General features: G+C 45.0%; 4 protein-coding genes and 1 pseudogene across 4 annotated transcripts; 3 read left to right on the top strand and 2 right to left on the bottom strand.

Moving 5' to 3' along the window:
* Positions 1-21391: 21391 nt before the first annotated feature.
* On the bottom strand, positions 21392-22872 carry LOC130293871 (heat shock protein 30C-like). The gene has a single exon (XM_056543064.1). The coding sequence runs from the start codon at positions 22507-22509 to the stop codon at positions 21880-21882; it is 630 nt and encodes a 209-aa protein (XP_056399039.1). The 5' UTR covers positions 22510-22872; the 3' UTR covers positions 21392-21879.
* Positions 22873-23936: 1064 nt separating this feature from the next.
* Positions 23937-24713, top strand: LOC130293280 (heat shock protein 30D-like; annotated as a pseudogene).
* Positions 24714-28597: 3884 nt separating this feature from the next.
* LOC130293847 (heat shock protein 30C-like) lies at positions 28598-29955 on the bottom strand. The gene has a single exon (XM_056543013.1). The coding sequence runs from the start codon at positions 29659-29661 to the stop codon at positions 28972-28974; it is 690 nt and encodes a 229-aa protein (XP_056398988.1). The 5' UTR covers positions 29662-29955; the 3' UTR covers positions 28598-28971.
* Positions 29956-31000: 1045 nt separating this feature from the next.
* LOC130293996 (heat shock protein 30C-like) lies at positions 31001-32480 on the top strand. The gene has a single exon (XM_056543348.1). It carries the CDS (start codon positions 31443-31445, stop codon positions 32079-32081), a length of 639 nt encoding a protein of 212 aa, XP_056399323.1. The 5' UTR covers positions 31001-31442; the 3' UTR covers positions 32082-32480.
* Positions 32481-35507: 3027 nt separating this feature from the next.
* Positions 35508-53726, top strand: WRAP73 (WD repeat containing, antisense to TP73). The gene is made up of 12 exons (XM_056543548.1): positions 35508-35760; positions 36801-36953; positions 39377-39493; positions 42354-42426; positions 44428-44531; positions 47463-47549; positions 47671-47805; positions 47966-48043; positions 48394-48499; positions 49706-49831; positions 50978-51169; positions 53241-53726. The coding sequence occupies exons 1-12, from the start codon at positions 35692-35694 to the stop codon at positions 53351-53353; spliced, it is 1353 nt and encodes a 450-aa protein (XP_056399523.1). The 5' UTR covers positions 35508-35691; the 3' UTR covers positions 53354-53726.
* The last annotated feature ends 18363 nt before the right edge of the window (positions 53727-72089 follow it).

Here is a 72089-nt window from a genome sequence, read left to right on the forward strand (position 1 = left end):
CCCAAAAAATTTTTTAGGGAGGAAATTTAAATGAAAACCACAATTTTGCGCATTTTGGAGGGTTTTGTTTTAACACTGTACACTTTACGGTAAAAATGACATGTGTTCTTTATTCTGTGGGTCAATCTGATTAAAATGATACCCATGGCTAGATACTTTTATATTTTTGTACTGCTTAAAAAAAATCTAAAACTTTTTGTACAAAATCAGTAATCTAAAATCGCCCTATTTTGACCACCTATAACTTTTTAATTTTTCCGTATATAGGGTGGTATGAAGGCTCAATTTTTGCGCCATCATCTGTAATTTTTTTAGATACCACATTTGCATATATAAAACTTTTAGATCATTTTTTATAAATTTTTTTTACAAAAATGTGACAAAAAAGCAGAATTTGTGGACTTTCTTTATTTTTACGTTTACGCCATTCACCATATGGGATCATTACATTATATTTTCATAGCTCGGACATTTACGCACGTGGCGATACCAAATATGTTTATTTAAAAAAAAATGAAGCTTTTTGGGGGTAAAATGGGAAAAACTTACAATTTTCATTTTTATTGGGGGAGGGGATTTTTCACTTTTTTTTACTTTTTATTTTTACATTTTACTTTTTATTTTTACATTTTTACCGCGACTAAAGAAACTTGCATACCATCTGAACCGTGGGTGACTCCTTCTCGCTATTGGATAGTAAGTACTCTATGCTATAGAGCAGTGGTCTCCAACCTGCAGACCTCCACCATATAGTGCACACACCTGTGTTTCCTCGCCTCCATGTGAAGTTTGGCTGTGGCAAATTAGTGTTTATTACCTTCAAGTCGGTGCCGATCACTGTATGTACTTTGTTATATTGTAAAAAGAGATATGTTCCCTTCTTTACCCTCCACAAAAAAAAAAAAAAAAAAATAATAATCTATATATATATTCTTTTCTATGTTTAACCCCTTAAGGACCGGGGTTTTTTCCGTTTTTGCATTTTCGTTTTTTGCTCCTTGCCTTTAAAAAATCATAACTCTTTCAATTTTGCACCTAAAAATCCATATGATGGCTTATTTTTTGCGCCACCAATTTTACTTTGTAATGACGTCAGTCATTTTGCCCAAAAATCTACGGTGAAACGGAAAAAAAAATCATTGTGCGGCAAAATTGAAAAAAAAAAACGCCGTTTTGTAACTTTTGGGGGCTTCCGTTTCTACGTTGCACATTTTTCGGTAAAAATGACACCTTATCTTTATTCTGTAGGTCCATACGATTAAAATGATACCCTACTTATATAGGTTTGATTTTATACATGCAGGAAAATTAATACGTTTAAAATTGTCATCTTCTGACCCCTATAACTTTTTTATTTTTCTGTGTATGGGGCGGTATGAGGGCTCATTTTTTGCGCCGTGATCTGAAGTTTTTAACGGTACCATTTTTGCATTGATAGGACTTAGTGACTATTTTGGACTTTTGAATTGTTTTGCACGCACGCCATTGACCCAGCGGTTTAATTAATGATATATTTTTATAATTCGGACATTTCCGCACGCGGTGATACCATATATGTTTATTTTTATTTTTAGTTACACTGTGTTTTTTTTTTTTTTTTATTGGAAAAGAGGGGTGATTCAAACTTTTAATAGGGGAGGAGTTAAATGATCTTTATTCACTTTTTTTTTTCACTTTTTTTTTGCAGTGTTATAGGTCCCATAGGGACCTATAACACTGCACACACTGATCATTGTTATCCCATAGGGACCTATAACACTGCGCACACTGATCTTCTATGTTGATCACTGGTTTCTCATAGGAAACCAGTGATCGACGATTCTGCCGCATGACTGCTCATGCCTGGATCTCAGGCACTGAGCAGTCATTCAGCGATCGGACAGCGAGGAGGCAGGAAGGGGCCCTCCCGCTGTCCTGTAAGCTGTTCGGGATGACGAGATTAGCCGCGGCTATCCCGAACAGCCCGACTGAGCTAGCCGGCAACTTTCACTTTCGCTTTTAGCCGCGCGGCTCAGCTCTGAGCGCGCGGCTAAAGGGTTAACAGCGCGCGGCGCCGCGATCGGCGCTGCGCACTATTAGAGGCGGGTCCCGGCTTCACTATGACGCCGGGCCCACGTGATATGACGCAGGGTTACTGTGTAACCCCGCGTTATATCAGGAGAGCAGGACCAAGGACGTACCGGTACGTCCTTGGTTCTTAAGGGGTTAAAGGGGTACTCTAATGGAAAACTTTTTATTTATTTATTTTTTTAGTCAACTGGTGCCAGAAAGTTAAACAGATTTGTAAATGAGAGAAAAAAAATGTGTATGTGCAGCTCACAATTACTAATACACACCGAGGTCAAACTAAGGCATGCAACTATACCTTAGTTGCAAAAAAGGGAAAACCAGAAACAAATACTTTTGCCCGGACCTTCTAGGTGAGTATAAATGTACTGATTTGAATTTATAATTATAGAAAAAATATTGGGTCGTGCTTCAATAATAATATGATATATTTATTAAAATTACAATGTTTAAAAGGTTACTCCTCACAGGGCCCTGTGTGGAGAACACATAAAATACAGGCAATAGATAATAAATATGCATAAAATGAATATGCGTATAATTATACCACTGGCATGAATAAGTGGTTTCTTATGTGCAACAAGGAAATGCCTATTCTAGGTAAGCAGATACCTATTGCACAAAACAAGCCATAGACAAGGCTAAAATAATACACTATTTAAGTGGCTGATTACCACATTCAAATAAGTACCGTATTTATCGGCATATAACACGCACTTTTTAGGCTAAAATTTTTAGCCTAAAGTCTATGTGCATGTTATACGCCGATACACCCCCAGGAAAGGCAGGGGGAGAGAGGCCATCGCTGCCCGCTTCTCTCCCCCTGCCTTTCCTGGGGTCTAGAGCCCTGCTGCCGGCCCTTCTCTCCCCCTGGCTATCGACGCCGCTGCCCGTTCTGTCCCCCTGACTATCGGTGCCGGCACCCCATTGCCGGCGCCGATAGCCAGGGGGAGAGAAGCGTCGCCGACAGCCAGGGGGAGAGAAGGGGCAGCGGCACCCATTGCCGGCACCGCTGCCCCATTGCCTCCGCCCATCCCCGGTGGCATAATTACCTGTTGCCGGGGTCGGGTCCGCGCTGCTTCAGGCCTCCGGCGTGCGTCCCCTGCGTCGTTGCTATGCGCTGCACGGCGCGGCGCATGACGTCAGTGCGCCGCGCAGTGCATAGCAATGACGCAGGGTACGCACGCCGGAGGCCTGAAGCAGCGCGGACCCGACCCCGGCAACAGGTAATTATGCCACCGGGGATGGGGGGAGGCAACGGGGCAGCGGCGCCGGCAATGGGTGCCGCTGCCCCTTCTCTCCCCCTGGCTATCGGCGCCGGCAATGGGGCGCCGGCACTGATAGTCAGGGGGACAAAACGGGCAGCGGCGCCGATAGCCAGCGGGAGAGAAGGGCCGGCAGCAGGGCTCTAGACCCCAAGAAAGGCAGGGGGAGAGAAGCGGGCAGCGACGGCCTCTCTCCCCCTGCCTTTCCTGGGGGTGTATCGGGGTATACACGTGCACACACGCACCCTCATTTTACCCTCATTTTACCATGGATATTTGGGTAAATATGTATGTATATGTATGTATGTGTATATGTATGTGTGTATGTATACATGTATGTGTGTATGTATACATGTATGTGTGTTTGTATATATGTATGTATGTGTGTATGTGTATATGTATGTATGTATGTGTGTATGTGTGTATGTATGTGTGTATGTGTATATGTGTGTGTGTATATATGTATGTGTGTGTATGTATGTATGTGTGTATGTGTATATTTATGTATGTGTGTATGTATGTGTGTATGTGTTTATGTGTGTGTATATATGTATGTGTGTGTATGTATGTATGTGTGTATGTGTATATGTGTGTATGTGTATATGTATGTATGTATGTGTGTATGTATGTGTGTATGTATGTGTGTATGTGCGTGTGTATGTGTGTATGTATGCATGTGTGGTAGCCCTTGGGGGGTGTATGGCAGTTGGGGTGTTGTTTTGGTAGATGAGGGGTTAAGGTTAACCCTATAGTTTGTGACGCCAGGCTGAGGGCTAGTATACTGAGGTAATTCTCCGGCCTATCGCCGCCCTTCCCAGTAACGATAGGTGCATGTAATAAAATGACTGAAGGTCCACAAGGTACTTGAACTTGGATAACTTTACTTAAATGCTTGAGGTCCATCCAATGAACAGTCTCAGGAATTCAGTCTCTATCTAGTGCAATGACTGACAGTTGTTGCGGACCTTGACTTCTCATAAAAGTCTCTGAATTAGGGAATATTGCGAAGATCCGTCCGGATTTAGGGCATAGATAAGGTCTGGTGATCTTGCAGAGTGTTTAGGGATTGACACACTCACAATTTAGCAGATATGTACATAGACATTTGACTATCTTTCTATGTACAAACCTTACTTATTTTCTATGTACACAGACACGAGGATATCTTCCTGTGTGCAAGAACCATACACATTTTTACTACACAATTTACACAATTATCAACACTCCAACATGGTTCAGGCGCATTCACCTGATAAGTGCAACATATAGCATAAGAGTTCTTATGAAGCTGCTGGTATATACATAAAATAGACGTGTAAGGATCAGCAGTCCACCTACACTAGGAGTCAATTTAAAGGGAAATATATAAAGTGGCGTGTAAGGATCAGCAGTCCACCTACACTAAGAGTTCATAGGAAGGGAAAGGAAACATGGCTTTACCACAACTCAGCCGGGTACAGTCCTTAATGAATCTCCTACAGGCTAGGAGTCTCTTGACTTAATAGTCAGGCACAAGCTTAGTGGTTACGTTGCTTAACTTTGAACTGGAACCATCTTAGCACAATTCTTGAACTTGGTTGCTGTAAAATAAAAGTGGTTAACATAAGAAACAATCTGACATTACTTCAAGTCCCATTAAAGAACATTCTTCTTTACTCTTCTAGTGCCTCTCTGGGTTCCTCTGTATCTGCCAACATCAGGGGCAGGATTAGATTTGACATAGCTTTGTGACACCACATTGGTGAGGATGGAGTGGTGGAAGGCAGCATTAGCAGGGGTTATAGGCTTACTAGCCGGGATCAATGTGGGGCAATAGGGCTTGAGTACCATTTCCAAACTAGGATGGACCCATGACTCTTTCGTTGGTACCCTGGAAGTAGGCAAACTCTCCATGTCAGAAGAGGGCCTTGGCATTCTTGGTGCCCGCAATTTGGGCTTACTTTCCTGAACTTGAGCAGGACTTGACTATCGATGATCTGTAGAATATGAAGAACTTGGCTCTTTGCTGTACATAGAAGATGATGAACTTGACTGTTGAAGCTCCTCCTCCTTGGGTGCGCTGGTGGAGGCTTTAGGAGCAGACCTTTTCGGCCTCAAGTTGAAGGGATTGGATTCCCAATCTGTTGACGGGAAATATTTGAAGGGAAGCTGTGTTGGGGCTGTTGGTCTGGTGACCGCTGCAGCCCATTCTCCATGAAGGCTCTGGACGGGGGTGAACTCCACAATTTCACTAACCTCCAAGGTGTAGAACTTCTTATGGAGATATGGCCTTTGCACTGCTCGCCGGTTTACGAGGATGGTCTGCCCAGTGTGGCAGTCAAGGAGTGTCCCATAACCTCTGACCTTGTCGAACTTGGCCACAGTTGCTCTTATTCTTTCTAATGGCTCCTCCCCTTCTCGGGGGTGATCCCATTTGCGTATGTACAATGCCTCCATTTCTTTGGTATTTTCTTGATACCACACTTTTTCTTCATAAGGCAAATGCACGTGCTTGGGGGCATAGAGTTCTTAGCCTTTAACTTTTCCATCAATTCGGCCAGCTTGGCTTCTTGACGGGCCCTTTACCTTTCTGCAGTTGGGATTGGTGGGAGTGGCTTCCCAGGTAATGGTTGAAGTACTCTGTGCATGTACTCGATCAGCTCCGGCTCATCCCCGAACACCCATTGCGGCAATTTTGGTGAGCACGGTCGTGCACTTGGCAAGCTTGATCAAGGTATGACCTCAGGGCTGGAGGAGGAAGAATAGGCTGCCTCTGGCGGGGTACTCACAGCAGACTCCTCCGACGGGATCTCGGCCCACGAGCCCCAGGTTCTGTGGTGAGGGGACAATCTCACCGGTGATGCACCTCCAGGTGTCTCTGGCCAATCGTCGTGGGGGAAGATTGCAAGCCCCCTCTTCGTCTAATGACAACTGCTGTAGACGGTCAGCAAGTTCTTGGAAAAGTCGGGCTGCGACTGCCACAACTTTCCATTTTTCCGGCGCCATTTTGCCAACTTCACTACGTGGAACGCTGCTCTCCGCCATGTCTGTACTCTCTGGCTCTCCGTGCAGACTGAAGAGGTCGCTGTGCGTGGCATCTTTTATAGTGGGCTTCTCCAAAATGGCGCCCGGCAGGAAGGATACTATCGGTGCAGCCCCAAATTCCGGTCCCTCCAAAGACGACTCCTGTATCTCTGAGTTCCCTTTCGGCTGCGACACAGCAACTTGGTGGCCACGCCCAGGGGCGGGGCGTGACGCAGCGCAGGCTTTCTTCGCGCGCTTTTCCGGCAGCAGTTCGGCTCCGCCTGTGCCGACCGGACCAAAGGATCGCAGCATGAACTCATTATGCAGTTTACACATTTCAGTTGTAGATAAATCTTCGCCTCCCCCCTTTCTTTTCTCATGGCCCCCTTGTATGGTGCACCACAGACACCGCTCCCGTACACAACAACACGGTTTACAGCACATGAATAAAGTTATTTTTCTGGGGGGGAGTACACTTTCACTAGTGGTGACTGTAGTAGGCACACACCCGAATCCTGTTCGTGCAACGCCAAAAAGGCTTTGTGGTAGCCCTTGGGGGGTGTATGGCAGTTGGGGTGTTGTTTCGGTAGATGAGGGGTTAAGGTTAACCCTATAGTTTGTGACGCCAGGCTGATGGCTGGTATGCTGAGGTAATTCTCCGGCCTATCGCCGCCCTTCCCAGTAACGATAGGTGCATGCATAAAATGACTGAAGGTCCACAAGGTACATGAACTTGGATAACTTTACTTAAATCCTTGCAGTATGAACAGTAACAGTCTCAGGAATACAGTCTCTATCTAGTGCAATGACTGACAGTTGTTGCGGACCTTGACTTCTCATAAAAGTCTCTGAATTAGGGAATATAGCGAAGATCTGTCCGGATTTAGGGGATAGATAAGGTCCGGTTGGGGACCGGAACGGATGCCTGCTGAAATCATTCAGCAGGCACCCTGGCACATCGCCCAGGGGGGTCCTGAGACCCCCCCATGTCGGCGATCGGAGAAAATCGCATGTCAATTCAGACATGCGATTTTCTCCAATTACGGGCTGATCGGGTCTCTGGTGACCCGATCACCAGGAAAATAGGGCTGATCGGAGTTGTCAGCAACAGCCCCGATCAGCCTAAAGGATAGGAGTGAGGTCGCAAAGCTGCGATCTACTCCTATCCCCTGCCATTACTCAGAACGGAGTTCTGACCAATGGCAGCGCAGAACCCCCCGTTCTGCCCGCCCCTGGATGTCGAGGGGCTCTGGAAAGAAGATGGAGGCCGTACCTGCAGGAGAAGATGCCTGGGGACCTGGGATCTTCGCTGGAGCCTGCAGGATACTGATCAGGTAGGGAATCGACAGTGGGGGGGGGGGAATTGAAAGTGAAAGTAAATCAATCTTTACTGTGGCAACCACTAGGGGGGCCAAACTGGAACTCCCAGCATGCCCAGAGAGCCAAAGGCTGTCTGGGCATGCTGGGAGTTATAGTTTTGCAACATCTGGAGGGTCACAGTTTGGAGACCACTGTTACAGTGGTGCCCAAACAGTAGCCCTCCAAATGTTGCCAAACTACAACTCTCAGCATGCCTCGACTGCCCAGGCATGCTGGGAGTTGTAGTTCTGTAACATCTGTCCCTTCAGATTTAGCAATTTTTATGACATTTTTGAAAAATTGCTGCTCTATTTTGAAGCCCTCTAATTTTTTCAAAAAGCAAAAGTATGTCCATTTTATGATGCCAACATAAAGTAGACATATTGTGTTTGTGAAGAAAAATAAAATGTATTTGGAATATCCATTTTCCTTAGAATTAGAGAGCTTCAAAGTTAGAAAAATGCAAAGTTTTCAAAATTTTCATGAAATTTTGGGATTTTTCACCAAAAAAGGATGCAATTAACGCCGAAAATTTACCACCAAAATAAAGTAGAATATGTCACGAAAAAACAATCTCAGAATCAGAATATTCGGTAAAAGTGTTTTCGCGTTATTAATTCGTAAAGTGACGGTGGTCATAATTGCGAAAAAGGGCTCAGTCCTTTAGGTGAAAAAGGGCTGCGTCCTTAAGGGGTTAATGGTTTAATGCCTCAATCATTAAGATCACAGCATTTAAACATTAAATGACGATAATCCCTGGTGTCTAGTGGACCCATTGGCACCCGGACTATGTAATGTCTGGGTGCTGATGGGTTGCTGGAAAATCCTGGAGCCTTACCTCTACTTCTGGAACCTCCCTGGCTCTGTGATTGTTAAAGTAGTACTCCAATGCCCCAGCGTTTGAAACATTTTGTTCTGAAAGCTTAGAGCAGGCGGCAGGGTCGTGATGCCACCCATGCCACACTCTCTCAATGCAAGTCTATAGGAGGGGGCGTGGCATGACATCATGACACCGCCTCCCGCATCCAACGTTCTAAACAAATGCCAGGTGCATGACAGAGATCGCAGGGGTCCAAGCAGCAGGACCCCGCGATCAGACATCTTATCCCCTATGCTTTGGATAGGGGACAAGATGTCTAGGAGTACCCCTTTAAAGCCTGCCTTAGGAAGGCTTTAGCAATCGAGCACAGATTACATAAATCAATTAAATGCAATAGCATTACATTGATCTATGTAAGCCATTTATTGATGGCTTATAATAAGCCCGGGGTCAGGGAGGCTTCCAGGAGGCTTATAGCAACATTAAAGGAACTGCAGAATTTTTTGGCAAGTACTGGCTGTGTACTACATATGACAACAATCCCCTGTGTTTTCATATGAAATTTGGCACAAAACTTTCAGGCTTCCATTAGAAAGCTGAAGATGAAAAGTTCACCTAACAGCATGACAATGACCCAACTCACACATCCAAATTGTCACGATTCGGCTTACGGGTTGTGGATCCGCTGTGTCAGCGAGGGATTGGCGTGGACCGTGCTAGTGGACCGGTTCTAAGAGGCTACTGGTTTTCACCAGAGCCCGCCGCAAAGCGGGATGGTCTTGCTGCGGCAGTAGCAACCAGGTCGTATCCACTAGCAACGGCTCAACCTCGCTGACTGCTGAGAAGGCGTGGGACAGAAGGACTAGGCAGAGGCAAGGTCAGACGTAGCAGAAGGTCGGGGGCAGGCGGCAAGGTTCGTAGTCAGGATGGATAGCAGAAGTTCAGGTACACAGGCTTTGGACACACTAAACGCTTTCACTGGCACAAGGCAACAAGATCCGGCAAGGGAGTGCATGGGAGGAGATCAGATATAGCCAGGGAGCAGGTGGAAGCCAATTAAGCTAATTGGGCCAGGCACCAATCATTGGTGCACTGGCCCTTTAAGTCTCAGAGAGCTGGCGCGCGCGCGCCCTAGAGAGCGGAGCCGCGCACGCCAGCACATGACAGCAGGGGACCGGGACGGGTAAGTGACCTGGGATGCGATTCGCGAGCGGGCGCGTCCCGCTGTGCGAATCGCATCCCCGACGGCCATGACAGTGCAGCGCTCCCGGTCAGCGGGACTGACCGGGGAGCTGCAGGGAGAAAGACGCCGTGAGCGCTCCGGGGAGGAGCGGGGACCCGGAGCGCTAGGCGTAACAGTACCCCCCCCCCCTTAGGTCTCCCCTTTTTTTTGTCCGGTGACTGCCTCCCCTGGGATGAGGACACCGGGAAAGAATGGATGGTTTCCTCAATGGCAGGCAGTACCGCAGGAGTAGGAATGGGGAGGGAGGGCAGAGGGTGAAGCTTGGCACGGGGCAGGGAGACACAAGGACGGGAGCCATGAGGGGGCACAGAGGCTTGCCTGACGGGACTGGGAGGGGGGAGAGGCACTTCCTGTGGCAGGCAGAGTCCCAGTACTTGATCTCCCCGGTGGTCCAATCAAGGGTGGGCGAATGAAGCCGGAGCCATGGCAGACCGAGGAGGACCTCAGAGGTACAGCCGGGGAGAACGAAGAGCTCAATCCTCTCGAGGTGGGGTCTAATAGACATGAGGAGGGGTTCTGTGCGGTAACGCACGGTGCAGTCCAATCTGGCTCCATTGACCGCGGAAATGTAGAGCGGCTTGACGAGACGGGTCACCGGGATGCTGAATTTATTCACAAAGGACTCCAATATAAAATTACCAGAGGCACCAGAGTCCAAGCAGGCCACGGCTGAGAGGGAGGAGTTGGCTGAAGAAGAGATTCGCACGGGCACCGTGAGACGTGGAGAAGCAGACTTAGAGCCAAGAGACGCCACACCCACGTGAGCTGGGTGCGTGCGTGCGTTTCCCAGGCGTGGAGGACGGATAGGGCAATCCACCAAGAAATGCTCGGTACTGGCACAGTACAGACAGAGATTTTCTTCTCTACGGCGATTCCTTTCTTCCTGGGTCAGGCGAGACCGATCCACTTGCATGGCCTCCTCGGCGGGAGGCCCAGGCGTAGACTGCAAAGGATGCTGTGGGAGAGGTGCCCAGAGATCTAAGTCTTTTTCCTGGCGGAGCTCTTGGTGTCGCTCAGAAAAACGCATGTCAATGCGGGTAGCCAAATGGATGAGTTCTTGGAGGTTGGCAGGAATCTCTCGTGCGGCCAGCACATCCTTGATGCGACTGGATAGGCCTTTTTTAAAGGTCGCGCAGAGAGCCTCGTTATTCCATGATAACTCGGAAGCAAGAGTACGAAATTGGATGGCGTACTCGCCCACTGAAGAATTACCCTGGACCAGGTTCAACAGGGCAGTCTCGGCAGAAGAAGCTCGGGCTGGCTCCTCGAAGACACTCCGGAGTTCAGCGAAGAAGGCCTGGACTGTGGCTGTGGCAGGATCATTGCGGTCCCAGAGCGGTGTGGCCCAAGACAAGGCCTTTCCTGAAAGAAGGCTTACTACGAACGCCACCTTAGACCGTTCTGAAGGAAACAAGTCCGACAACATCTCCATATGCAGGGAACACTGAGACAAAAATCCACGGCAGAGTTTAGAGTCCCCATCAAATTTGTCCGGCAGGGACAAGCGGAGGTTAGGAGCGGCCACTCGCTGCGGAGGAGGTGCAGGAGCTGGCGGAGGAGATGGTTGTTGCTGTAGCAGAGGCAGAAGTTGCTGTAACATGGCGGTCAACTGCGACAGCTGCTGTCCTTGTTGGGCAATCTGCTGCGATTGCTGAGCGACCACCGTGGGAAGATCAGCGAGACTTGGCAGCGGCACCTCAGCGGGATCCATGGCCGGATCTACTGTCACGATTCGGCTTACGGGTTGTGGATCCGCTGTGTCAGCGAGGGATTGGCGTGGACCGTGCTAGTGGACCGGTTCTAAGAGGCTACTGGTTTTCACCAGAGCCCGCCGCAAAGCGGGATGGTCTTGCTGCAGCAGTAGCAACCAGGTCGTATCCACTAGCAACGGCTCAACCTCGCTGACTGCTGAGAAGGCGTGGGACAGAAGGACTAGGCAGAGGCAAGGTCAGACGTAGCAGAAGGTCGGGGGCAGGCGGCAAGGTTCGTAGTCAGGATGGATAGCAGAAGTTCAGGTACACAGGCTTTGGACACACTAAACGCTTTCACTGGCACAAGGCAACAAGATCCGGCAAGGGAGTGCATGGGAGGAGATCAGATATAGCCAGGGAGCAGGTGGAAGCCAATTAAGCTAATTGGGCCAGGCACCAATCATTGGTGCACTGGCCCTTTAAGTCTCAGAGAGCTGGCGCGCGCGCGCCCTAGAGAGCGGAGCCGCGCACGCCAGCACATGACAGCAGGGGACCGGGACGGGTAAGTGACCTGGGATGCGATTCGCGAGCGGGCGCGTCCCGCTGTGCGAATCGCATCCCCGACGGCCATGACAGTGCAGCGCTCCCGGTCAGCGGGACTGACCGGGGAGCTGCAGGGAGAAAGACGCCGTGAGCGCTCCGGGGAGGAGCGGGGACCCGGAGCGCTAGGCGTAACACAAATCCATAAAAATATGGCTTTACCGGAAGGATATTAATGTTTACGAATGGCCCGGCCAGAGCCCAGACCTTATTCCAAGTGAACATCTGTGGGGTGATCTGAAGATGGCTGTGCACAGGAGATGTCTTCACAATCTTACAAATTTGGAGCAAGGAAGAGTGGGCAAATATTACCATGTCAAAATGTGCCATGTTAATAGACTTCTACCCAAAAAGACTGATTGCAGTAATAAAATCTATATAGTATTAAATAGCTTAAAGGGGGTACTACATCAACAGACATCTTACCCCCTATCGAAAGGATTGGGGGTAAGATGTCGGTGGGCAGAGAACCCCTTTAAGGTTGTACACACTTATGCAACCAGGTTAAAGTGTGCTATCTTTTTTATTTATTTTCCCCCTCAAAGATTTTTGTTTGTTTTGCAATTGAATTGTTCACATTATAGCTCACGTTATAGGTCGAAGCATTTCTGACATGATGTATCTTTGTCTCATTTTGTAACATCACGAGAACCTGGTTTACACGGGTGTGTAAGCTTTTTATATTCTCTGTATGTACATGAAATGGCTTCTATATAAAATACAAAAAATACAACCTGTCCAAAAAAAAAAAAAAGTTGTTGAATAGAAAAAAAAAAAAATCACTAAATATTATAGACCTACAGGCCAACATTTGCTCGGTCCTCAAGGGTTTATATAGGATAAATATTATTCCTCCGATCACATTGTTTATGGAGCCGAGAAATGTTTATTCCTGAGTCATATCCTTGTCACTTGATAATAAAGTCAAGTCCTGTATATATATATATATATATTACTCAGCCACATAGTTATCTTAGGACGAAGTGGTCTCAAGATGGCCTCCACTTCTTACAAGCATTATCACGTACATGAGTTTGACTCACACCATCTTCTGGGAAGGTTCTGTTCTTCATCCTCTGATAGGCAAGTTATTGAGGAGCTTATAATATTTCCTATGAAAAAGCTGAAGGCACTTTTTTCTTCAGGTAGATGGAAAAAAAATATTTTATTTTTTTTGAGTAAAAACTTTTTGGTATCCTAAACCTGTAATTAAAAGTAGAAACATTGATCAATCTCTCTGCTTGACCCATCATCTGGCATGTTGTGACTATGTCAAGTCCATCACCGTCCTGGACACAAATGATTCCTGTGTTCCGGAACTGGAGAAATGGATGAATTTAGAAGAAGCTTTTGATTAGTTCCAGTTATTAGATGTTTTTAAAGAACTGGAAGGAGACAGGTATGAGTTACTTATGGTTCAGAACAGTGTTTTAGCTCAGGGCACACCTACCCCTCTGGTCTATAGTTTCCCCACTGGTTTGCCCCTCTATGTAAGACCCCCACCAGTCTCTGATTGCAGGTGATTGACTCCATAGACTCATAAAAAAGCCAATCACCTGCAATAAGACAGACTGAGCTTTACCTAGAAATAGGCAGGGGCGTCAGCACTGAAATCCTGACTGATCAAAACTGCTGACATGTCTGCGCGACAATAATGCTTTATAGTGGCCATACACTTTCTATAGCTGTTGGTTGAAAATGTATGTGTCCCACATCACAGGGAACAGTCGGGAGGCCCCTTGCACACTGAGAGTTGTTTAGCCAAATTTTGAATAAAATGTATGGAGACTTGTTAAATATAACCAGAAATATAACCGGTCTGACCATGGAGAGAGTGAGCGCTTTGTTTGTATAAAAAAAAACATAAATTTATTGTAATCTTCTTGACATCATGGCAGACAGTACATTAAACAAGAAATCTTCATATAAACGTAGTCCTTAGCATAAGTTAATAATGTAGGAGGGTTATGTAGGCATGTCCATAATTCTTGTCTCACCAGCTGGGATTTCTTCCTTAGTACTTTATCCAGCGTGGTGGATCCATCTTGAAATGTCCATCAAAATGGCCGCCTCTGTTAGCTTCCTCTAGCTGTCATCCTCCTTGTGCTTGAGGGCTGTACAGGACTTCTGTTACGCCGAGCGCTCCGGCTCCCTCTCCTCCTCCGGAGCGCTCGCGGCGTCTTCTGCCCTGCAGCGCTCCGGTCGGCAGCGCTGACCGGAGACGCTGCTCTGTGGTGCCCGGCGGGGATGCGATCCGCCTAGCGGGATGTGCCCGTCCGCGGATCGCATCCCGTCCCACTCACCTGTCCCGATCTCCTGCTGGGTCCCTGTGCGCGAGGCCCCACTCTCTAGGGTGCGCGCGTGCCGGGGCTCTCAGATTTAAAAGGCCAGCGCACCGCTAATTGGTGCCTGGCCCAATCACCCTAATTAGCTTCCATCTGCTCCTGGTGTATTTAAGTCTGCTTCCCCTTCCTGTCCTGGCCGGATCTTGTTGCCTTGTGCCCTGTGAAAGCGTTATAGTGTGTTCCCAAGCCTATGTACCCAGACCTTCTGCTGTTGCCCCTGACTACGAACCTCGCTGCCTGCCCTGACCTTCTGCTACGTCTGACCTCGCCTCTGTCTAGTCCTTGTGTACCGCGCCTGTCTCAGCTGTCAGTGAGGTTGAGTCGCTATCGGATGGAACCACCTGGGGGTTACCTGCCGCTGCAAGTCCATCCCGCTTTGCGGCGGGCTCTGGTGAAAACCAGTAACCCCTTAGATTCCGTTCCCCTGGTACGGCCCACGCCATCACCTCACTGACACAGAGGATCCACCACCAGTGTCCTCTCCGCATACCAGTCCGGATCCTGACAGTAGATCCGGCCATGGATCCCGCTGAGATGCCGCTGCCAAGTCTCGCTGATCTTGCCACCGTGGTCGCCCAACAAGGACAACAGCTGTCGCAGTTGACCGCCATGCTACAGCAGCCTTAGCCTCTACAGCAGCAACCATCTCCTCCCCCAGCTTCTGCTTCTCCTCCGCAGCAAGTTGCCACTTCCAGACTCCGCTTGTCCCTACCTGACAAGTTTGATGGGGACTCTAAATTGTGCCGTGGGTTCCTGTCCCAGTGTTCCCTGCACCTGGAGATGATGTCGGACCAATTCCCTACAGAACGGTCTAAGGTGGCGTTCATGGTCAGCCTGCTATCTGGAAAGGCCTTGTCCTGGGCCACACCGCTTTGGGACCGCAACGATCCTGCCACTGCTACTATCCAGTCCTTCTTCTCAGAAGTACGCAGTGTCTTTGAGGAGCCAGCCCGGGCTTCCTCAGCCGAGACAGCCCTATTGAACCTTGTCCAAGGGAGTTCTTCTGTGGGCGAGTACGCCATCTAGTTCCGCACCCTCGCCTCTGAGTTATCCTGGAATAATGAGGCCCTCTGCGCGACCTTCAAGAAAGGCTTATCCAGTCACATCAAAGATGTGCTGGCCGCACGAGAAATTCCTGCTACCCTGTCTGAACTTATCCAGTTGGCCACCCGCATTGATATGCGTTTTTTCTGAAAGACGCCAGGAGCTCCGCCAAGAAAAGGACCTTGATCACTGGGTACCTCTCTTCCAGAATCCTCTGCAATCTACTCCTGTGCCTCCCGCCGAGGAGGCTATGCAAGTGGATCGGTCTCGCCTGACCCAAGAAGAGAGGTCTCGTCGCAGAAATAAAAATGTATGCCTGTACTGTGCCAGTACCGAACATTTCCTGGTGGACTGCCCTATTCATCCTCCGCGTCAGGGAAACGCACGCACGCACCCTGTTCACGTGGGAGTGGCGTCACTTGGTGTAAACTCATCCTCTCCACGTTTGACTACACCAGTACGGATTTCTCTACCCGCAAGTACTAAGACTTCCTTCTCCGCTGCGGCCTTTCTGGACTCTGGTTCAGTAAGAAATTTTATTCAAGCCTCTCTCATCGATAAATTCAGTATACCTGTTACCCGACTCGTCAAACCTCTCGTCATTTCATCGGTAAACGGAAAGAAATTGGACTGCACTGTGCGCTACCGCACTGAACCCCTGCCCATGAGCATTGGACTTCACCACGAAAAAATTTAATTTTTCGTTCTGCCTGAAGTTCTTCTCGGCTTGCCGTGGCTCCAGCGTCATGCTCCTACCCTCGACTGGACCACCGGGGAGATGAAAAGTTGGGGTACTTCTTGTCACAAGCGATGTCTCACATCTGCTTCCACTAGTCAAACCCCTGAGGCTTCTTCTTTACCGGGCCTTCCCAAGGCTTACCAGGACTATTCAGATGTATTCTGCAAGAAGCAAGCCAAAGCTCTTCCTCAGCACATCATACCTCCAGAGTCTCTGATCTCCCCTGCTCCTGTCCCTACCTTCGGCATGCCTGCCACTAGTGCCCCTGATTACCACCTCATTACCAGGTTTCTTGGCTCCAAAAAGAGGGGGAGACCAAAGGGGGGGTACTCCGGCTCCCCCTCCTCCTCCGGAGCGCTCGCGGCGTCTTCTGCCCTGCAGCGCTCCGGTCGGCAGCACGGACCGGAGACGCTGCTCTGTTGTGCCCGGCGGGGATGCGATTCGCCTAGCAGGACGTGCCCGTCCGCGGATCGCATCCCGTCCCACTCACCTGTCCCGATCTCCTGCTGGGTCCCGGTGCGCGCGGCCCCGCTCTCTAGGGCGCGCGCGCGCCGGGGCTCTCAGATTTAAAGGGCCAGCGCACCGCTAATTGGTGCCTGGCCCAATCACCCTAATTAGCTTCCATCTGCACCTGGTGTATTTAAGGCTGCTTCCCCTTCCTGACCTTGCCGGATCTTGTTGCCTTGTGCCCTGTGAACGCGTTATAGTGTGTTCCCAAACCTGTGTACCCAGACCTTCTGCTGTTGCCCCTGACTACGAATCTCGCTGCCTGCCCTGACCTTCTGCTACGTCTGAACTCGCCTCTGTCTAGTCCTTGTGTACCGCGCCTGTCTCAGCTGTCAGTGAGGTTGAGTCGCTATCGGGTGGAACGACCTGGGGGTTACCTGCCGCTGCAAGTCCATCCCGCTTTGCGGCGGGCTCTGGTGAAAACCAGTAACCCCTTAGATTCCGTTCCCCTGGTACGGCCCACGCCATCACCTCACTGACACAGAGGATCCACCACCAGTGTCCTCTCCGCATACCAGTCCGGATCGTGACAACTTCCTGGAGACCTTCATCTTTCTTCCGTTCATTCGTGTCCATCCTGGCTTTCTCTGGAGCAACTTATGCTCAAATGATGGGTGTGTCCATCATGATTGAAAGTGTGTCCTTTATAAATGTGGGCTTGTGTATCCTAATTGATTATGTGTCTACTATCCATAAATATACAATATGGTTTATTAAAAGTATATATCTCCTTCTAGTGGGTTGGCTGAATATATATTTAACTTGTGGGTGTTATATATTGTTATCTGATTGGATACTACTTGTTCTACAAATATGGTTCTTCTCTGAAGTCTCGACATGACTATTCTCCTGCTACATATATATACTGAAATAGTATATACTGTGTCATGTTGTCTATCTATAGACATGATATCCTTTGACAACTGGTGAGCACGTGGCATGTACCTTGGTTATTATGTGATATTGAAAAAAGACATACTTTTTATCGAGACTAAAGTTGAGCGAACTTACAGTAAATTGGTAAACCTTGTGGCTTAGCCATTGATTACATTAGTCTGCATAAACTAGTTCAGCTTGCCAAGTGCTACGGTTGCCTGGAAAAGACAGGTTTCCTAAGACTGTATACACCTTTTCCAGGCAACCGGAGCACTTGGAAAGCAGAACTAATTTATGCGGACTAAAGTAATCAATGGCCGACCCGCGAGGTTCGTTGCGGATCAATTTACTGTATATTTGCTCAACTCTAATGGAGACTCATCAGAGACAACTCCCTTCAAAATGTATCTGCTGTAGAGGGAATGTTGTATTACATGGTGGCCATTGAGATGGCTCAAGTCCACCAAAGTAGCAGCCACTTTCACAGTTTAGCCAGTTAAACATTAGTGGACATTACAGTCTGCTTTGGGGTTCTGCTAATCATGTCAAACAAGGCAATTCTAACAAACAAAAAGAACACCCAAAAATGTACAGCGCACACTGACTTACAGGTCAAATGCCATTACTTTATTGAACAAGAAGACACCAAACATGATTTAAAGGGGTACTCTGCCCCTAGATATGTTATCCTCTATCCAAGCCTCTGCCTCCTACTCCAAGCCGAGGGTATAAAAGGGTGCCATAATGATCCGGCTGCAGTCTGAATTTCAGCATTGAGAGGGAGGGTACTGTTGCTTGGATTGCTTGCTGTCAGATTTTACCATTGAGAATTTCACCATGTTTCCTACCCACCTTTCCTACAGTTTCAATGTGCTGCTGTGGCGTGCCCAAAGACTTTGTACTTGGAGCTTCGCCAGCACCCTGAGAAGTTTACAAGCTACCTACGGATGGCTATTGAAACATTTGACCTCCTCGCATCAATGAAAATATCCTTCACCAAGACATCCACCTCAGAAGGAGCATCTCGCCAGAGGAACGCCTCATCGTAACCCTAAGGAATGTAGTCAAAATTCTATTTTTGTTCATTCAATGTGTTTTGCAAAATACTAAAACGCTTTTTTTTCCAGGTATGTATTGTTGTGTGTACACTTTGCTTGCAGGATATGGGAGGGGTTAGATTGTACTCCCAGTATCAAAGTCACACTGGAGTATACAATCTACCACCTCCCCTATCCTGCTAGCAAGGTGCTTATGTATATATTGTTTTTGTTGCACTTTGCTTGCAGGATATGGGAATAGTCAAAATTAAAAAAAAATTTGCAGTGTTCATCCAATGTGTTTTGCTAAATACTAAAACCCTTTTTTTTTCTTCAGGTTCCTGGCATTCGGTGAGAGTTTCTCGTCGCTCCACTTCCAGTTTTGCGCCTGGGAATTTCCACTATCTCTGGGATTGTCCGGATCTCCTGCGATGCCCTGTGGGATTGCCTTCCAACAGACTTTCTCCCACAACCTACAGCAGATTATTGGGCTGGCATCACAGAGAAGTTCCAGGAAGTCACACAGTTTCCAAACTGTGTTGGAGCAATCGACGGGAAGCACATTACTACCAAAAGCATGCATGCACCCATACAAACTGCGGGCAAAGCACAGCTAAAAAAGCGGGCAAAGCACATGCTTCAAAATACATAGAAAAAGGCAGAAAACATAGCAGCCATCAATGTACCCACCTTCAGGCAAAAGGATTTGGTTGTCGGACGGTGGCAGACGGTGGCGGATGGAGCTGTAGATGTGCTGCCTCCTGCTGTACAGTCCCAGAAGAAAAGAGGGGGGGGGGGGGTGATAGGGGGTGTGAGCACTATACCATGTGACTTCAGGGGTGTGAAGGCTTTACTGAGCATGCTCAGTAAAAATAACGGCCGTTATAATATCGGACATTGACAGGTGTATTTCCTAACGTCCGTCAGCCATAGACTTCAAAGTTAAAAATAACGGCTGTTAATTTACCGGTTTCTTGTGACGGAAGAATAATTAGTGCATGTGCCGTTATTCCTTCTGTCACAACTAGCGGCTGTTATTCATGACGGGCTATAACGGTTTCTAACGGATAATAAAAAAAATACCATAGACTTGAATGGCATTGTTTAACATGGCTTTTCTAACGGACGTTTGTAACAGATGAATTTTTATAGTGTGAAAACAGCCCAACTGTTTTAATGGTGGAAGGGAACAGAACAGAGCCACCTAGTGGCCATTTTTTCAATCACATTAAAAACATATAAAGGTTGAGAATTTTAACAGCAAGTAAATAGCAAATTGTCTTATAATTACATGAGGAAAAGTAAATAGCAAAGTGTCTTATAATTACATGAGGAAAAATAAAATAAAAGTTTAGTTTGATGACAGGTTCTCTTTAATTCCCTTTTAAAAGTTTTTCTGTAACTACCGGTAGCCAATAATCTATGTCTGACTGTTGAGTTTTCCTGCTGCTCTACTTGGAGACAATCGCTTTCTTTTTTTTCTTCCATGTACTCCAGCGCCCAGATACAGGACAAAGAAGAAAAAGTGGCAAAATGTCAGCTTGAGAAAGGGAATATAATGGATCAGATAGTCTTACCGCCCGCAGATTGTATAATCAGCGTTGGGCTTCTAGGTAAGATCAGCAAAGACCAACATGACTACAGGAGATATCTCAGGAAGTTCTCACAGTTACTGAAACCAGGAGGACATCTCATATTACTTGGGTGTTTAGGTATAACATATATCACAGTCGGGAAAGACAAGCTCCATACTCTCACATATGATGAGGATTTTGCCAGGAAAGCTCTAGTTGGAGAAGGATTTGTTATAGATAACTGTAAGGTTAAGAAGAGAACGGCTGTGAGTGATCTTATTGACTATAAGGCCTTCATGTTCATTGTTGCTCACAAGGAGAAATAGATCTGAATGAAAACTTAAAGGGGTAGTCCGGGGAACTAAACCCATAGCCCATCCTTTCCCTCTTAGGTATTTGTCTAAATATCGTTCATTAGCTATATAGAGCAGTTTCCCTCTTTTAGCTGTCACTTACATTCATGGAGTGAGAGAAAAATGTCATTCTCAGATCCACCTTGTCTCCTCGCTGAGACCTAGCCCCCTCCCTTCAAGACAACACCACGTGATCTCTGTCTGGTCTAGAGTTCTCGCTGTCCACCCACACCTCCAATCCCCCTCCCCTCCCTCTATGAGGAGCTTGTGAGCGGTGGAAGAAAAGCTGTGAAGATTCTCAGTTACAACTGAGCACATAGCTGTTGTTTTCCTGCTGAAGATCTAATCGCTGACTTCTGTCATTCAGAGCACAGTAGGATTTATTGCTGGGGGAAGGATAGTCTAAAAGAAAAGACATGTACAGTGTGCGTGAGCTACAGTGTAGGCATGCACACAGATAGTGAAAGCAGTTGACTAACAACCATTACACAGAGCTGCACTGACTTCTGGGAGTTGTAGTCTGTGCTGTAAACAAGGAAAAAGTATTTAGGAGACATCAGGGGCAAAAGGAGCTGCCAAAACCACAAGAATAACTACAGGGGACACAGAACAGGTATTGTGGTGACTTTGGGGCATTTTTATTTTTCTTAACGTCCCTGGAGTACCCCTTTAATCCTATCAATTTATTTTGTGTTGATTATCTTGGTACAGATTATAAATTAGATTTACCTGCAATCCTACGTAAATGCAAAGCATAAGATTAATATACAAGAATATGATACACCGCAAATTGTGCCAAATAAACTCCAAAATGTAACAAATTATACATGACAAAATGTCTTTATTCTACCAACATATAGACATAAAATAGTAACTCCAGTAAATAAAAACTAAAAGGAACATTTTACTTTATATAACTTAAAAAGTAAAAAAAATACAGATTCATGTACAATCATGTGATTTGGTCATCTTGCTCCTTAAAGGTAAAGACACAATACACAATACAATTTATAGGTATAACGGGAGGTGAAATCTTCTAAGTAAGGAAAGTGAAGGATATTATTGTCTTGTTGGTTATAGAGAGTGCAAAAGTAAGTCATAGTCCCATCATCTTCTCAGGAAGAACTTGGACCTTCCTTCTGTTCTCCATGAGGTTGGCTGTTCTGGATCTCTGGGGTTCTGTTCTTCATGAGGTTGCCTGTTCTGGATCTCTGGGGGTTCTGTTCTCCATGTGGTTGCCTGTTCTGGATCTCTGGGGGGTTCTATTTTCCATGAAGTTGGCTGTTCTGGATATCCACGGGATTCTGTTCTCTATGAGGTTGGCTGTTCTGGACCTGGGGGGGGGGGGGTTCTCCATTACATTGGTTGTTCTGGATCTCCGAGGGGGTTCTGTTCTTCTTTATGTTGGTTGTTCTGGATCTCCAGGGGGTTCTGTTGCCCCTCTACAGTGATGGGTATCGCCCTCTCTGGGACAGGTGGCAGCGCCCGGCGAGGTCCCTGGAAGTTGAGGCATCCGTCCTTGGACAGGGAGCAGAGCAGGTCCTCAGAATTCACATCCTCCGGGAGCTCGGCTTCTCTCCTCCACTCTCTGTACTCATGGAAGTAGCCGCCATGCTCATCCTCCTTCTTCTTGTCATGTTTCCCGGACACAATCAGTCTCCTGCCTTCTGTCTTCACTGTCAGCTCCTCAGGAGAAAAGCCCCCGATGTCCAGGGTGAGCTCATAGTTCTCCTTCCCTTCCTTCCTCATGGAGGAGGATTCGCCCTCAGGACGTGGGCTCTGGGCGGCTCTTCTTCTCATGTCCATGTCCAGGAGCTGATATGCCTGGTTGACCTGCTGCATTCTCCTCTCCAGGTCGTTCCCCATAGTCCTCATGTGGTCTTCCAGCTGCCCGAAGATGATGTGTGAGGCTGCCGGCCAGAGGGTGAGGGGAGGCTGGACACACAGAGGACTGTGCGAGGACTGGAGGAGGCTGAGAGGAAACATCTCCTGCTGCTTTCTCTTCTGCTCTGGGTTATGCTGAGGACAATGTCCCTGGTTGTCAGTGTCTTCTCTCTGACTGCTCGGTGCTGCAGGACGTCCCGGCTCCTGTCTCTTATATATTCACTGCTGACTGTTCTGGCAGCTTCCAGACACTTCCACGTGTTCTCTGTATATGACATGTAGGGGCGGAGACTGTATGTAAACACTGAATAATACATGAGGGGTGGAGACTGTATGTAAACACTGAATAATACATGAGGGGTGGGCAGAGGCCAGAGCTAGAGACTTCCAGAACAGACTGGAGAGCGACACATGGGGGGGGGGGGACTGCTGGAGATCGCTGGATTATTCCTCTGATTTCCTCCCGGTGAAATTACATAATCTCCTCCTCCAGTGTGAGAAACTACAATGTATCCAGAGAACGATCTTCAATGAAGACAAGAGGAACAGAAATGATTATTAATTCTGTGTGATAAAGCTGAGTGACGTCCATACAGAAGCCATTACGGGGATTATACATAACTTCCCAGAGTGTGAAGAATAGATGTGACTAGTCATAGAGCGATACAATTACTGATCCTGGGCTAATGTATAGAAGGCAGATCTGCTGCTCAGGAGCCTAGGAAAGCTAAGTGACTAGAAAACAAAAAATCTGCCTAATTATGTGGGATTACTCCCCTTATCATCCTGTATTGCTTCACAACTAGGCAGATTTGCTATTAACAATTAGGAAATACAGATTATTATGTGACCACCCAGCTTTAAAGTGGAAGTAAGTACATACGCAATCTGATATGACATACAGGAGCACAGGAAAGCTGAGTGGCCACATGACTTTTTCACCCCTCTTTACTATTGCCCTAATTTAAAGGAGTTTGTGTCCCTTTAAATTTGAAGAATAGATCGAGGAGCGTCCAACTGATAAAAAACAAACTCATGGCAGAGTGATGATGATGATGATAATGATAGTGATGATGATGATGATGATGATAGTGATGATGATGATGGTGATGATGATGAGAATGATAGCGATGATGATAGTGATGATGAGGATGATAGTGATGATGATGATAGTGATGATGATGATGATGATGATAGTGATGATGATGAAAGTGATGATGATGATGATGATGATAGCGATGATGATAGTGATGATGAGGATGATAGTGATGATGATGATGATGATGATGATAGTGATGATGATGATGATGATGATGATAGTGATGATGATGAAAGTGATGATGATGATGATAGTGATGATGACGATGGGGATGATGAGGATGATAGTGATGATGATGATAGTGATGATGATGATGATAGTGATGATGATGATGACATTATTGACTCCTCTGCTCTCGGAGTGAAGAGTTGGGGGTTCTGTATCTCCTCCAGACTAGAATTCTCCAGCGGTCTCCAGCCCATTCCTCAGCCTGGCCCATTGTCTGCTCCGGCCTCCTACAAGCTGCACAGTCTCAGGAACTAATATTTGGCTCCTCACTCTCAAAACCTCAGAAAAAATATCCAGAAAGTGGATGAGTGAATATGTAAGAGACAGGAGCCGGGACGTCCTGCAGCACCGAGCAGTCAGAGAGAAGACACTGACAACCAGGGACATTGTCCTCAGCATAAGCCAGAGCAGAAGAGAAAGCAGTAGGAGATGTTTCCTCTCAGCCTCCTCCAGTCCTCTCACAGTCCTCTGTGTGTCCAGCCTCCCCTCACCCTCTGGCCGGCAGCCTCACACATCATCTTCGGGCAGCTGGGAGACGACATGAGAAATATGGGGAACGACCTGGAGAGGAGAATGCAGCGGGTCAACCAGGCATATCAGGTCCAGGACATGAGAAGAGCCGCCCAGAGCCCACGTCCTGAGGGCGAATCCTCCTCCGTGAGGAAGGAAGGGAAGGAGAACTATGAGCTCACCCTGGACATTGGGGGCTGAGGAGGATGAGCATGGCGGCTACTTCCATAAGTACAGAGAGTGGAGGAGAGAAGCCAAGCTCCCGGAGGACGAGAATTCTGAGGACCTGCTCTGCTCCCTGTCCAAGGACGGATGCCTCAACTTCCAGGGTCCTCGCCGGGCACTGCCACCTGTCCCAGAGAGGACGATACCCATCACTGTAGAGGGGCAACAGAACCACCTGGAGATCCAGAACAACCAACATAAAGGAGAACAGAACCCCCTCGGAGATCCAGTACAACCAATGTAATGGAGAACAGAACCCCCCAGAGATCCAGAACCAACCTCATGGAGAATTAAAAACAAATGGAGATCCAGAAAAGCCTATATAATGAAGAACAGAACCCCCCAGAGATCAAGAACAGCCAACCTCATAGAGAACAGAACCCCCCTGGAGATCCAGAACAGCTAATGTAATGGAGAACAGAACCCCTCTGGAGATCCAGAACAGCAACCCCCCAGAGATCCAGTACCCTCTGGATACTCAGAACAGCCAATGTAATGGAGAACAGAACACCTGAAGATCCAGAACAGCTAATGTAAAAGAGAACAAACCCCCCCCCCCCCCCCGAGATCCAGAACAGCCAACCTCATGGAGAACCCGCCCCCCCCCCCCCCCCCCCCCTTGGAGGACACCTGATATTACTTAGGTGTTTCGGTACAACATATATCACAGTCGGGAAAGACAAGCTCCATACTCTCACATATGATGAGGATTTTGTCAGGAAAACTCTAATTGGAGAAGGATTTGTTATGGATAACTGTAAGGTTAAGAAGAGAACGGCTGTGAGTGATCTTATTGACTATAAGGCCTTCATGTTCATTGTTGCTCACAAGGAGAAATAGATCTGAATAAAAACTTAAGGGGGACTACAGGGAACTAAACCCAAAGCTCATCCTTTCCCTCTCACCAACGTATGTATTTGTCTAAATATCATTCGTTAGCTATATAGAGCAGTTTCCCTCTTTCAGCTGTCACATGCAGGGAGTGAGAGAAAAATGTCATTCTCAGATCCACCTTGTCTCCTCACTGACACCTAGCCCCCTCCCTTCAAGACAGCACCACGTGATCTCTGTTTAGTCTAGAGCTCTGGCTATACAGTTACACATTCCCCCCCCCCCCCCCCTCCCTGTGTGAGGAGCTTTTGAGCGATGAAAGAAAAGCAGTGAAGATTCTCAGTTACAATTGAGCACATAGCTGCTGTTTATCTGCTTAAGATGTAATCACTGACTGCTACCATTCAGAGCACAGCAGGATTTATTGCTGGGGAAAGGATAGTCTAAAAATAAAGACCTGTCAGTGTGTGTGAGCTGCAGTGTAAGCATCAGGGGTCAAGTCCTGGAAAAAAAAAAGTATGGGAACTCATCCAATATTTCTAATACACCCCCACCCACCCCCAGTTTGCGCCAAAAAAAAAAAAAAGTCCAAGCTAAAACTTGACATCCTGCACAGTTCCAGGATTCTTACAGGCCACAGGCATACAGCTGCCTACATAGTATAAGAGTGACACACTGTAACAAAACCCCTCCTCATGTAAATACCTTACTGGGGTGACATGTGACATGTCTCCTCCAGCTCAGCCCCGCCTCCTCCACAGCATCACACAGGTCCTTTAACCACAATCTTTCCTCTCCTCCACAGCTAAGCTCCGCCCCAACATGTGATGGTGACATCATCTCAGGTCCTACATCTCCAACATCTAGCAGTCCGGGCCAGGGGAGGAGACGGAGGGAGGGTAAGAATAATTCAGAGGTCGGTCCTGCAGGACTAATGTAACAGGGACAACGTTCCTCCTCTGGAAAAAGCAAAGGAATGCCGTTCCTGTGCGTTCCTGCAGGACTGGAGCCCTGGTAAGCATGCACACAGATAGTGAAACCAGTTGGCTGGCAGTCATTACACAGAGCTGCACTGACTTCTGGGAGTTGTAGTCTGTGCTGCAAACAAGGAAACATATTTAGGAGACATCAGGGGCCAATGGAGCTGCCAAAACCACAAGAATAACTACAGGGGACACAGAACAGGTATTGTGGTGACTTTGGGGCATTTTTATATTTCTTAACGTCCCTGGAGTACCCCTTTAATCCTATCAATTTATTTTGCGTTGATTCTCTTGGTCCAGATTATAAATTAGATTTACCTGCAGTCCTATGTAAATGCAAAGCATAAGATTAATATACAAGAATATGATACACCACAAATTGTGCCAAATAAACTCCACAATGTAACAAATTACCGTATTTTTTGCCGAATAAGATGCACTTTTTCTTCCCCAAAACGTGGGGGGAAAAGTTGGTGCGTCTTATATGGCGAATATACGCCCGAGGCTGCTGCGGGCGAGAGCGGGAAGTCAGCTGTAAGTACAGAGGCTGCGGCGGTGCGGTACAGCGCTGACTACCCGCTCCCCACCCGCAGCAGCCTCATGACCGCCGGTGAATTTTTCACCTCTCACCGGCTATGTTTATTGCCCTACGCCTGGAACATACAGTTCCGGGTGCCGGGGAAGTGAATTACTAATAACTGTATACTAAAAACCAGGGGGCCTCCAGCTGTTCTGAAACTACAACTACCAGCATACCCGGACCGGCAAAGGCTGTCTGGGCATGCTGGTAGTTGTAGTTTCACAACAGCTGGAGGCCCCCTGGTTTTTAATATACAGTATTAGTTTTTACCTGCTCTGGCCGGCCCCCGCCTGCAGCCGCACACAGGAGCCGGCCCGGGCAGATAAAATCATAGGTTTTCCTATGCCGGACATCCCTATGTCCCGAAAAATCTTTTCGGGACATAAGGATGTCCGCGGGTCACTCACCATTTCCCGGCTGATGCGCGTCCTCCTCCGGTCCTCCTGCGGTCTTCCTGCGATCCTCTGCCTCTCTATGGTTGTACGCACGGGACCTCAGTGACGTCCCGTGCGTACAACCATATAGGCACCGGAGGACCGGAGGAAGACGCACGCCGACCGGGGCCTGGTGAGTGACCGGCGGTGTGTAATCTTCAGCGTTCCGGTCACCGCTCCTCCGGTCCCGGCACCTACTGCTATGGTCCATAGGCCATAGCAGTAGATGTGACACTGGGCCAGAGGAGCGGTGACCGGATCACTGTGGGGGCAGCACACAGAGATACAGCCTCCAGCCATACACTGTATATGGCTGGAAGCTGTATGTCTGTGGGGGGGGGGAGCTGCCTACTATTGCGGGGGAACTATACTGCCAGCCATTGTGGGAGAACTATACTGCCAGCCATTGTGGGGGAACTATACTGCCAACCATTGTGGGGGAACTATACTGCCAACCATTGTGGGGGAACTATACTGCCAACCATTGTGGGGGAACTATACTGCCAACCATTGTGGGGGAACTATACTGCCAACCATTGTGGGGGAACTATACTGCCAACCATTGTGGGGGAACTATACTGCCAACAATTGTGGGGGAACTATACTCCCAACCATTGTGGGGGAACTATACTGCCAACCATTGTGGGGGAACTATACTGCCAACCATTGTGGGGGAACTATACTGCCAACCATTGTGGAGGGTGGGGAGCTGCCTACCATTGTGGAGGGTGAGGAGCTGCCTACCATTTTGGAGGGGGGGGAGCTGCCTACCATTGTGGGGGAACTATACTGCCAACTATTGTGGGGGGGGAGCTGCCAGTGCCTACCATTGTGGGGGAACTATACTGCCAACTATTGTGGGGAAACTATACTGCCAACCATTGTGGGGGAACTATACAGCCAACTATTGTGGGGGAACTATACTGCCAACCATTGTGGGGGGGAGGGGGGAGGAGCTGCCTACCATTGTGGGGGAACTATACTGCCAACTATTGTGGGGGAACTATACTGCCAATCATTGTGGGGGGGAGGGGGAAGGAGCTGCCTACTGTTGTGGGGGAACTATACTGCCAACTATTGTGGGGGGAGGGGGGGAGGAGCTGCCTACCATTGTGGGGGAACTATACTGCCAACTATTGTGGGGGAACTATACTGCCAACTATTGTGGGGGAACTATACTGATATAAAATATTTTACTACAGTATTTGGTTCAGAATCTTTTTTTTCTAGATTTTCCTCCTTTAAAATTGGGTGCGTCTTATATGCCGGAGCGTCTTATATGGCGAAAAATACGGTATATATGAAAAATGTCTTTATTCTGCCAACATTTAGACATAAGATACTAACTCCAGTAAATAAAAACTAAAAAGAAAATTTTACTTTTATAAAACTTAAACAGTAAAAAAATTACAAACAAAAAAATATCTAAATAAAAAAACCAATCAACTTAAACAGTAAAAAAATTACAAACAAAAAAATATCTAAATAAAAAAAACAATCAATACATATACAATCATGTGACTTGGTCATCTTGCTCCTTAAAGTTGAAGACACATTACACAATATCATTTATAGGTATAACAGGAGGTGAAATCTTCTAAGTGAGGAAAGTGAAGGATATTATTGTCTTCTTGGTTATAGAGTCCAAAAATAAGTCATAGTCCCATCATCTTCTCAAGAGTTACTTGGATCTTCCTTCTGTTCTCCATAAGGTTGGTTGTTCTCGATCTCAGTGGGGGTTCTATTCTCCATGAGGTTGGCTGTTCTTGATCTCCGGGGGTTCTGTTCTCCATTATGTTGATTGTTCTGGATCTCCAGGGGGTTCTGTTCTCCATGAGGTTTGCTGTTCTGGGTCTCTGGGAGGTTCTGTTGCCCCTCTACAGTGAGGCGTCCATCCTTGGACAGGGAGCAGAGCAGGTCCTCAGGATTCACGTCCTCCGGGAGCTCGGCTTCTCTCCTCCACTCTCTGTACTCATGGAAGTAGCCGCCATGCTCATCCTCCTTCTTCTTGTCACGTTTCCCGGACACAATCAGTCTCCTGCCTTCTGTCTTCACCGTCAGCTCCTCAGGAGAAAAGCCCCCGATGTCCAGGGTGAGCTCATAGTTCTCCTTCCCTTCCTTCCTCACGGAGGAGGATTCGCCCTCAGGACGTGGGCTCAGGGCGGCTCTTCTTCTCATGTCCATGTCCAGGAGCTGATATGCCTGGTTGACCCGCTGCATTCTCCTCTCCAGGTCGTTCCCCATATTCCTCATGTCGTCTTCCAGCTGCCCGAAGATGATGTGTGAGGCTGCCGGCCAGAGGGTGAGGGGAGGCTGGACACACAGAGGACTGTGCGAGGGCTGGAGGAGGCTGAGAGGAAACATCTCCTGCTGCTTTCTCTTCTGCTCTGGGTTATGCTGAGGACAATGTCCCTGGTTGTCAGTGTCTTCTCTCTGACTGCTCGGTGCTGCAGGACGTCCCGGCTCCTGTCCCTTATATATTCACTGCTGACTGTTCTGGCAGCTTCCAGACATTTCCACGTGTTCTCTGTATATGACATGTAGGGGCGGAGACTGTATGTAAACACTGAATAATACATGAGGGGCGGAGACTGTATGTAAACACTGAATAATACATGAGGGGCGGAGACTGTATGTAAACACTGAATAATACATGAGGGGCGGGCAGAGGTGGAGCTAGAGACTTCCAGAACAGACTGGAGAGCGACACATGGGGGGGGGGGGACTGCTGGAGATCGCCGGATTATTCCTCTGATTTCCTCCCGGTGAAATTACATAATCTCTTCCTCCAGTGTGAGAAACTACAATGTATCCAGAAAACGATCTTCAGTGAGGACAAGAGGAACAGAAATGGTTATTAATTCTGTGTGATAAAGCTGAGTGACGTCCATACAGAATCCATTACGGGGATTATACATAACTTCCCAGAGTGTGAAGAATAGATGTGACTAGTTATAGAGCGATACAATTACTGATCCTGGGCTAATGTATAGAAGGCAGATCTGCTGCTCAGGAGACTAGGAAAGCTAAGTGACTAGAAAACAAGAAATCTGCCTAATTATGTGGGATTACTCCCCTTATCATCCTGTATTGCTTCACAACTAGGCAGATTTGCTATTCACAATTAGGAAATAAAGGCTATTTTGTGACCACCCAGCTTTCCTGAACCTCCTGATTCCAGAACAATGTGCAGATTTCTCACCAACCTGTGATTTTCTGCTGTTTGACAATCCAATGTCTATTTCAAAGTCTATGGCTAATAAGTGGTCACCCAGCTTTGCTACAGCCTAGAAAGTTATATCTGCTAAATTGCATAAAAAGTGAAAGTAACTACATAAGCAATCTGATATGACATGCAGGAGCACAGGAAAGCTGAGTGGCCACATGACTTTTTCACCTCTCTTTATTGCTGCTCTAGTTTAAAGGAGTTTGTGTGCCTTAAAATTTGAAGAATAGATCTAGGAGCATCCAACTGATAAAAAAAAAACAAAAAAACAATAAACTCATGGCAGAGTGATGATGATGGTGATGTAGATGATGATGAGGATAATAGTGATGATGATAGTGATGATGGTGATGATGATGATAGTGATGATGATAGTGATGTAGATGATGATGAGGATAATAGTGATGATGATAGTGATGATGGTGATGATGATGATAGTGATGATGATAGTGATGATGATGAGGATGATGATAATAGTGATGATGATGGTGATGTAGATGATGATGAGGATAATAGTGATGATGATAGTGATGATGGTGATGATGATGATAGTGATGATGATGATGAGGATGATGATAATAGTGATGATGATGATGACATTATTGACTCCTCTGCTCTCGGAGTGAAGAGTTGGGGGTTCTGTATCTCCTCCAGACTAGAATTTTCCAGCAGTCTCCAGCCCATTCCTCAGCCTGGCCCACTGTCTGCTCCGGCCTCCTATAAGGTGCAGAGTCTCATGAACTAATCTTTGGCTCCTCCCTCTCAAAACCTCAGAAAAAATATCCAGAAAGTGGATGAGTGAATATATAAGAGCCAGGAGCCGGGACGTCCTGCAGCACCGAGCAGTCAGAGAGAAGACACTGACAACCAGGGACATTGTCCTCATCATAACCCAGAGCAGAAGAGAAAGCAGCAGGAGATGTTTCCTCTCAGCCTCCTCCAGTCCTCTCACAGTCCTCTGTGTGTCCAGCCTCCCCTCACCCTCTGGCCGGCAGCCTCACACATCATCTTCGGGCAGCTGGAAGACGACATGAGGAATATGAGGAACGACCTGGAGAGGAGAATGCAGCAGGTCAACCAGGCATATCAGATCCTGGGCATGGACATAAGAAGAAGAGCCGCCCAGAGCCCACGTCCTGAAGGCGAATCCTCCTCTGTGAGGAAGGAAGGGAAGGAGAACTATGAGCTCACCCTGGACATCGGGGGCTTTTCTCCTGAGGAGCTGACAGTGAAGACAGAAGGCAGAAGACTGATTGTGTCCGGGAAACATGAACAGAAGAAGGAGGATGAGCATGGCGGCTACTTCCATGAGTACAGAGAGTGGAGGAGAGAAGCCGAGCTCCCGGAGGACGTGAATCCTGAGGACCTGCTCTGCTCCCTGTCCAAGGACGGACGCCTCCACTTCCATGGTCCTCGTTGGGCGCTGCCACCTGCTCCAGAGAGGGCGATACCCATCACTGTAGAGGGGCAACAGAACCTCCCAGAGATCCAGAACAGCTTATGTAATGGAGTCCAGAACCTCCTGGCGATCCAGAACAGCCAACTTCATGGAGAATAAGACCCCCAGAGATCCAGAACAACTAATGTAATGGAGACCAGAACCCCCCGGAGATTCAGAACAGCAAATGTAATGGAGACCAGAACACCCGGAGATCCAGAACAGCAAACCTCAAGGAGAGCAGGACCCCCCCCCCCCCCCCACCCGAAGAGCCAGAACCCCCCGGAGATCTAGAACAGGCAACCTCATGAAGAACAGGGTACAGGGGGAAGGTCTAAGTTCTTCCTGAGAAGCTGATTGGACTATGGGTTTTCATGGGGTCTCTATAACTTTCAACATAATAGTTTATGGATCCTTACTACTTTGTTGGAATTTTTAGTATTTTTTTTTCTTTTTCTCCATTGCAAAAATTACATCACCTCATGTCACCACATTGTATTATACCATGTGATAAGCATTTCTAAGGAGCAAGACAACTGGATCACATGACTGTGTATATTACATTTTCTATATATATATATATATATATATATATATTTTTTTTTTTTTCATTACTATTGCTGTTAAGACATTATTAATAAATTGTAGAAAGTTACAAGTTTCCTCTGGTTTTAATTTGTAAGCTTCAGTAAGTTATCTCCATATGTTGCCAGTATATTTAATTTTTTTTGTATAATATATACACTTTTACAAAAGCTGGGTTTGTTATTTGGTGCAGTGCCATCATTTCAAATTTTTGGTTTTATGGTTTTGGATTTATATAGGAACTAGCTGAGTACCCAGCGTTGCCTGGTTTTTCCTTCCTTGTTGGGGAGGAAAATCAACAAAGGAGAAAACTTTTGACTTCATATCCCGTCCTCATATATTGTTGTCGTATCCCAACTCCATATCTCGTCCTCATATCCCTACCTCGTATCCCGTCCTCATATCTCGATCTTCTATCTGGTCCTATCTCGACCTCCTATCCCGTCCTCATATCCTGTCCTCCTATCACGACCTCAAAGCCTGTCCTCATATCCCAACCTTATATCTCAACCTCATTTCCCGTCCTCATATCCCGACCTTATATCCCGTCCTTATGTCCCATCCTCATATTCAGTCCTCATATCCCATCATCACATCCCGTCTTCATATCCAACCTCATATACCGTCCTTATATCCCATCCTCATATCCCGTCCTTATGTCCTATCCTCATATTCTGTCCCCAGGTGGGACTGATTTGTGATGAAGATATTGTAAGCTGAAAATAGAAGCAGACGTGGTTTTGTGGGACTAGGTGTGATTTGCAAGCCAGACCGATGCACAAAAAGGGTAGATAATACAAGGGTTGGGACTTAAAATGTGGGCATGTCTTTGTGAGATGGGGTGTGACTTGCAAGCCGAATTGACACATTCACCAGGAGATGCAGAGTGGAGCTTGTGGAGTAAGGTACTGGAAGTCCCATATACTTGCATGGGACTTGAAACAAAAACCCATCTTTTATATAAGGGTGTAGGTAAGGGTTAATTTAACTACCCTAACTTTTATCTGAAATATAAGTAATATGTGTACCAGGTATTATTGAAATATCGCCAGCCGTATGGAAGTTATGTGGGGACATACATTTCCCATAGATTTTCATGGGACTTAAAACAAGTCCTCACAAATGGGGAAATTAAGGGTTAAATTAACTATCCTATATTTTAAGTGGACATATAAGTAATATGTGACTAAGTATTATCGAAATATCTCCAGCGGTTTGGAAGTTATGCAGTAACATATATTTCCCATAGACTTGTATGGGACTTTAAACAAAAACCCTGACATTGGCAAATGCGGGTGAGTAAGGGTTAATTCACCTATCCTATGTTTGTTGTTGAGATATTAGTAACATGTGTGCCAAGTTTCGTGTTAAAATCTTTCGCCGTTTGGGCGTGAAGCTGGAACATACACACATATACATACACACACATACATATATACATACATACACCCATACATACATACACACATACACACACACACATACATACAAACATACACACATTGGTGGACATGTATCATTATTTGTGTATGGTAGAAGCAGTTTACCCCTTTTGCCAAATTCTAAATTATGCGCAGAAGCGCTAAATTTATCAATCAAGCGCAATGAGTTTCATAAATTGCAGGCACATATAGTAATCTCCTCACACCTCCACTTTTTGAGAAATGAAATCGATGATTTAGAGCATCTTGCTCCGTGCAGTCCAAGATGGCTTATATTTGCGTTAAAAACATGGTCATTGCACACGATTTCTGCGGGTAAATGAAATGTACGCAATTAATAAATTTGTGTGTACTAAATATGTCACTCCAAGGTACACCGAAACCTACACATCTGGAGGAAATACTCCACCAGGATGTACCCAAAAAACAGCTTGCGCAAAATTTTGCGCAAAAATTTTAACATATATAGATATATGTATATCTAATTCACTATCCGAACAAGGAATATATGCTTTTTTTACTTTCACTAAGGTCCCTAAAGTTTTTATAGGTTCATCGGTCTCGAGGGCACTGCATGTGCCGCCATATAGTGCCTCCATTCTCTCCCCTTGAAACAATGCTGCTAGAGGAGAATAGCGCTTTATGGTGAAATATATGATACAGTTCATCACCGGGGGGATAGTTGATCACGGGGGGGGGGGGGGTCCCACCTGATAGAGGATAAGTAGTTGATCACGGGGGTCCAACCAATAGGGCCCCCAGTGATCACTGGGATGGGTCCCGGTGCTCAGTGAGGAGCGTGTGCTGCAGCTGGCATGCGCTCCATTAAGTTCCACGAGTGTGCCATAAAGACCAGAGTACAGCTCTCGGGCATCATCGGCGCCCCCATGATTGGACCACGTGCCGTCTACAGGTAGATGTCCCTGTGATCAGCTACTTATCCTCTATTATGTACATAGGGGATAGATTTATTTTTGCCGGAGTACTCCTTAAATAGAACTGAGCTGCAATATCACATAAAACCTGAGTACAGGAGTGGGGCTATTTTTGAAGAAATCAGCTGTGATTCTATTCCTGCATAGCCCCTTTTAGAGCTGAACCCCAATACTTTGAACTTTTTTCCATGTGCTTCATCATTTAGACCAGGGCTTCCTAAGCAGTGTGCCTAGTGTGAACACAGCCTCATATTCCATTGTCCAGGTGAATTGTTACACCGGGAAAGAGCCCGGGCCCCGTTCCCGCCTGCCTTCCCTCCTCTGGACTGAGGGGGAGGGGGGAAACACCACTCTGGTGCGTCATAGCTTCAGTTTACTAGGGCGTGGCCCCGCCTCCTGTAGAAGTCTACCACTATCCACGCCCACATTTATATTAATATGTAACTAACACACGCCCATAACGTCCGCTGTTTATAGTTAGTTAAAACCCCGCCCCCTCCGTTGCGTCATAGCTTCAGTCTACAAGCGCGTAACCCCGCCTCCTGTAGAAGTCTACCGCTATCCACGCCCACTTTTCTGTAACCGAACTCACGCGCCGTGAAGCCACGCGCCCACAGCGTCCGCTGTTTATAGTCACTTAAACCACGCCTCCTCTACGTAATTCGACGCTTGCTAAACGTCCTTTCCGCAGCCGCTGACGTCACCACGCTCCGCCCACCGCTGGAGACATGGACCTGGCGGCCGCCGTGTAACTGAACGGGAAGCGCCATGAATTTCTCCGAGGTGTTCAAGCTCTCCAGCCAGCTCTGCAGGTTTTCTCCCAACGGGAAGTATCTGGTGAGTGCTGGGCCCCCTCCACATGCGGTGGGACTACAAGTCCCAGCATGCACTGCAGGAAATATACTTCTGTGGTGTCACAGGTGCCTGGGGGCTGCAGAGGGTCACTTATGAGCTCGTGTTGCATGAAGTATATAAATAAGTTGATGGGAGTTGTAGTTCAGGATGATGGGAGTTGTAGTTCATCTACTGATCACATAGATGACCTAGTGCAGTGGTATGCAACTTGTGGCTCTCCAGCTGTTGCTAAACTACAACTCCCAGCATGCCCGGACAGCCGTTGGCTGTCCGGGCATGCTGGGAGTTGTAGTTTTGCAACAGCTGGAGGTCCACAGTTTGGTGACCACTGAACTAGACTGATGATCTTTAACTTGAGATCCTCCAGCTGTTGCAAAATTACAACTCCCATCATGCCCTGGTATCCCCAAGCTGTCAGGGCATGCTGGCAGTTGTAGTGCGACAGGCTTGAGTGATGTAAAATAATGCAGCTCTGTAATATACTGTACACTCTTGCTGTCAGTGAATGGGAACGTCTTCAACATGCAACCCTATATCTATTGCAGAATTACAACTCCCATCATGCCCTGGCACTTGCTGGCTTTTAGGACCTGCTGGGAGTTGTAGTTTTGCAACAGGTTGGTGAAAAGGGCTCTTTTGGGTCATGCTGAGAGTTGTCGTTTTACAAAAGATGGAGGGCCACAGGCTGGCGATAGGGCTCCAGGGGCATGCTGGGAGTTGTAGTTTAGCAACAGATGGAAAGTCACAGGTTGGGGATGTTGCTCTTGTGGGCACGCTGGGAGTTGTACTTTGTAACAGATGGAGACCCACACTTTTGGGATTGGTTCTCGTGGGCATGCTGGGGGTTGTAGTTTTGCAACAGATGGAGAACTACAAGTTAGGGATGGGGCTTGGAACAGCTGTAGAGACACAGGCTGGGGATCACACTCCTACACTACTGTAGCAGACCCTCAGCTGTGAGTAGTATTCGCTCAGATGAGTACGGATGGGGGTGGCGGTGATTCATGTTCTCTCGTCCTCAGGCCTCCTGTGTGCAGTACCGTCTGGTGATCCGGGATGTCGGCACCTTACAGATTCTTCAGCTCTACACCTGCCTGGACCAGATCCAGCACGTCGAGTGGTCGGCCGACTCCATGTTTGTCCTGTGCGCCATGTACAAGAGGGGGATCGTCCAGGTAATGTGGGGGAGGGGCACAAACTGTGGCTGACGCAGTCTATACACGATCAACAATTATCATCCTGCGCCCGTACACTAACAGGCAGAGGGATAGGGGATTTGGTGCTCTTTTTGGGTGAAAGAAGCTCCTTTAAATTTTTAATATTGAGGATAGATATATATATATAGATAGATATATAAAATCTATCCTCAATATTAAAAATATCCCTAGTGTGTGTGTGTGTGTGTGTGTGTGTGTGTGTGTATATATATATATATATATATATATATATATATATATATATATATATATATATATATATAATATGAAAAATTGAGGGAACCGGCACTGTACAATGGGACTTAAAGTCCAGAACGGGTGCTCAGCCTTCGCAGGTTCAAACTCCAAACCCTTCTTAAACAACTCCAAAAAAGGAATGCGGCACTCCAATGGCAAAAAAAAGGTGTATTTATTCACCCATCAGGTCAAATGCCTGACCTGATTGGTGAATAAATACACCTTTTTTTTGCCATTGGAGTGCCGCATTCCTTTTTTGGAGAGATATATATATATATCAAAAGGGGTGAAAATTTAGGCTGTGCTTGGCCAAAACCCAAAATGCATTACCCCACCCACTTTTTATTTTTGCAGAACTTCTGACCTCTATAACTTTATTTTTCCGATGTTTGAGGGCTTATTTTTGCGCCGTGATCTGTAGTTTGTATTGGTCCCCTTCTTGTTCTGATTTTTTTTATACTCTTTAATTAATTTTTTTCTGATAAATCTATATTTTTGGACTTTGGTGTTTTTTTTTATTTTTTTTATTTTTTTTTTTGCTGTCTACAAGGGTGGGGGCCCTGCTGTCTACAAGGGTGGGGCCCTGCTGTCTACAAGGGTGGGGGCCCTGCTGTCTACAAGGGTGGGGGCCCTGCTGTCTACAAGGGTGGGGGCCCTGCTGTCTACAAGGGTGGGGGCCCTGCTGTCTACAAGGGTGGGGGCCCTGCTGTCTACAAGGGTGGGGGCCCTGCTGTCTACAAGGGTGGGGGCCCTGCTGTCTACAAGGGTGGGGGCCCTGCTGTCTACAAGGGTGGGGGCCCTGCTGTCTACAAGGGTGGGGGCCCTGCTGTCTACAAGGGTGGGGGCCCTGCTGTCTAAAGGGGTCTGTAAAAGCAATGGTCTGCAGTCTGCACATACACATGTGTATAGGAGTGCTATATAAAAAAAAAGTAAAAAAAAAAAAAGTAAATTAGCTCCCCTTTTCCTATTGCTATACAAAAAAAGTAAAATATTTTTTTTCTTTTACATATTTGATACTACCGTATGGCTAAGTGTCTGAACTATTAAAATATTAGTGAATCCTTAACCTTTTTTAATTTTTTTTTACTTTTTATAGTTCAGACAGTTACCCATGCGGCAGTATCAAATTTACACTGGTTTCTGTACAGGATCATTAATAATGATAACAACCGGCGTAAACGTAAACATTTTTTTTTAATAAAATTGCTGCTGTTTGGTCACATCACATGCTAGAAACTTTTAATATGGCCATTGTACGTAGTTTTTCAAGTAGAATCAGCTGAACCCCCCCCCCCCCTTTTTTTGTCATTTTGACATTTTTTCCGATTAATCGATAAAACAATCGGCAACTAATCGATTATTAAAATAATCGTTAGCTGCAGCCCTAGTTTACGCCATTCACCGTATGGGATCATTAAAGGGGTATTCCAGAAAAAAAAAAAAATTATCAACTGGCTTCAGAAAGTTAAACAGATTAGTAAATTACTTCTATCAAAAAATCTTAATCCTTCCAATAATTATCAGCTGCTGAAGTTGAGTTGTTCTTTTCTGTCTGGCAACAGTGCTCTCTGCTGACACCTCTGTCTGTCTCGGGAACTGCACAGAGTAGAAGAGGTTTGCTATGGGGATTTGCTTCTACTCTGGACAGTTCCCGAGACACGTGTCATCAGAGAGCACTTAGACAGAAAAGAACAACTCAGCAGCTCATAAGTATTGAAAGGATTAAGATTTTAAGATTTTTTTTTAATAGAAGTAATTTACAAATCTGTTTAACTTTGGAACCAGTTGAGATATATCTGTCTATCTCAATTATTCTGGATAACCCTTTTTAATTCTAGGCATCAGGGGTATCTCTAAACCAATTAGATATACTGTCTGTGCCTGGACTGGAGGAAATACTGTTCAAGATGTCACTTTAGCTTAGTGATCCGGAACATTCTGCAGAAAATAACTGTGGTTCTGGGAGCGAGTGTCTGTGCTCAATGTGGACTTCGCTCCTGGGATTTTTGATTGACACCACTGAATACATGTAGAATATAGGAATAAGGCTCTTCCAGGTCCTGTAGCCCACCCCGGTACTGATTTCTTGCTTCTAAGGTCTTGTAGTCCGCCCCGCATTGATTTCCCCCTTTGTTTCCCCCCAGGTCTGGTCTCTGGAGCAGCCGGACTGGCACTGCAAGATCGACGAAGGTTCGGCGGGGCTGGTGTCCTCCTGCTGGAGTCCTGACGGACGTCACATTCTCAACACCACAGAGTTCCATGTAAGTTCGGGCTCCTGCAAGACAAGAGGACAGGGAAATACTTTGGGGAAGTACAGGGCATTCTCCAAAACCAAAATAGGTGGAGTATGTCATAAATGGTCCTATCACCCACACATTGGGGTACTGGGGGAGAGGTGGCATTAAAGGGGTACTCCGTGGAATTTTTTTTTTTTTTTAATCAGCTGGTGCCAGAAAGTTAAACAGATTTGTCGATGACTTCTATTAAAAATCTTAATCCTTCCAGTACTTATCAGCTGCTGTATGCTCCACAGGAGGTTCTTTTCTTTTTAAATTTCCTTTCTGTCTGACCACAGTGCTCTCTGCTGACACCTCTGTCCATTTTAGGAACTGTCCAGAGAAGGAGAGGTTTGCTATGGGGAGTTTCTCCTACTCCGGACAATTCCTGACATGGACAGAGGTGTCAGCAGAGAGCTCTGTGGTCAGACAAAAAGGAAATTCAAAAAGAACTTCCTCTGGAGCATACAGCAGCTAATAAGTACTGAAAGGATTAAGATTTTTAAATAGAAGTAATTTACAAATCTGTTTAACTTTCTGGCACCAGTTGATTAAAAAAAAAAAAAATGTTTTCAAGCAGAGTACCCCTTTTGAATAGGCAAGTGTGTCCCAACTAGGGTGCCTCCAGCAGTTGCAAAACTACAAGTCCCAGCATGCCCAGACAGCCTTCTGTTAGTTGTAGTTTTGCAACAGCTGGAGGCACCCTGGTTGGGAAACACTGCAACAGGTCCTTGTATTATTGAGCTTTGCAAAGTTTGTTCCAAGACTTTGCAATATTGAATCAGTTTGGTTGCTATGGGCAACGGCTCCTCTTTTCCTGCGCTCAGGTTTGGATAAATCTCCTTATTTTACGGTAAGCGTTTACTGTCGGTCACGGACGCGACACGATTCAATTATTCCCCCTGATCTTCTTCTTTCCCTGGCTGTAATAGACATGTTCTGCCGTCACCTCAGATGACCCAGGAGGACATTACTAGAATAGTGGAGGCGGGTGATGACAACGTGTCACTCATTGCTCCAGGACTGTGAGTCTGCGCCAATCTCCGGGCGTCAGTATCCGAGCCGCCTTAGTAACCTGACAGATTTATATCCCACACCGGATATCACACTGGGGGCCGGCGTTAATGGCCGACATGCGGCGATTGCCGCGGCCGGCTATTAACTCTTTAGATCTACTTTGACAGCGGCGTCTAAAGGTCCCTGTATCCTGACCCTGGTGGTCCAGTGGGGTGGATATCCCCCCTCCCCCCCCTGCAGTGCGAGCGCAGGGGGGCGATCCACTACTGAGGTAGCCTGAGGGCTTACCTCTCCTCCTGCGGCTCCGGGGCTCTGAATGATACAGGCTTTATCAATCGAGCGCAGAGCACGCAGATCATTGTGGTTTTATGAAACCACGACGATCTGTATGAGGAATCTAATGATTCCTCCTAAAAGTCCCCTAAGGAGACTAAAAGTTAAAAAAAAAAAAAAAGTTTAAAAACACACACATTAACCCCTTCCTTGTTAAAAGTTTTAATCACCCCCTTTTCCCAAATTCCATATTAAAAATTTGTAACCATAATAAAAATACACATATATGGTATCGCCGCGTGCGTAAATGTCCGAACTATAAAAATACATAATTAATTAAACCGCACGGTCAATGACGTACACGCAAAAAAACTCCAAACTCCAAAATAGCGTATTTTTGGTCACTTTTCATACCATAAAAAAAGGAATAAAAAGCGATCAAGAAGTCCAATCAAAATAAAATGGTACTGATTAAAACTTCAGATCACGGCGCAAAAAATTAGCCCTCAAACCACCCTGTAGGCGGAAAAATAAAAAAGTTATAGGGGTCAGAAGATGACGATTTTAAATGTATAAATTTTCCTGCATGTAGTTATGATTTTTTCCAGAAGCACGACAAAATTAAACCTATATAAGTAGGGTATCATTTTAATCGTATGGACCTACAGAATAAAGCCCTCATATGGATTTTTAGGTGCAAAATTTAAAGGGTTATGATTTTTAAAAGGTAAGGAGGAAAAAACGAAAGTGTAAAAACAGAAAAATGCTTGGTCCTTAAGGGGTTAAATCCCCTGGACGTATATAATGTAGCTTATTCATTCCGCTCTTTTACCTGTTGTCCGTAGTGACTACACATCCGATGACCGCGATAACCAGTCACTGACCACATCAGAAGTTCTGATAGTAATAGTGGCTCTTTTACGTGTACACACAATTTTTAATTTTTTCCCTATAGTAAATCCTACAGCTGTTTTAGGCTCCATTTGTATCACGTTTGGGGCATACAGCAGCCGGACCCTTCGGGGGAAATTTTAAAGCAGTCTCCTGTCGTATCCCACTGATTTCAGTGAAGTGACCAGAGTCGACTAGAGATTCCGGGTGGGCTCTTTTTCCCAACTTATCGTTTTTTTTTTGTTTTTTTTCTTCAACTGTGGGTAAATAAACCGATCAGAGTCACTAGACGACTGTGGTCACCTTATTGAAAAGAATGGGGTACGGCAGGGATGCAGCTTCCATATATGCCCAAGATGTGGTGTGAACCCACCCTTAGGGTACGTTCACACATGCAGATTACCTGCGGATTTGCCGCTGCGTATCTGCTGCAGAAAATCTGCAGCGGATTTTGCTACCATTGGCTTCAATGGGTCAGCAGAAAATTCGCAATAGAGACAGATTTTCTAATTTTTCTTCGGACCCATTGAAGTCAATGGTAGCAAAATCCGCTGCGGCTTTTCCTGACATCGCTGCCGCTTCATTGTAGTGATCTGTGCCGACCGCATCGGTTTGTATGTGCACTGCATTTGATATTTCATTATTTGTGTTTTTTAATTCACAGCTCCGAATAACTTTATGGTCACTTAGTGCGAAATCTGTGTCATACATCAAGTATCCAAAAGCGTGTCAAAAGGGTAAGCCAGCCGTAAGAAGACCCGACTATACATGGTCTGCTTAGAGCAGGGTTCCCCAACCGGGGTGCCTCCATCTGTTGCAAAACTACAACTTCCAGCATGCCCAGACAGCCAAAGGCTGTCTGGGCCTACTGGGAGTTGTAGTTTTGCAACAGATAGTTTTGCCCCTACCCCCCCCCCCCCCCCCCCAGTGGGGAAACACTGATGTAGAGCATTTAAGTCACTTAAATAACCTTTTGTAGTGTCGCACAGGCATTTCTAAAGGTATTAGACCAATCAGGGTCCCAGTCCTGAGACCCCCTCTGATCATTAAGTATAACCTGATGATTATATTCTGTGCTGATTTATATTGATTACCAAAGTAGTGGTGGTGGTGGGGGGGGGGGGGGTAGCGATGCCTGGTGGACCACTGTGGCCCTTTGACCACAGGACCCATCTCTTTTCCCGCCATTACGGCTCAGCCCATTAAAGTGAATGGGCTTTGTGTGTTTGAACTGCAATGGTACCCCATTATTCTACAGATAAGTAGGGATCCTGAGTATGGAGCGCCATGAATATCTATAAACCCTATCACTTCCGTCACTCCTACCCCTTGACATGCTCTATGCTGATTTATATTGATTAGCACTGTGGTGGTTGTGCCGCTCCTCCCCCTTTATGCACTGTGGCGGTTGTGCCTCTCCTCCCCCTTGACGCACTCTGGCGGTTGTGCCTCTCCTCCCCCTTGACGCACTCTGGCGGTTGTGCCTCTCCTCCCCCTTGACGCACTCTGGCGGTTGTGCCGCTCCTCCCCCTTTATGCACTGTGGCGGGTGTGCCGCTCCTCCCCCTTTATGCACTGTGGCGGTTGTGCCGCTCCTCCCCCTTGACGCACTCTGGCGGTTGTGCCGCTCCTCCCCCTTTATGCACTGTGGCGGTTGTGCCGCTCCTCCCCCTTTATGCACTGTGGCGGTTGTGCCGCTCCTCCCCCTTGACGCACTCTGGCGGTTGTGCCTTTCCTCCCCCCTTGACGCACTCTGGCGGTTGTGCCGCTCCTCCCCCCTTGACGCACTCTGGCGGTTGTGCCGCTCCTCCCCCCTTGACGCACTCTGGCGGTTGTGCCGCTCCTCCCCCCTTGACGCACTCTGGCGGTTGTGCCGCTCCTCCCCCCTTGACGCACTCTGGCGGTTGTGCCGCTCCTCCCCCCTTGACGCACTCTGGCCGTTGTGCCGCTCCTCCCCCCTGACGCACTCTGGCGGTTGTGCCGCTCCTCCCCCCTGACGCACTCTGGCGGTTGTGCCGCTCCTCCCCCCTGACGCACTCTGGCGGTTGTGCCGCTCCTCCCCCCTGACGCACTCTGGCGGTTGTGCCGCTCCTCCCCCCTGACGCACTCTGGCGGTTGTGCCGCTCCTCCCCCCTGACGCACTCTGGCGGTTGTGCCGCTCCTCCCCCTTGACGTACAAATTATAATCCGTTTACAGTTTTAAAAATTATGTCCGGTTGCATCCGTTTAAAAAAAAAAAAATCATAAGTTTTTACCTTTTCACTCCATTACGAATAAAGTTTCTCTTGTTTGATAGACATTCCAATAAAAAAACTGTGCAAAGTTAAAAACCGTATGGTGAAAACCAGATGGAACCGTACGCACATCTGTACTGTTCCCATTGACTCCCGTGTTAAAAAAAAACCAAAACAAAAACCTATACGTATCAATACGGTTTTTCACCCGGACAAAAAACCGTGATAGGCTATGGTTTTTGGTACAGGAAAAAAAACTGACCAAACCTTACAGGATGCAAAACGGACACAACCTGATGCATCTTTTGGCATAAGGTTTTCAATGGAGAGTCAGTGCATACGGTTTTCAGTACGGTTTTCAAATTGAAAATGTTTATGGGAACTGTATTGCAAAAACGTGGTGTGAACCCGACCTAAGTAAGATTTATAAATTTGATGTGTTTTAACTTTTTTTTCTATCATTATGAACGAGGAAGCCAATGTTAACCACAGAGTGTTCCCGCAGGGGTGGCCTTCACCAGCGATGGGCGGCACATGGCTCTGGCAGAGAGACGGGACTGCAAAGATTACATCAGCATATTCGTGTGCAACGACTGGCGCCTCCTGCGGGTGAGATTACTGTAATGATTGCGCTGATTCGAGATCCGCATGTGACTTGGAGAAATTCCGTGGTCCGCTCGCTTTAGTAGCATACCACAGAGTGGCCGGGAGTTTGAACGTGTGTCCTGCCGCCGCAACAATGTTAGATACCATTTAAAGGACAACTGTAGTGCAAGACTTTTATATATTCCTGTGCCCGGGCCTCAAAAATAAACAAAATAAACTTTAACATACCTTCCTATGTGCCCTCGTTGGTCCGGCACAGGCCCTCACGGTCCAGCGGTGCTAACCTCATTCAATTTCCTGGGGACGGGGATGCTGCAGAGCTGTCGGCGTATCACGGGCCACAGCGATGTTCAGCCCCGGCCGGTGATAGGCTGAGCCCACTGTCATGTAAGGAGCTCTGGCCGGCTTCTTACATGACAGTGGGCTCAGCTGGACCGTGAGGGCCTGTGCCGGACCAATGGGGGCACGTAGGAAGGTATGTTAAAGTTTATTTTGTTTGTTTTTGAGGCCCGGGCACGGGAATGTATAAGTCTTGCACTACAGTTGTCCTTTTCAGCTATTGCATTTATTCCCAAGCCCCTCCCCCAAACTCCAAATAGGGGCATAATGAGAGCTGTGAGCATATAAAGCTTCACATGTCACAGCGTGTTATGCTAGGATAGGACAAACACTATGACAGTATTATAGTAATATTCTTGTATGTAGGAGCAGTATTATAGTAGTTATATTCTTGTATATAGGAGCAGTATTATAGTAGTTATATTCTTGTATATAGGGGGCAGTATTATAGTTGTTATATTCTTGTATATAGGGGGCAGTATTATAGTAGTTATATTCTTGTATATAGGAGCAGTATTATAGTAGTTATATTCTTGTATATAGGAGCAGTATTATAGTAGTTATATTCTTGTATATAGGAGCAGTATTATAGTAGTTTTATTCTTGTATATAGGGGGCAGTATTATAGTTGTTATATTCTTGTATATAGGGGGCAGTATTATAGTAGTTATATTCTTGTATATAGGAGCAGTATTATAGTAGTTATATTCTTGTATATAGGAGCAGTATTATAGTAGTTTTATTCTTGTATATAGGAGACAGTATTATAGTAGTTATATTCTTGTATATAGGAGCAGTATTATAGTAGTTTTATTCTTGTATATAGGAGACAGTATTATAGTAGTTATATTCTTGTATATAGGAGCAGTATTATAGTAGTTATAGTCTTGTATATAGGAGCAGTATTATAGTAGTTATAGTCTTGTATATAGGAGCAGTATTATAGTAGTTATATTCTTGTATATAGGAGCAGTATTATAGTAGTTATATTCTTGTATATAGGAGCAGTATTATAGTAGTTATAGTCTTGTATATAGGAGCAGTATTATAGTAGTTATATTCTTGTATATAGGAGCAGTATTATAGTAGTTATATTCTTGTATATAGGAGCAGTATTATAGTAGTTATATTCTTGTATATAGGGAGCAGTATTATAGTAGTTATATTCTTGTATATAGGGAGCAGTATTATAGTAGTTATATTATTGTATATAGGGAGCAGTATTATAGTAGTTATATTCTTGTATATAGGGAGCAGTATTATAGTAGTTATATTCTTGTATATAGGGAGCAGTATTATAGTAGTTATATTATTGTATATAGGAGGCAGTATTATAGTAGTTATATCCTTGTATATAGGAGGCAGTATTATAGTAGTTATATTCTTGTATATAGGAGCAGTATTATAGTAGTTATATTCTTGTATATAGGAGCAGTATTATAGTAGTTATATTCTTGTATATAGGAGCAGTATTATAGTAGTTATATTCTTGTATATAGGAGCTGTATTATAGTAGTTATATTCTTGTATATAGGAGCAGTATTATAGTAGTTATATTCTTGTATATAGGAGCAGTATTATAGTAGTTATATTCTTGTATATAGGAGCAGTATTATAGTAGTTATATTCTTGTATATAGGAGCAGTATTATAGTAGTTATATTCTTGTATATAGGAGCAGTATTATAGTAGTTATATTCTTGTAGATAGAGGGCAGTATTATAGTAGTTATATTCTTGTAGATAGAGGGCAGTATTATAGTAGTTATATTCTTGTAGATAGGAGCAGTATTATAGTAGTTATATTCTTGTATATAGGAGGCAGTATTATAGTAGTTATATTCTTGTATATAGGAGGCAGTATTATAGTAGTTATATTTTTGTACATAAAGGGCAATATTATAGTGGTTATATTCTTGTATATAGGAGCAGTATTATAGTGGTTATATTCTTGTATATAGGAGCAGTATTATAGTGGTTATATTCTTGTATATAGGAGGCAGTATTATAGTAGTTATATTCTTGTATATAGGAGCAGTATTATAGTAGTTATATTCTTGTATATAGGAGGCAGTATTATAGTGGTTATATTCTTGTATATAGGAGCAGTATTATAGTGGTTATATTCTTGTATATAGGAGCAGTATTATAGTAGTTATATTCTTGTATATAGGAGGCAGTATTATAGTATATTCTTGTACATAGAGGGCAATATTATAGTAGTTATATTCTTGTATATAGGAGCAGTATTATAGTAGTTATACTCTTGTATATAGGAGGCAGTATTATAGTGGTTATATTCTTGTATATAGGAGCAGTATTATAGTAGTTATACTCTTGTATATAGGAGGCAGTATTATAGTGGTTATATTCTTGTATATAGGAGCAGTATTATAGTAGTTATACTCTTGTATATAGGAGGCAGTATTATAGTAGTTATATTCTTGTATATAGGAGCAGTATTATAATAGTTATATTCTTGTATATAGGAGCAGTATTATAGTAGTTATACTCTTGTATATAGGAGGCAGTATTATAGTAGATATATTTTTGGATATATGGTTATAGCTTATAACTTCGTCTTGGTTTTATTCCAGCATTTCGAGACGGACACCCAGGACCTGACGGGTATAGATTGGGCCCCCAATGGCTGTGTGCTGGCTGTATGGGACACTTGTCTGGAGGTATGCGGGCTGTATCCTGAGTCACTCTCCGGTCCTCTGATCTACTGGACCGTCATTTTAGTCAGCGTTGTGCCTGTAGAAGGTGTATATACCATCTAGTAATGAATGTTTTCTCTATCAGTATAAGGTGTTGCTGTACTCACTAGACGGACGTTTGCTGTCCAGTTACTCCGCCTACGAATGGTCGCTGGGCATCAAGTCGGTTGTGTGGAGTCCCAGCAGTCAGTTTCTGGCAGTCGGCAGCTATGATGAGAAGGCAAGTGAAGCTGCTATTACAGGCTTATATGTCTATGTCGGTGTTTCCCAGCCAGTGTGCCTCCAGCTGTTGCAAAACTACAACTCCCAGCATGCACGGACAGCCAAAGGCTTTTCTGCATATATGCTTATTATCTTTTTATTGTTTATTCTTCTTTTAGGTTCGGATCCTCAACCATGTGACATGGAAACCAATCAAAGAACTTCTGCATCCAGCTACCATCTCCAACCCAAAGACAGTAAGCTCTGAAAATCTATTATATATATATATCTCCAAAAAAGGAAAGCGGCACTCCAATGGCAGAAAAAAGGTGTATTTATTCACCCATCAAGTCAAGTGCGACGTTTCAGCCTCACAATGAAGCCTTTCTCAAGCCTATATATAGATATATAGATATAGATATATAGATATAGATATATAGATATAGATATATAGAGAGAGAGGGAGATATAGATTTATTATCATTATGATTATCATTTTAAATACAAACAAAAAAAAAATTTAAAAAAATTAAATATATATATGTTAATTTCTTTATTTAGTTATTTTAAATAATTTTTCCCTTTTGTGTACGTGTTTTTCTTTTAGGTGGTTTACCGAGAAGTGGACAAATGCCAAAGTATAGAACCGAGTCAGCTCACTTTTCCTCCTCCACGGAGGACCCCCAATAGTCTGTTCAGTGTCCACAGTAAATGTAAGCGGGGACCCAATTGTGTAATTTCTAACAGAATGTTACATTTACCTGTATTCTTCCTGTTCTTCTTAGAAATCACTTCTGTAAAATAGTGAGTACAGCTCTGCGGTATAATGTAGGATATAACTCAGGATCAGTACAGGATAAGTAATGTAATGTATGTACACAGTGACCCCACCAGCAGAATAGTGAGTACAGCTCTGGAGTATAATACAGGATATAACTCAGGATCAGTACAGGATAAGTAATGTAATGTATGTATACAGTGACCTCACCAGCAGAATAGTGAGTACAGCTCTGGAGTATAATACAGGATATAACTCAGGATCAGTACAGGATAAGTAATGTAATGTATGTACACAGTGACCTCACCAGAAGAATAGTGAGTACAGCTCTGGAGTATAATACAGGATATAACTCAGGATCAGTACAGGATAAGTAATGTAATGTATGTATACAGTGACCTCACCAGCAGAATAGGGAGTACAGCTCTGGAGTATAATACAGGATATAACTCAGGATCAGTACAGGATAAGTAATGTAATGTATGTACACAGTGACCTCACCAGCAGAATAGTGAGTATAGCTCTGGAGTATAATATAGGATATAACTCAGGATCAGTACAGGATAAGTAATGTATGTATACAGTGACCTCATCAGCAGAATAATGAGTACAGCTCTGGAGTATAATACAGGATATAACTCAGGATCAGTACAGGATATGTAATGTATGTATAGAGTGACCCCACCAGCAGAATAGTGAGTACAGCTCTGGAGTATAATACAGGATATAACTCAGGATCAGTACAGGATATGTAATGTATGTACACAGTGACCTCACCAGCAGAATAGTGAGTGCAGCTCTGGAGTATAATACAGGATATAACTCAGGATCAGTACAGGATAAGTAATGTGATGTATGTACACAGTGACCTCACCAGCAGAATAGCGAGTACAGCTCTGGAGTATAATACAGGATATAACTCAGGATCAGTACAGGATAAGTAATGTTGTGTATGTACACAGTGACCTCACCAGCAGAATAGCGAGTACAGCTCTGGAGTATAATACAGGATATAACACAGGATCAGTACAGGATAAGTAATGTAATGTATGTAGAGAGTGACCCCACCAGCAGAATAGTGAGTACAGCTTCAGCTAAAGTCGGTGCCCGCCGGGTTATATCACTGACTCTCTGTCCCCAGATGAACTTGTGGAGTTGCCCGTTACATTACGCACAATAAAACCGGACACCGACCGAGCAAATCCAGAACTTGGCATCGGGATGCAGGCCTTCAGTGCTGACAATCGATACTTGGCCACCAAAAATGGTACAAAGAAATATATATATATATATTATTTTTTATGTATGGTGTTAAGCTAAGCTGTAGTTTTTCTTTAGAAAGATCTGCAGTATCCTGGTTACCAAATTCTCACCCATTCAGATGAATCAGTACAGCAGTGTTTCCCAACTAGTGCGCCTTTAGCTGTTGCAAAATTACAATTCCCAGCATGCCCCGGCATGCTGGGATTTGTAGTTTTGCAACAGCTGGAGGCGCACAGGTTTGGAAACACTGCTGTAGAGGGGAGAATCTTCTGACTTCCATATGTTCTAATTGTATTCATCTTTTCATAGCGCCAACATAGTCTGCAGCACTGTATAGAGCTGGGAGGGGAGGGGGTCTGGGAGTTAGCAGGAGGGATCTAATAGGAGATGATGTAGTTCACAAAAAGTCAGCTGACCCAGGACAGACCACTTCCTCTGTGAGTCAGACTTGTGATCACGTGACCCAGTTACAGTGCGGCTGTGCTGGAATAAAACAGATTTGTGTACATGAGATGGCAGAGTGATTCTTTATAGTAACTTATAAACTTCCAAAACATTTCATTATACAGTGATACGATGATTAAAGGGGTACTCCCCTGGAAAACATTTCATTATACAGGGATACGATGATTAAAGGGGTACTCCCTTGGAAAACATTTCATTATACAGTGATACGATGATTAAAGGGGTACTCCCCTGGAAAACATTTCATTATACAGGGATACGATGATTAAAGGGGTACTCCCTTGGAAAACATTTCATTATACAGTGATACGATGATTAAAGGGGTACTCCCCTGGAAAACATTTCATTATACAGGGATACGATGATTAAAGGGGTACTCCCTTGGAAAACATTTCATTATACAGTGATACGATGATTAAAGGGGTACTCCCCTGGAAAACATTTCATTATACAGGGATACGATGATTAAAGGGGTACTCCCCTGGAAAACATTTAATTATACAGTGACCTCATGATTAAAGAATAAATAAATAAGAATAAAATGAATAAAAATCCATGGATCCAACTTTAACCCCTTTAAAACTAGGGAGACCCTTTTAACCCAAAACTGTCCGATTTATATGGAGGCATTGAGTGTCTGGAGGGTCAGAACTTACCTATTTTTCTGCTGACCGATGTCTCGTAGATAACATGCCGTGCTGTGTGTGGATCTGGGACATACAGAAGATGAGGCTGTCCGTGGTGCTGGAGCAGACCTCGCCCGTCCGCGCTTTCCATTGGGACCCTCTTCAGTCAAGGCTCGCCATTTGCACTGGAAATAGCAGAGTGTTTTTATGGTCTCCAACCGGCTGCGTCTCTGTACACGTCCCTGTGGAAGGTGAGAGCCCCCCCCCCCCCCCAATGATAACACATGCCCCCCTCATTCCAAGGCCGCGCTCCCTCATTCCATGGCCACCCCTGATTTTTGCCCTATTGGGTTCCTCCCTCCACTGTGGCTCCGCTGAATATGCTATAGGGCACTGGGAGGAAGTGACATCATCAAGTGAAATATCACTTCATCCCAGCAAAATATAAATTATATATTATCCTTGCCTTGTAATCAAGATTGTTTTAAATTTGGGCATTAAAGGTGTACTCCAGTGTAAAACATAATATAAATATATATAATTTTTTTATTTTATTATTTTTTTTTAATTTTAAATCAACTGGTGCCAGAAATGTAAACAGATTTGTAAATTACTTCTGTAAAAAAAAATCTTTACCCTTCCAGTAATTTTTAGCAGCTCTATGCCACAGAGGAAATTCTTTTCTCTTTGAATTTCTTTTTTGTTTTGACCACAGTGCTCTCTACTGACACCTCTGCCTGTGTCAGGAACTGTCCAGAGCAGCATAGGTTTGCAAAGGGGATTTTCTCCTGCTCTGGATATTTCCTGATACGGGCATCAGGTGTCAGCAAAGAGCACTGTAGCATACAGCTGCTAAAAAGTACTGGAAGGGTAGAGATTTTTTTTTTACAAATCTGTTAAACTTTCTGGCACTTGATTAAAAAAAAAAAAAAAAAAAAGTTTTCCATCGGAGTACTCCTTTAAGGTTAGCATATGGTATGGTGTATACATATTGTTTTATTAAGTATTCAGTATTTGCTTGATTAGAAGACTAGTACTGTTTTGTTTAATATATAGTAGTTTTTTTTCTTTTTTTTTTTTTTTATTATAAAAAAAAAACTACTATATTTATTTGTTTTATGTATTCATTTTTTATTGGGTGTTTTTTCTCCTGAAAAAATAAACAAAACAATAGTACTAGTCTTATAATAGAGAAAATACCGTAATGAAAAGTTACATTTCCATTGCAATCTATTGTTCCCTGTTGGCAGCCCAGTTTAGAGATGAGCGAACTTACAGTAAATTCGATTTGTCACGAACCTCTCGGCTCAGCAGTTGATGACTTATCCTGCATAAATTAGTTCAGCTTTCAGGTGCTCCCGTGGGCTGGAAAAGGTGGATACATTCCTAGGAAAGAGTCTCCTAGGACTGTATCCACCTTTTCCAGCCCACGGGAGCACCTGAAAGCTGAACTCATTTATGCAGGTTAAGTAATCAACTGCCGAGCCGAGAAGTTCGTGACGAATCGAATTTACTGTAAGTTCGCTCATCTCTAGCTCAGTTGTAGTCCGGGATGGGCTGACTATTTTGCCTGTACAATAGGGTGGTGGACACTCGGACATGTTTGTTTATAACACCCCCCTGATCCCTTGTTCCTCCAGGATTTAAGCCAGTGTTTCCTAAAGCAGTGTCCCGCTGTTGCAAAACTACAACTACCAGCATGCCGGGAGAAGTAGTTTTGCAACAGCTGGAGGCACACCGCTTGGGGAAACACTCATCTAAGCATGGTCAGGTGTGTCAGGCAGCCACTTACCCTATGGCAATTAAAGGGGTTATCCAGGCAAAAAATTTTTATATATCAACTGGCTCCAGAAAGTTAAACAGATTCGTAAATTACTTCTATTAAAAAATCTTAATCCTTTCAGTACTTATGAGCTGCTGAAGTTGAGTTGTTCTTTTCTGTCTAAGTGCTCTCTGATGACACGTGTCCCGGGAACTGTCCAGAGTAGAAGCAAATCCCCATAGCAAACCTCTTCTACTCTGTGCAGTTCCCGAGACAAGCAGAGATGTCAGCAGAGAGCACTGTTGCCAGGCAGAAAAGAACAACTCAACTTCAGCAGCTGATAATTATTGGAAGGATTAAGATTTTTTAATAGAAGTAATTTACAAATCTGTTTAACTTTCTGGAGCAAGTTGATATATAAAAACATTTTTTTTTTCCTGGATAACCCCTTTAACCTACATTCTCCGTGCATAATGTCAATCTGTCAGTATCAATTTTCCTCTGACGGCAGCCATCTTTGTTTTTACTGACCCTATAAATGTTCTCCTGTCTCTTCCCAGGTACCTTCAATGTGCTGTCTCTGGCCTGGCACCCGCTGGGAGAAGACTCTCTGCTGCTCATGAGTAAGGATCATCTCTGCATTTGTTACTTGGAAGCAGAGGAGGAACGCTGACCTCACCAGAGGAGGACCTGTTTACATGGTGGTCTTATACCCCTCCCCCCATAATGGGGTCACTACAGACCGGAGGTGTCTGGGGGCCACGGACGGTCAGGCTCGCTGCTGGACACTGGGCGATCTTGTCTTATGCCGTCTTGGTCTCCGTGTTATTTAATACAAGATAATCTCTTATTTGTAGCTGTGTACGGACCATAAATTGGGGAGCGATGGTAGAGGATCCAGGTCCGGTAGTACTTGTAGTCCGCCGGGTCCCGCTCACGGGCGCCCAGTATTGTGTGTTAATAGATTGTACATTGTGATGTATATACATGTAGAGAAGTAATTTATATCGATCAATAAATCCTTTTATTTTCAATTAGAGAGACTGGTAATTGTGGTGCCGAGCAATGAACATGGACACGAACTGCGGTAAACATGAGAGTTAGGCGTAACGGCTGAACCTCTGAGATAATAGAGGCCGGACTCCTCTAAACCTCTGAGATAAGAGGCCGGACTCCTCTAAACCTCTGAGATAATAGAGGCTGGACCCCTCGAAACCTCTGAGATAATAGAGGCTGGACTCCTCTGAACCTCTGAGATGATAGAAGCAGGACCCCTCTAAACCTGAGATAATAGAGGCTGGACTCCTCTGAACCTCTGAGATAATAGAGGCTGGACTCCTCTACACCTCTGAGATAAGAGGCCGGACTCCTCTAAACCTCTGAGATAATAGAGGCTGGACCCCTCTGAACCTCTGAGATAATAGAGGCTGGACTCCTCTGAACCTCTGAGATAATAGAGGCTGGACTCCTCTGAACCTCTGAGATAATAGAGGCTGGACTCCTCTGAACCTCTGAGATAATAGAGGCTGGACTCCTCTACACCTCTGAGATAAGAGGCCGGACTCCTCTAAACCTCTGAGATAATAGAGGCTGGACCCCTCTGAACCTCTGAGATAATAGAGGCTGGACTCCTCTGAACCTCTGAGATAATAGAGGCTGGACTCCTCTGAACCTCTGAGATAATAGAGGCCGGACCCCTCTAAACCTCTGAGATAATAGAGGCCGGACCCCTCTAAACCTCTGAGATAATAGAGGCCGGACCCCTCTAAACCTCTGAGATAATAGAGGCCGGACCCCTCTAAACCTCTGAGATAATAGAGGCCGGACCCCTCTAAACCTCTGAAATAATAGAGGCCGGACTCCTCTAAACCTGAGATAATAGAGGCTGGACTCCTCTAAACCTCTGAGATAATAGAGGCTGGACTCCTCGAAACCTCTGAGATAATAGAGGCTGGACCCCTCTAAGACCATTGGGTTAATAGAAGCTGGACCCCTCTAAACCTCTGAGATAATAGAAGCTGGACCCCTCTAAGACAATTGGGTTAATAGAAGCTGGACCCCCTAAACTCTAAGGGGTGATAGAGGCAGGACCCCCTTTAAACTTCCAGGTCAGTAGATGTTGGACTCACTAGGCCACCAGAGGGTGTGAGCTAAGCCACTTGGCCTGCAGGGGCTGCAAACTGAACCCCTAGGCTGCAATGGGCTGCGGGCTGAACCCCCCCCCCCCCCCCCCCAGGCCACCAGGGGCTGCGGCCTGAACCCCCTAGGCCGCCAGGGGCTGCGGCCTGAACTACTGAGCCTGTAAACTTCTCCATGACTTTCTGTATGTTTGTAAGTATTTAGGAAATGTTAAAATATTATTAATCCAAAAGTAATGAGAACTTAAAAGTGTGATTTAAGCGCGTTCTGTGTAATCATGAAATGTGTCGGTCGCCTCTCGTGTTAATGACGTCCATTGATATTTTAAGTAGTCTGGATTGAGGATCTCATGAGTGTTGGTTCAGCTCTGCTCAGCCGACAATACGACCTGATTACATGTAATGAGACTGGTCGGACCCATTCATTGTGCTTTATTTACAATGTAGATTTATCATTTATTTTTCTATTTATAATCATCTCTATTTTAATTCTAAAAGGCCTGGACCTGAGGAGGAGGGGACGGTGCTGATTGCCGCTGACACCACCAATATATATTCACCCTCTTATCAGGGCAGGAAAGGAGATAATAACCGGATCTGTAGGGCCACAAGAACCCGCAAGTCTTTCATCTGTGACCTGTCATAGCGCAAAAGTTACTTTACCTCTTGCTATTGAAATTTTCTTGCGTTTTGTGAAAATGTTTTCCTCTTTTCCATGTCCTCTAATATGTTATAATTCTAGAAATATTTAGAGCTTTGTGTCTATGCCTTTTGCTTACCTGTTTTAGCTAATGTGGCAGGCATAGGGTTTTCAGACATATGGATTCTAATTTTAGATCAGAAATGATTTTCTAATGCTTCCTATTTGTCATGAATCCTCCGGCTTTGCCGTGAGAGGGGATCGGGGTCTTATCACTGCATCTGGTAATTTTATAACCTGGCTATACTCCAGACTCATAAGTAAGTTTGGGTCAGTTCACAATATGTGCAGTTTTGATGAGTTTTCTTATTCAAAGTTTTTGATTCTTAATTTTTTAGAGAAATATCTTCGAGGGGAAAGTGATTCATTTGTTGCAATTTTACTGTTTAAATTACATTTTGTTCACTACATTTTGGTCATGTTTTTGCTGTAAAATTTAGCTATTTTTATTTTTTTTAAATATACTGTGATTGCGGTAACGAGCACAATTTTTGCATTGAATTACCCCCAAAACATGCAGTGTGTGAACACAGCCTCGGGGATAAGTACTATATATACTGATCCCATAGAGGGAGAGATGTATTCTATTATGTATCCTGATCCCATAGATATTGCAGTAGCAGCAGTATACAGATAGAGCAGAAGGAAAGGTTTATAACTATTTTATATCCTGATCCCGTAGAGATGGCAGCAGTATAAGCTGAAGGGAAGGTGTATAACTACTGTGTATACTGATCTAATAGAGATAACAGCAGCAGTATACAGTGGGGCAAAAAAGTATTTAGTCAGCCAACAGTTGTACAAATTCTCCCACTTAAAAAGATGAGGCTGTAATTTTCATCATAGGTTATAGCCTCAACTATGAGAGACAGAATGGGAAAAAATCCATAAAATCACATTGATTTTTAAAGAATTTATTTGCAAATTATGGTGGGAACTAATTATTTGGTCAATAACTAAAGTTCATCTCAATACTTTGTTATATCCCCTTTGTTGGCAATGACTGAGGTCAAATGTTTTCTGTAATGGTATTTTGGCCCATTCCTATATGCAGATCTCCTCTAGAGCAGTGATGTTTTGGGGCTGTCGCTGGGCAACACGGACTTTCAGCTCCCTCCAAATATTTTCTATGGGGTTGAGATCTGGACACTGGCTAGGCCACTCCAGGACCTTGAAATGCTTCTTATGAAGTCACTACTTTGTTGCCCGGGCAATGTGTTTGGGATCAGTGTCATTCTGAAAGACCCAGCCACGTTTTATCTTCAGTGTCCTTGCTGATAGGAGGTTTTCATTCAAAATCTCACGATACATGGCCCCATTCATTCTTTCCTTTACACAGATCAGTCATCTTGGTCCCTTAGCAGAAAAACAGCCCCAAAGCATGATGTTTCCTCCCTATGCTTCACAGTAGGTATGGTGTTCTTTGGATGCAACTCGGCATTCTTTCTCCTCCAAACACGACGAGTTGAGTTTTTACCAAAAAGTTCTACTTTGCTTTCATCTGACCATATGACATTCTCCCAATACTCTTCTGGATCATCCAAATGCTCTCTAGCAAACTTCAGACAGGCCCGGACATGTACTGAGCTAAGCAGGGGGACACATCTGGCACTGCATGATTTGAGTCCCTGGTGGTGTATTGTTACTGATGGTAGCCTTTGTTACTTTGGTCCCAGTTCTGAGCAGGTCATTCACTAGGTCCCCTCGTGTGGTTCTGGGATTTTTGCTCACCGTTTTTTTTTTATAACTTTGACACCACGGGGTAAGATCTTGGGTGGAGCCCCAGATCTAGGGAGATTATCAGTGATCTTGTATGTCTTCTATTTTCTAATAATTCCTCCCGCAGTTCATTACTTCACACCAAGCTGCTTGCCTATTGCAGATTCAGTCTTCCCAGCCTGGTGTTTCTGGTGTCCTTCAACAGCTCTTTGGTCTTGGCCATAGTGGAGTTTGGAGTGTGACTGTTTGAGGTTGTGGACAGGTGTCTTTTATACTGATAACAAGTTCAAACAGGAGCCATTAATACAGGTAACAAGTGGAGGACAGAGGAGACTCTTAAAGAAGTTGTTACAGGTCTGAGACAGCCAGAAATCTTGCTTGTTTGTAGGTGACCAAATACTTATTTTCCCCTATAATTTGCAAATAAATTCTTTAAAAATCAGGCAAGGTGATTTTATGGATTTTTTTTTCTCATTATGTCTCTCATAGTTGAGGTTATAACCTATAATGAATATTACAGCCTCTCATCTTTTATGAGGGGGAGAACTTGCCCAATTGGTGGCTGAGTAAATCCTTTTTTTTTTTTTTTTTTTTTTTTTTTAAGATAGAGGGCAGGGGTATAATCAGGGGTGTGGAAATGTAATAAAAAACTACTTGTCCACAGGACTAAAATGGAGCAAAATCTACTTGTCCCTCATGACGATCTATTTGTCCAGACCAATTTTTGCTTTTTTCCTCCTCGCCCTATAATAGCTATAACTACCTACTATAATGATACCTTTTGAATTTTTCAATAACCTATTCCCCGAACCCCAAAAAAATATATCTAAAGGGTTAATAGCCAGCCGCGGCGATCGCCGCATGCTAGCTATTAGCGGCGGCTCCCGGCTACTGAGAACATCCGGGGGCTGCAGAGTACGGAGCAGGCACGAGCCCACTCCATACAGACTGCTGAGCGCCGCACCGCTTGTCAGGTCTGGCTCTGCTTGCCAGAAGCAGGGCTAAGAGCCGGAAAAATTCACCTGCCCGGCGCCTGGGACTGCAAGTCCTGGGTATCAGGTGATGGGAATTCCACATCCCTGACTATGTATACTGATCCCACAGACATAGCAGCAGCAGCAGTATACAGATAGAGCTGAAGGACAGGTGTTTAACTACTATATATCCTGATCCCATAGAGAGAAAGCAGCAAGTTCATATATATATATATATAATGCAGAAGGAGCAGCACACCTCAAGATGTGGGTGCTATCTCCCCGGTCATTCTGCAATATATATATTATAGCGGTCACTCAACGTACGATGGTAATCCATTCCAAATGGACCATCATTTGTTGAAACCATCGTATGTTGAGGGATCCATGCAATGTAAAGTATAGGACAGTGGTCTACAACCTGCGGACCTCCAGATGTTGCAAAACTACAACACCCAGCATGCCCGGACAGCCGTTGGCTGTCCGGGCATGCTGGGTGTTGTAGTTTTGCAACATCTGGAGGTCCGCAGGTTGTAGACCACTGTTAGAGGAAGTTGTACTCACCTCTCCCCGCCGCTCCGGACCGTCACCGCTCGCCACCGCTTCCCTGGATGTCGCTGTCCATCGCTGCCGCCGCGTCCCCGGGGTGTCCCAGGTCTCTGCTTCCCCGGCATCCTCACTCTCCGTCGCCGCCATCACGTCGCTACGCATGGCGCTCCTATCGGATGACGGGAGGACGTGCGCAGCGACGTGATGACGATGGAGAGCGCCGACGATGCAGGGGATCCCGAAGAGGACGCGCCGGAGCCCCGAGGACAGGTAAGTGATCGTCAGCGGACCACACAGGGCACCGTAAACGGCTATCCGGTGGCAGCTGAAGCAGTCTGCCCTGCCGGATAGCCGTTTATGCGATGGCCCCGACATACAAAAGCATCGTATGTTGATGCTGCCTTCACCATGCGATGGTCTCTGAGAGGCCATCGCATGTATATGACACCTTTTCAATTTTATCACAGGTCAAAGACTGGCAAATAGCAGAAGGAAATGGCAGAATTGTATTTTGTTTCGGTAATGTCACATAGGGAAAAAAATATCTCAATACATTATATTGTCTGGTATAATAATAAGGTGGCTTAAAAACAGTGAAAATAAAAAAACAAGTCGTTATGCAGCTATATCAAGCAAAAAAAAAATGGAAAAAATGATTGGGGTACCGTGAGAACCTGCTAGGGGGTGCTGTGGCAGTCCTGTGGGCAAGATGGCGCACGACACACTAGGATCCCTGCGGCTTACCACTACACATGTCCTAAACGTTGACCTCTTCTAGGCCGCAGGCATGATACCATGTGCAACCACTCGAGGCTTGGAAAATCTCTTTCCTCTGGCAAGTGCACAAAAAGTGACTTCTTCATGCACATCCCAAAGGTGAAAACTCTCCTGGCCTCTAGTGACTGCAGGAAGAAGGTTCTACATGAATGGGGGAGCAAGCTACCTTCGGGGGGTTGATGTTACCAACAAGCGACAAACTACCTTCAATGCGGTCTTATTTATGGGTGCAAACTGTCTTCAGAGGGGCCTACCTACAGGGAGGAGGAACTACCTATAGGGAGTAAACTACCTGCTAGGGGCAAACTATTCCTTAAGGGGATCTTAAATACAGGGGGTAAACTTCCTTAAGGTAGGGTCCTACCTAGGAGGTAAATAGTACCGTTAGGGGGTGGGGTCCTACCTAGAAGGTAAATAGTACCTTTAGGGGGTGGGGTCCTACCTACCTACAGGAGTGAAGTTTTGCTGGCTCTACCTTTGTACTCCATCACAGTCTTGGAAGCAGATTTCAAGGATAATCATATTAATCCGCTCATCCTTGCTGTTCGGGATGGGAGGTTTCAGAACACATTAATGTTAACAAAAGGTTCTGAAGAGTCCATTATGCTGCCTGCTGAATTACTTGATATACATTGGGTTTATTTACTCAATGAAATTGGAAGATACAAGACCCATACGTAATGTCCATTGTCAAATCTCTGCTTGATAAATTGTAACAACTCATGACCACCAGATGGCAGCAAATAGCAACTAAACCAGTGTTTTCCCAAACAGGGTGCATCCAGCTGTTGCAAAACTACAACTCCCACTTATGGGAGATACTATATATAATGTGAGGGGTGGACTCACTTATGGGATATACTGTATATATAATGTGAGGGGTGGAATCACTTATGGGAGATACTGTATATAATGTGAGGGGTGGACTCATTTATGGGAGATACTGTATGTATGTGACTTGCATATGTATCTCATTCTATATGTTATATACAGATTTAGTTGCCGTTTAACTTTTCTGGTTAATTCCTCTGATCTATCATCTAACACGGTTCTCAGCAACTGCTTTCTTTTAATTGTGCAGTTTCCTGTATTTCCTTTCTGTGCCAGCAGGGGCCACTGTTCCCACTGCAGTCTCTGGAGGAAGACGTCGTCTATGTACTGCACCTTCTTCTATAAATGTAGATTATGCCTGTACACTAAAAGCAGGTAATAAACTAAAACATCAACTACTAAAACCGAATAAACCAAACCGATACCTAACATCCATGCCGTGGTCTGCTTTAGTGGTCGAAATAAATCTGGTTGATCACAGATAAGTGAAGTGATGGAGAGTTAAGGTTTCTTTTGGATAATGGAATTGTTTCCTCTGTATTAAGTTTAGATATGACTCCTATGGACATACTGTATGTTCTCCCTGTTCATCTGCTCCGGGGCCCACTGCTGCCTTACAATATGTTACAGTGCCCCAAAATGTCTATAAGGTACATACTGTACATCACGCTATATAATGAAGAGCCATAAAAGAGTTATGCTGCTATGACATCACTAATGGGTTACCCTCAGGTATCCTAATATGACATCATGGGTCGCTCCCATGAACCTTCCTGGGAAATCAGCAGGTTTTTCCTCAGGTAAGCTGATGTGACATCACTAGTGGGTTTGTTTTTAGGTATGTTTCTGTGACACTAGTGGGTTATCCTCATTAGTGGGTTATCCTCATTAGTGGGTTATCCTCGAGTATGCTGTTATGACATCACTAGTGGGTTTTCTCCAGGTGTGTTGCGTTGACATCACCATAGACCAGTGTTTCCCCAACCAGGGTGCCTCCAGCTGTTGCAAAACTACAACTCCCAGCATGCCCGGACAGCCAAAGGCTGTCCGTGCATGCTGGGAGTTGTAGTTTGCAACAACCGGGGGCACCCTGGATGGGAAACACTGGTCTATGGGGATGTCTAATGTCCAGTTTACATCAATGTCCATGTTTCGACTGTGCCGGTTAGGCCGTGTTCACATTTGTTACAATTTTCCATTTTTCTGCATCGTCATAGGAGCAGAACAATTGACGTTACTCCATTGCAGATCGATGTGGATCAATCTTTGGCGCCATACAATGGGGCAGATTTAGGGAAACTGTCTAAGAGTAGAACTGCCCTTTGTTGCTCACAGCGACCAATCACAGCGCAGCTTTTATTCTCCCAGGGCAGTACAAGAAATGAAAGCTGCACATTGCTGGTTCTGGGTAACAAAGACTGTGCCCCTTCAGATAGTTCTTATAAATCTGACATGTTCCCTACCACAAGGATGAACCAGGCCTATACTGAGACAGGAAGAGTTGTCAGGAGGACGGAGGATGCCGGCCTCCCCATGGTAACAAATTTGTGTATCATTTGACATATTAGCGCATTGTGGTGTTTCCTGATACCATTGTGTTTGTCTTCAAAAACATACAAGGGGCAAACTACCTTCACGGGGGTCCTATATGGGGGGAACTACCTTCAGGGGGACTCTATCTGGAATGGACACTACCTTCAGGGTTGTCCTTTATGGGGGACACTACCTTCAGGGGGGGTCCTAGCTGGGGGGGTCACTACCTTCAAAGGGAGTCCTATCTTGGGGGGGAGGAGACACTACCTTCAAGGGGTGTCCTTTTGGGGGGGACACTACCTTCAAGAAGTATCCTATTGGAGGGGGGGACACTACCTTCAGGGGAGTCCTATTGGAGGGGGGACACTACCTTCAGGGTTGTCCTATTGGGGGGGACACTACCTTCAGGGTTGTCCTATTGGGGGGGACACTACCTTCAAGGGGTGTCCTATCTAGGGGGTGGGCACTACCTATAGGGGAGTCCTATTGGAGGGGGGTACACTACCTTCAGGGTTGTCCTATTGGGGGGGGATACTACCTTCAAGGGGTGTCCTATCTGGGGGTTGGGCACTACTTTCCAGGGGTGTCCTATCTGGGGGTTGGGCACTACTTTCAAGGGGTGTCCTATCTGGGGGTTGGGCACTACTTTCAAGGGGTGTCCTATCTGGGGGTTGGGCACTACCTTCAAGGGGTGTTCTATCTGGGGGTTGGGCACTATCTTCAGGGGGTGTCCTATCTGGGGGTTGGGCACTACCTTCAGGGGGTGTCCTATCTGGGGGTTGGGCACTACCTTCAGGGGGTGTCCTATCTGGGGGTTGGGCACTACCTTCAAGGGGTGTCCTATCTGGGGGTTGGGCACTACCTTCAAGGGGTGTCCTATCCGGGGGTTGGGCAATACCTTCAAGGGGTGTCCTATCTGGGGGTTGGGCAATACCTTCAGGGGGTGTCCTATGTGGGGGGGGGGGACAGTACCTTCAGGGGGTGTCCTATGTGGGGGGGGGGGACAGTACCTTCAGGGGTTGTCCTATCTGGGGGGGACACTACTTTCAGGGTGTGTCCTATCTGGGGGGGGGACACTACCTTCAGAGGGGTCCTGTCTGGAGGGGGGGGGGGGTGGCATTGTTGCTTTTCCTCTCCCACAATGTTAAGGTAGGAAGATTGGGCAAAGCCGGGCACTCATCTGGTATAGTAGTAACATTTCACTTGGGTGCACAGAGTACTGGATGGTTGAGGTGTATGTGACCTTTTCTGTCATTGTGTTTTGTAGTACTGGGAAAAAAATAACACAAAAACATCAATTTAGGGACCATTTTTTAAATTTCTGATGAGAACATTTTTGATTTTTTTTTCTCCAAAGCGCGTTAAAACAAGTGTTCAAACATTTTCCTTGAAAAATAGCCCAGAAGTGTGAACCTGCGTTACGGACAACACATGATTAGAGGCTCCTCCGCTCTGACAGGTTGACAACTTCCATTTGGTCGGACCAGGAATAAGGGGCCTTTAATTTTACTGGCAGCACTCCTCGTGTTCCTGGAGGGAGGAAACGCAGCTCTATTACATCTATTTCAGGAAATTTCACGCTACTATTCACAACATAACAAATGGAAATCCATTTCATTTATCCCCACAAAAGGAGACTCCGACTTCATCCGTTTCTGCTCGAAAGGAAGTGATTGACAATCTTTATAATTGAACCCATTCAATTCATTTAATAGGAAAAAAATTGTATTCTGCTAATAGTCCTGAGACGTTTTACTATTGAAGGCAGGAAAAAAATAAACAAAAAAATATTTCAGATGTTTTTGTTTATTTTTAATAATATTTGACAAACACATTTTAAAGTTATTTGTAAACAGGTTCATAGTTTGTGGTAATAAATTGAATAATAAGAGCTGTTTTACTGCTACAGACCACTAATGGTAAATGCCGGCAGCTACCACTAATAGGCGCATACTATGGCCATGTAGTGGATTGTGGACTCTCTTACCCACATTCTGGTTGCTCCCTTTTCTCATTCCTGCTCCCCAGCATTCTCCTATCATTCTTAGTCACCAAAATGGCTCTTTACTGGTTTTCTGCATGGCTCCTCTCTCATTACTGGTTTTCTGCATGGCTCCTCTCTCATTACTGGTTTTCTGCATGGCTCCTCTCTCATTACTGGTTTTCTGCATGGCTCCCCATCATTTTCCTAGTTCCCAATCATGCCCAGTCCTCAGCATGTGTCTCTATCTCATTTCTAATCTCTAGCATAGCTCACCAAGTTCATAGTCCCCAGTATAGTGCCCAATCTCATTACTGGTTTTCTTCATGACTCCTCTCTCATTACTGGTTTTCTTCATGGCTCCTCTCTCATTACTGGTTTTCTTCATGACTCCTCTCTCATTACTGGTTTTCTGCATGGCTCCTCTCTCATTACTGGTTTTCTGCATGGCTCCTCTCTCATTACTGGTTTTCTGCATGGCTCCTCTCTCATTACTGGTTTTCTGCATGGCTCCTCTCTCATTACTGGTTTTCTGCATGGCTCCTCTCTCATTACTGGTTTTCTGCATGGCTCCTCCCTCATTACTGGTTTTCTGCAAGGCTCTTCCCTCATTACTGGTTTTCTACATGGCTCCTCTCTCATTACTGGTTTCTACATGGCTCCTCTCTCATTACTGGTTTTCTGCATGGCTCCTCTCTCATTACTGGTTTTCCGCATGGCTCCTCTCTCATTACTGGTCCTCTGCATGGCTCCTCTCTCATTACTGGTTTTCTACATGGCTCCTCTCTCATTACTGGTTTTCTGCATGGCTCCTCTCTCATTTATGGTCCTCTGCATGGTTCTTCTCTCATTACTGGTTTTCTGCATGGCTCCTCTCTCATTACTGGTTTTCTGCATGGCCCCCCTCTCATTACTGGTTTTCTGCATGGCTCCTCCCTCATTTATGGTTCTTCTCTCATCAATGGTTTTCTGCATGGCTCCCCATCTTTTTTCCAATCATGCCCATTCCTCAGCATGTGTCTCTATCTCATTTCTAATCTCTAGCATAGCTCACCAAGTTCATAGTCCCCAGCATAGTGCCCAATCTCATTCCTGGTCCCCATCATGGCTCTCTTTTAGTTTCTGATCCCCACCATAGTGCACCTCATTCCTGGTCCTCCTTCTAACATGGCTCCCCCTTGCATTCCTGGGCCCCGGCATGGCTCTCCTATAATTTTTGGTCTCCATGATGGCTCCCCATCTTATCTCTAGTCCATAGCATGGCTCCTCTATTGTTTCAAATTCTTTATCCCCAGCATGGTTTCCCTATGATTCCTAATCCTAACTATGGGGTCATCTCATTTCTCATTCCCAGTATAATACAATATCTTATGCCTCGATCCCCCTCTCATTCCTAGTCCACAGCATGGCATACTCTCCTGCCCGATCCTCTCCAATGGTGCCTGGATCCTGCTAATCCTCACTTTCTGGTTCCAATCACTGGACACATTAGATATGCCCTCTAAGCCAATCACTGGACACAGCATAAGGTGATTGGTCCCTTTCTCAATATAAAGAAATACCCAGACAGTGCTGATCAGCATCAGTGGGAATCAGGCCGGTGAACGTCCCTCTAAACAGGATTTAGACATCCTCTACCCTGTGTTATCCCTTCATTGTGTTAGAGGTAGAAAAACAGTAAGACCCCATCATCCAAGACTAATTGTCACTGTTTTAGATCCCAGTTTTGGACCATTACCTGGGGGGGGGGGGGGGGGGGGGGTGAGATGCAGATCTTTCAAGGTGAGTTTTGAGTGGTTGACTTGCCCTTTTATAGCAGGCAGGTGAGCAGCGTTATATGACTAATTTATATACTGGAGACGTAGCAATCATATCCATCACATTGATTTTGCAGGGAGGATCGATCCTAATTCACATGTATCCCATAGATGCGTCTTCTATATTCCACTCACAAGTCTCTCCGAGGCAATTTCATTCGGCATTAATCCTCCGAGCAGCACAACATATACAGTGTATACATCAAACAGCCTGCATTAAAGCGTATGTGGTGCTGGTACCTTCTCATCCTCAGACTAAAGAGACTGTATAAGAGGAGCTTTTTATTTCTCATTCATGCTGGGTCTTATGGTTCAACAAGTTTTAAAGTGTTGGTCGTATTTGGTATACATCTAAAAGATACAAAAGAAACATAGCGGTATCATTAAATGGGCACTCTCATTAAAAAATGTTTTGCTATTGCACTCCTTATGGTAAATAAAAAATCTTTCTAATGTAATTTGTTCAAGAAAATGTTTTAATTGTGTTAAAAAAAAAGAAGCTGCCCTTAGGTGTCTCCCCACTTGTCCAGAGCACATTGCCCCCATCTCTTGCACAGACTTTGGACTCCTGCCAGCCTGGCAGAAGTCCAAAATCAGGAAATTCAGTCTGGAGTGCTGAGGGGTGTGTGTGCAGCCTTAGCTAATCATAGCTCATCTCACACTGAACTGCTCTGAGCTGTGTGTAGCAAAATGAGGGAGGAAGTTATCCCCTGTATGGCTTCAGATGATGTCACGCCTGCTGGGGAACGCCCCTTCCCAGTCTGTGAATCTGACTGAGGAGAAAATACAGAGCAATATCAAGGTAGAAAACTAAAAAATAATAAAAATAAAGGCAGGGGGTGGTTTATCATGATGGGGGCAGTGACCTGGGAGAATTATAAAATTTATCAAGATCATGACAAGTACTTTTTAAATGGGACATAGCACAGAACACTCACCAAATAATGGTTATGTAACTGGAGTCATAACTCTCAACATGTTCAAATGATGGGAGTAATCTTGTGGGTCATACAAGGCAGCTGCTGCTCTCCATGCTCAATGGCAAGTAGATATATTTGTACAACTCTGACCTCTTTGGGATTAGGAGGACGCTACCAAGACCCAGTCAAACATAACGGATGTAAAAACCAATGTTTATTTTTACATGTACAACGCATTTCTGTGCCTTTTTTGGTTTCTTCATCAGTACCTGATGAAGAGGCCAGAGCAGCCCAGAAACTTGTGTGTGTGAAATGAAACACTGTCTTACATGTATTATGTTTGACTCTAAAACTATTGTTTAGTTATACATGTACAAGGAGCTTCCGGGATTCTCTGCCTCCATCAGGTACTGATGAAGGGCTCAGAAATGCATTGTACAATGTAAAATTCAGCATTGCTTTTTACATCCATTGCATTCAACTGTTTCATTTTACACATACAGCACATTTCTGTGCCTCTCTGACTCCTATATCAGTACCTGATGAAGAGGTCATTGCAGCCCAGAAACATCTTGAATGTTTAATATTAAAGACTGGCTTACATCTGTTATGTTTGACTGTAAAATCATCGTTTAATTATATATGTACAACACGCTTCCGGGACGCTCTGCCTTATTCATCAAGTACTGATGAAGGGCCCAGAAATGTGTTGTACAATGTAAAATTCAGCATTGCTTTTTACATCCATTACGTTTGACTGTTTTATTTAACACATACACTGTGCCTCTCTGACTCCTTCATCAGGTACTGAGGGTGGAGCAGTCCAGAAACTAGTTGGATGTGTAAAGTGAAACATTGGTTTAAATCTATTATGTGTGACTGTAAAACCTTTGCTCAATCATATATGTACAACACTCTTCCTGGACACTCTGGCCCCTTCATCAGGTACTGATGAAGGCGCCAGAGCAACCCAGAAACTTGCTGTATGTGTGAAATGAAACACTGGCTTACATCTATTATGTTTGACTCTTGAACTATTGTTTAATTATACATGTACAACGCGCTTCTAGGGTGCTCTGCCACCTTTATTTTACACAACAACACGTTTCTGTGCCTCTCTGGCTCCTTCATCAGTACCTAATGAAGGGGCAAATAAGCCCAGAAACAAGTTGTATGTGTAAAATTAAACACTGGTTTACATCTATTATGTTTGACTGTGAAACCATTGTTTCATTATACATGTACAAGGCGCCTCTAGGACGCTGTGTCTCCATCAAGTACTGATGAAGGGCCCAGAAACGCGCTGTACAATGTAAAATACCACATTGCTTTTTTATATCCATTACGTTTGACTAGGTCAGTTGTTGGAGACACACTTTTTGGGTATAGAAGAAGGATGGTAGTCACTACTCCCTCTTATGTTATAGGAGGTGGAGGCCACCATATGGCCAAGAAACCCCTTGTGTATAGGAGGTCATTGACCTTTATGAGCTTAGTTGTCTTATGTACAGCTCAATCTTTACCCTATACCATGCACTAGCCTTGGGGACTGGTGGATGCAAAATACTGGGGTGGGGGAAAGGCGCACCACCAGCTTGTCTAAACCGTTATACATGGTGTTCATGATGGTCTCCACTTCACACAAGTCCCAGTATTAATATGACATGACTTACGCATTTCATAATCATTTTTTTTTTTGCCCATTGTACAGTTTTACCTTCCTTATTACCAGTTATTTCTGTAATAGAGTGCTATGGCGAGAATGGAACAGCGCCCCCAATGGACGTATTTATATAGCACTAGTAGAAATTAACTGAGCAGAAGCACTGACGCATAGTCAAAACATAAGATCAGTGTTTCCTATACAGGGTGCCTCCAGCTGTTGCAAAACTACAACTCCCAGCATGCCCGGACAGCCAAAGGCTGTCCGGGCATGCTGGGAGTTGTAGTTTTGCAACAGCTGGAGGCACCCTGTATAGGAAACACTGCATTAGACAATCAGTGGGTTCAGCCGACACATGGGGGGCCCGCAACTTGCCCCGATTAGAACATATGTGTGCCCAGTCGAGCCGAGCGTGCACATATTTTGGGGGATCCATGCATATTGGAAGTTGTAGTTTTGCAACAGCTGGAGGCACACTGTTTGGGAAACACTGGCATACGAATGATGCAAACCAATATACATATACTCAAATGAAGTAGCAGAGCCGAGTGCTGTAGGCTGTAGCATGGACTTATATACTTTTCCGTAGAGCAGTAAAAAAAAAAAAAATAAAAAAATAAAAAAACATAACAAACAACAAAAAGGCATATTTTTTTATTTATTAATTTATTTCAGCGCCGTTGCTTTAAATGCCGTCTATTATTAGCCATGAACTAATGCGCAGCACACATACATGATCCATAGCCCTGCATATTAATACGTATGCAAAAAAAAAGGGTGGGGGGGTGGGGGTGAAGTTTATATTCCCGAAGAGATTACGTTCTCCCTCATTAATGGTAACATATGCATAAACAACAGGGACACGTCAAGGCGGCACGATGCAACCTGTAATGCTATTTCTGATTACCGCAGGTAGCGGCTAAATTGGACTGATGAATTCTCGGCCTCCGCTACGACTCCGCAAATGGAACAGCCAGCCGCCGCAATCTTCCCGTATTAACATACAGAGTGCAGCAGGTGCGAGGTCCGGGCGCCTTGTATAATGAAGGGTCCTTTATCCCGCACCCTCTAATGCACCGCAGCAATGCATCTAATGGCGCCGCTTTATTTGGTCGGGTAATGGAGCTGACACTTGGGTTGATAAAACTTCTCTCGCTGCCAATACTGTTCACATCCTTAATGGTTGCACACGTCAGTTTCCCGCCGAGTACGCCAACTAAAACGGTGTTTTTGCCTTTTTGTGGTTGTATTAGACTTTGAGTTGATTTAAAGGGCCGGTCCACCTACCATCAAAGGCAGTGGTCTCAGAAACCGTGGAGCTCCAGATGTTACGAAACTACCAGCTACTCCGGACAGTCTCCCGCCGAGTACGCCAACTAATCCAGTGTTTTTACCTTTTTGTGGTTGCATTAGGGAACGTTCACACTGAGGAATTGGCGCATGCAGAATTGCGCATCGGAATTCAAGAGTGTGAATCCCTAACATTAGTGTAAATGGGTCTTCCGTGGACCCGTTCACACTGCGGAATTTCAGCGGCGGACAATTCTGCCGCGGAAATTGATCCACCCAAAAAAAAAAAAAGAATATGTTCGTTCTTTGCGCAGAAGTCCGCGAGTCCCTGCATTGCCATCAATGGTGACGCCCAGGGCAGCGCGGTCCTACTGCCAAAGTGTTGCGGCGGCGGCCGCCAGATGGGATCTCCGCTCGCGGAATTCTGCGAGCGGAGATTCCGTTCACATTCCTAAGTGAAAACATACCCTTAGGCTGGGTTCACACTGCAGAATTTCTGGGCAGAATTTCTGCTGGAGATTGAGCCGGCGGCGCTAGGACCGAGCAGACTGCATTGCTGCCCCCATGGATTGCATTGCCTTTCTGGGTGGATCTTTTGGGAGATCTGCTCAGAAATGCATTGCCATCTATGGGGACTGTAATGTAGTCCGTGCGGTCCTAGTGCCGCCGGCTCGATCTCCAGCAGAAATTCTGCCCAAAAATTCCACAGTGTGAACCTAGCCTTAAACTTTTAGACGTCGATTTAAAGGGCTAGTCCACCTATTATCAAAGGCAGTGGTCTCATAACATGTGGACCTCCAGATGTAGCAAAACTATAACTGCCCGGATATAATAATAATAATAATAATAATAATAATACTATTATTATTTTTACTATTATCAACAACAACTACTGTTGTTTTTGTTGTGCTTTTGACTGTTGTTGATGATGATGATGATGATGATGATGATTAACAACAACAGTCAAAACCACAACAAATACAACAGTAGTTGTTGTTGATAATAGTAGCAATATTATTATGAATACTATTATTATTATTATTATTAATTCTATTATTATTATTATTATTATTATTATTATATGAATACTATTATTATTATTATTATTATTATGAATACTATTATTATTATTTAATATTATTATGAATACTATTATTATTATTATTATTATTATTATTATTATGAATACTATTATTATTATTATTGTTATTATTATGAATACTATTATTATTATGAATACTATTATTATTATTGTTATTATTATGAATACTATTATTATTATTATGAATACTATTATTATTATTATTTTGAATGCTATTATTATTATTAGTACTACTATTATCAACAACAACTACTGTTGTTTTTGTTGTGGTTTTGACTGATGATGATGATGATGATGATGAACAACAACAGTCAAAACCACAACAAAAACAACAGTAGTGGTAGATGTTGTTGATAATAGTAGTAATAATAATATTTATAATTATTAATAATGATATTAATATTGTTATATTCTGTATTATTAGATGTTCATGGTAAATTATATAAAACACAACTAACACCTTTAGGCTATGTTCACACGTCGGAATGTCACTGGCACAATATGCCGGCGCTAGAACCGCACAAAAATGAACCGTCTTGTGCTGGATTCCAATGTGAAAACCAGCATTGATGTGTGAACATGGCCATAGAAAGACAGCCTAGAACAGTGGTCATTAAAATGAGGACCACCACCACTGTGGGCCCTAGGTTTCCAAACTGTGAACCTCCAGGTGTTGCAAAACTACAACTCCCAGCATGTCCGGACAGCCAACGGCTGTCCGGGCATGCTGGGAGTTGTAGTTTTGCAACAGCTGGAGGCATTCCTGGTTGGGAAACACTGACCTATACTATATACTACTATATAGTTCAACATGCTGGGAGTTGTAGTTTTGCAACAGCTGGAGGCACCCCTGGTTGGGAAACACTGACCTATACTATATACTACTATATAGTTCAACATGCTGGGAGTTGTAGTTTTGCAACAGCTGGAGGCATTCCTGGTTGGGAAACACTGACCTATACTATATACTACTATATAGTTCAACATGCTGGGAGTTGTAGTTTTGCAACAGCTGGAGGCACCCCTGGTTGGGAAACACTGACCTATACTATAAATTACTATATAGCCCAACATGCTTGGAGTTGTAGTTTTGCAACAGCTGGAGGCACCCTGGTTGGGAAACACTGACCTATACTATATACTACTATATAGTTCAACATGCTGGGAGTTGTAGTTTTGCAACAGCTGGAGGCACCCCTGGTTGGGAAACACTGACCTATACTATAAATTACTATATAGCCCAACATGCTGGGAGTTGTAGTTTTGCAACAGCTGGAGGCATTCCTGGTTGGGAAACACTGACCTATACTATATACTACTATATAGTCCAACATGCTTGGAGTTGTAGTTTTGCAACAGCTGGAGGTCCACAGTTTGGAAACCTAGGGAAGAGATCAAAACCCGTCCAGAGGAAA

This window comes from Hyla sarda, chromosome 10, assembly GCF_029499605.1.
Source record: "Hyla sarda isolate aHylSar1 chromosome 10, aHylSar1.hap1, whole genome shotgun sequence".
Classification (NCBI taxonomy): Eukaryota; Metazoa; Chordata; class Amphibia; order Anura; family Hylidae; genus Hyla; species Hyla sarda.

What these genes read in the sequence shown, in the direction of transcription:
- WRAP73 (XM_056543548.1), top strand. Translation starts at nt 35,692, where the DNA reads ATGAATTTCTCCGAGGTGTTCAAGCTCTCCAGCCAGCTCTGCAGGTTT. An exon ending in ACGACTGGCGCCTCCTGCGG is followed by an intron (nt 44,532 to 47,462) that starts GTGAGATTACTG and finishes GTTTTATTCCAG; the next exon opens with CATTTCGAGACGGACACCCA. An exon ending in TCGGCAGCTATGATGAGAAG is followed by an intron (nt 47,806 to 47,965) that starts GCAAGTGAAGCT and finishes TTCTTCTTTTAG; the next exon opens with GTTCGGATCCTCAACCATGT.
- LOC130293996 (XM_056543348.1), top strand. Translation starts at nt 31,443, where the DNA reads ATGTTTCCTCTCAGCCTCCTCCAGTCCTCTCACAGTCCTCTGTGTGTC.
- LOC130293847 (XM_056543013.1), bottom strand. Translation starts at nt 29,661, where the DNA reads ATGTTTCCTCTCAGCCTCCTCCAGCCCTCGCACAGTCCTCTGTGTGTC.
- LOC130293871 (XM_056543064.1), bottom strand. Translation starts at nt 22,509, where the DNA reads ATGTTTCCTCTCAGCCTCCTCCAGTCCTCGCACAGTCCTCTGTGTGTC.